Below are 72,089 nucleotides of genomic sequence, written 5' to 3'. Positions count from 1 at the left end.
GTACAGGACGAATAGAAATCACTATTAACAACTGAGACGCAAAATTGTAATTTAATAATTTATCTAACTGGATTAATTTATAACAATTAATCTTAACTGGATCTTCAAATGACTTATCTACGCTATATTGATATGTTCTTCGGTGAGAACTTGATAATTTTTAGTTTATGTTGTTTTGTATTTTTTTTTTTTTTAATTAAAATTTTGATGTATCAGAGCGAATTTACATTACTGAAAATTTTAAATATTTATTTTAATATTTTAAATATCTCCGAACATCTTCGCGCACAATCAATGTAATAAAAAAATTCGTATTTTAATTGTTATTATACACGAATTTATTTAGCTTACCAGCGGTTTCATATTATAAGTGTGACACGCACTAACAAACTGATAGTGTCCAGAGGGTTGACACTTCTTTTATACTGAGTTCCTCAAGTTGCAAGTCGTTCGCTGAATTTATGGTGAATTCTAGATTCGCCGGTATGCGCGTACGTATAACTAGCATCTCGACTGACAACTTCACAAAACCACTCCCATCTAAAGAATCATTAAATGACATAACGATGAGAAAGAAAGAACGCGCCAAATTATATCATTAGAAAGATTCATTCCTGCGGCACTTAAAGAATATACAAAAAAAAAACACAACTAAATAAATAAACAAAATAAATAAACTAGAATCTATTGTGCATTCTAAAAATCAAATGACAGTTTTTTTGATCTCTTTATCAGTTAACCTCGAGACAGGCGATATCTATTATATCTACGATTACTCAATTAAATTCTCTTCAAATAAGAACACGATCATGCAGAACAAGATTACAAAGTACGCACATAATACCGTGAAATCTTTATATGCAATAATCGACCTCGCAATTGTTAAACAATCGATTTCGTTCGACAATCCCCTTTTCGCTAAGTCACGCACTTGTCACATTAATCCGTAAAGTAGTAGTACCGCCTGTTTGACTTAAAATTCAAACTTATTATCGCTTTCTCTTATTCAGCATTTAGCACTTAAATGTCTAGGAATTAAATCTAATTAGCTAGACAAAAGGACCGTGTCGCATTGTGAGATAACGGCGTCGCCGGTCAAGTTTTTGCGTATTTCACGTATATGGTATGTTCCTAATTCATCTCGACTCGCGTAACATCGACCGCATACCAAGAACGTCGGTTTACGCAACTGTGAGCCCTTCCTTAAACGCGCAGCGCAAGTTTTTATTTTCACTTCTCCCTCGCGAATTGTCGTCCTAAGAGGTTTTATCGTCACCAGACTAGGAAATGGCGACTTTCTCTGAACCGGTTGTACATTCGTGTTGTCTACTTACGAAAGTCGCGTGGCTTAGGAAATATCTAAAGTAATGCAACGCGCGTGTCCTCGAATCGCGTGTCTACCTGCTCTGATACTCATCGATCGAATAACGAAAAATGATGCTTCAATCCCTCTTAACGTTAATTATTGTCAGTACTTTTCATAATAACATTATAAATTACCGGTTGTTTTAATTATTACAAACGATTATACAGACACATGTAATATAACTGAGTTTTAAGGAATTGCTCAAGCCAATACGTGACATTTTATGGTAAAATAAACATAATTAATGTGCGAAAGTACAGAAATTTCTAAATTTTGTGCAAATGTCTAAGTAATGTCTCTAAAACCTTCAGTTAGTATCATTATAAGACGATTTATATACCTATAAGTTACGTGTTGTGTATAGATAAGTGACTTAAGTAATTAATATCATTTTTTCGTCAATCTGACTTATAATCTCAATCGAAAATGACGAAAGTACATATCGCTTTAGTAATCGTGCTTCCTGCTCAGATTATGAATGTATGAGATTAAAAGGTTGTCGACCTACGTAAGAAAGTTTGTTATGAAAACCGAACTTTTTCTTGTATTAGCGATTATTGTTGGATCAAATACAAACGCTTTTATACTTATCAGACATGCTGTTGTATTTATAATAAAATCTAAGATTTACCGGTAGTAAATAGAAATTAGTTTTATGCTTGTATACGCACCGGTGAATCTCCTTTCACTTGTTTAGGAAAGAAAATATAAAGAAAAATATACGAGCGCAAACCTTTACAAATAAATTTGTTATAATTTTAATGCTTGATTTGATTGACCTCAAATTTTTATAGTATTTTTTAAACTTTACTAAGTTTTATTTAGACGAAAAAGGATTTAAGTATTTAACAACCATGCTAATTTTTTTATAATTTACCAATTTCTTTATTCAACAAAATATCTTTTTCTAACACATCTATATTGTTACAAATAATTGATTCTTTCGTTGTGTAGAGTAACTAAGAAATACAGTGTACATTTCCCGATACAGCTGTTCTCGGAATAACAATTAAACCATTGTTGAACAATCTATTTAAACTTTTTTTTTCATATAAATCGGTCACCGAGACAACGAAAAGCCAAGACAAATTCAGTACTGTTTCGTTTTTTTTCCTGAAAAAGTAGGAAATATTGCAACAGTTGCAACAACCGCTTTTACGCGTGCAATTAAACCACGAGAGAGTATTAACTAGTTAGAATCGAGCATAACTGCTTGATTTTTCGTATTCTTTTTGTTTAACGAATCGACGACTCTCGCGCGATCCTTGCTCGCTCGTTCGCGCGCATTGCATCGTGCCGCTTCAGTTGTCGCAAATCAACGAGTGGGTCCGTGCAATTCAAGAGAAACTCAACATTTCTTTCCGATATTATGCAAAAATTTATCCCCGCCAGTTAAGTCATTGTTTAACGATGTCTATGCCGCGGCAATTGGCCGGCAGTCCTCACAAAGTTCTGAGACACGAAGGTATCAAACGACTTGACTTCATATTGCCACACTATTGACTAATACCTTCTGTGACCTAACTATAAAATCAATCGTGACAACTGAGCAATATGATGCAACGTTATTGCACAAAATATAAAAGTGTGTAAATTTTCTACGTCGAACAAAGATTTATTTAAAAACTACATTAACTGTTTAATAATACAATCAGAAAAGAGTATGAAATATTGGAGTTTGCACGATCAAAAGTGATCTAATGTGCGTGGCATGCAAACGTTACTGAGTGTCGATTAATTAGATGCTTTTCCGAAAATGGATTTGCGTGTGCTTATCGTGAGTTTACTATGCGTCGTGCATGCGTTGGAAGGCCTACCATCGGAAAAAATCGTCGATCTCTCAAAGAGATCACAAAGAGAGATCGACGATAAGACTGACAGACAATCAACGGGGAATTTTCGCGACAAGAGAGCTCTCGGTCTTTTGCTGTCGGGTCTGGCTCAAATATTCGGATACACTGTGACTCCGATTCAACTCGCGTCACTGCCGAACCCGAACACAACGAGACCCGCTGCAATGTCGAATTCGTCCATGATGATGGGAATGATGATGCCCAACAATACGCAACAAGCTGCAGCGTCCCGACCTGCGAACGCCACTATGCCAAGACAGCAAGAGACCATAAGATTCACCGGTGTAGTGAATTTTGGCAACAACTCGGATATCATCGGGCATCTTCAGCGCTACGAGCAGATCTTTCACGGTCGCGGAAACAACACAATGATGATGTCGTCGCAACCCCCTATGCCTCCCGCGCCAATGTCTCCCGCGCCAATGCCTCCCGCGCCAATGCCTCCCGCGTCAATGCCTCCCGCGAAATTTTCGGTGGATCTAAGAACGAACGTGGAAGAGAGACCACCTCTGTTAGCGCCGTTCTTTGTGAAAATTCCACTGCCGATCGCGCCCGATCTTCCACCGGCCACGATGCCCATTGAGGATTTCCCATTATCTTATCTTGATCCGCCAATTTCGATCGTGAGCGTACCAGACGAAGATGCGGAAACAACGATTGTTCCTCCTTCCTTACCAGCACCTTCAACACGAAAGAAACCAGTTCACAAAGAAGAAGAGATGATTTACAGAAACAACGAGAATGCTGAACGATACATAATACAGGAAAAAGAAATCTACGACGAGAAGGATGTGAGAAAGCCGAATAGCAAGTATAACCATGAATTGTTCATCAACGAACCTAAATGGAAGCAGCAGCAAGAAGAGAGATATAACGATTTGCAACGTAATCAAGAAGAGCGCGTTGAAAGGCTCAAGGAAAAAGAGGAAGAAAGGAATCGTAACAAAAATGTGCATTATAAAGAAGAGATGAATAAGAGGTACAAAGATCGAGAAGAAGAGATCGATAATCGAAATCGAGACCATGTTTCAAAATATGAATCGGAGGAAGAAGAAGAACCAGTGTACAAGGACGCCAGCGACGAGAAGGAAACTGAAAATTCCTCCGAGGAAATACATGAGGAGCACGATGGTCGCGCGAATCTCCAAAGTGATGGTTCTTCGAAGCAATCATTGAAAGAGGACGAGGGAGAAAAAACCGAAGATTATCCAAATTACGAGGACGATGATGAACCTAATAAACAACCTCATGGATATAAGCAACCCGAGAATTTTGACAAGTATATAGTAATAGGATACAATCAACAGTTGCCAATCGGTAATTACTTTCACGAAGGTAGTCCTGAAGTAATTCGCGATAGTTACGGGAAAGTGCTGGACAATAAAAAACTGGAAGACGACAGACTCGCCGGTTACGTCAATATGTTCCAGCAACCTTACTTTGACTACAATGTGCAGAACGCTCACAATTCCGAAGACGCATCGAGAGAAGACAAAAAGGCAGCACCTGTGTCCGGTTATGATGCACATTTGGTTAGAGTACATAAACTTAGAGAAGAATACGGTTTGCCGGAGAATAAATACGAAGAATATGAAATAGAAGATGAAAGTGATGCGAATAGCGATGAAAAAGAGAACGAAAAAATCACACAGAATCACACATCGGCAAAACAGGACGGATCTACGACTGATCTTCGCAGCAAAGAAGATGGCGATGTGAGATCCGAACATTCAAAATCGCAAGAAGAAATCGATTTCGTCAGATACGTGCCCCTGGTTGTGCCCGTGCGTTATGTCGACACAAGCGAAAAAACACACGGAGAAAAACAAGCGGAGACACGGCAGTTAAACTATAAAGAATCGGACAAATTGACCAACAGCGAATCCGTTGACGATAACGTATCCGTGCCAACGCGGTCTAACTCGATCCCCAAAGTCGGTTTGCCCGGAAAACCGCGCCAGTTGCACGAAGGCGAGATTGACAAACAATTGCAATTATGGCCGCCGCCTTTCGATTACGTTTTTGACACCACGGAACCGATGAGCACAGTCGTACCACCGAATCTTCCGAATTATTATCAACCTATAGTAAAAACTATTGTGGCAAATAACGCGAAGAATGACAATTCCATAGAGCAACCTTCCGGTTATCTGGTGGTCGTCGGTGATCCGAATCGTTATCAATATCCTTATAACGTTTATTACTTTCCCAATGAAGCCGTAGATCCGCAGCACCGAGATCTCTATACGAACATCAGAGACGCGCAAAATCAGGTTTACATTCCTCAGCAAAGCGTCAATCAACAGCTCGTCCAGTTGAATCCTAATCTCACTAAATACAATCTGAATGAGACCGCAAAGAGTTCTCAGAACCACTATCACCAGTCTCAGGGAGTCCCAGTTAACGTTCTCGGTCCTCGTTACTACGTTTCTGGAGACAGACCTCGAGCTGAGGGATCATCTAACATTGACGTCAGAAATCAAATTGTTGACATCAATAACTGGTCGAATAAGATACATCAAGCAGGAAGTGATACGGACGAGCAGAATGTCGCGTTTTCAAATCAGAACGCCCAAAGAATATTGACGGAGAGATCGCGTAATATACAATTATCGAGAAGACGAAGAAATTCTCAGCAAGAAGATAAAAAAGAAGACGAGAACGACAAGAAGGAAGAGACTACATCACAGCAACCGATCCCAGAAAACAAATCTTTCGATGATCCGGAAAGCGCGCATGACTTTTTCGGTTTCAACAAAGACGATTACAGCTTCGAAGGCGAGAGCAGCGATGCGTTGGATGTTGAGAAGAAGGATGACAAAACCGCGATGGAGCTGTCCACTGTACCGGAACCAATCACCCATAGCCATGACGACGAAAGTATGATGAGAGATAATGACGAACTGGAAAACGATCCGGAGAAAGTTGAAGTCACGGAATATCGAAACAAAGTGGCGACCTTGAAAGTATCGGAGCAGAGACAATCGGAACCGAACGGACCGATTCAATACGTGAACTTTATACGTAATATTTAATTGCGGCTTTCTACGAAAAGAACTAGAGAAATTTATTCTAGTAAAATATAAAACAATTTTTTTTTTAGATTATAATGTTTACTTTATTTTCAATATAAAGTGCATTTTATTGTAAAATTAACAAGATATAATAATATGTATATGAAATGTATAATTATTCGTCATAATGTATTATATATAAATATTTGTTAAAGATATGCAATTTTAAATTTTTCTTTAAATTACCTTTTGAAATATATTTCCCAATGCATATGCACATGTATATGTGTATTATATTGTTACGTCCGGACCGTGATTTCTCTTAGAGTAAATGACCACTCAAAGAATTCTTATAAACACGCGCTTTATTCACAAATTTATAGAAACTCGTACAAAGAAATTATTCAAAGAAATTTTCCCGTTGTCCGAATAGCTCTGATCTCTATTTAAATTTATCGCTTGAACTTCGAATCAACAACGACAACAACGCGTTGCCATCTACTTTTTTCTCAAAGTTGCTCCTCTCATCGATCGATTGACTGTCATTTCTTTTTATCAAATGTCGATACAAACTATTCCGCAACATACACATATATGTATGTATACGTATGCTATTTCTCTTGATAAATGCCATTACACATAAAATACTCTGAATTTAACTTATAGTGTTTCACACATCGTCCTCCTATATAAAAAATTCATGTGTACCGCGAAGTGCGCGTTTTGATATCGAATGTATCGCATCTATTGTTGTCTCTTTTCCGCGTTATCGATTAGTTGGTTGATCGAGTCGAGTCGAGTCGAATCGAATCGGTAAGATCGAGAGAGTAAATAATGACAGAAAAGCGATTTTGACAGTTCGTCGTATACGTGGAGAAAATTAAAAACGTGACTAAAGTAAAGTCACTTGACANATACGTGGAGAAAATTAAAAACGTGACTAAAGTAAAGTCACTTGACAGAAAAGAGTAGAAAAACAACACGTGACTATTTAAAGTAACGTGATTGTAATTTATATTATATATAACATTAAATAATATATATTATACATATAATTTATTATATGTATAATACTATATATATAGTATACAATATAAAGTATAATATTATAGTTTATATTGTATATTATATATATTATGTACATACTACCGTAAGGTCACTGACCTCGGTCGCGCGACCGTGGTGGGGGGGGGGTCACTGACCCGGTCGCGCGACCTTGGTGGGAGGGTCACTGACCTCGGCCGCGCGACCGTGGTAGGGTCATTGACCTCGGTCAATTTGTCTCTTAAAAGGAAAGCAGCCACTGTCGTACGTGTACTAGCTGTCATCGCGGTGACATGTTGTGTCTACTGACGGAATATGTTAAAATAAAACTAATAGCGTGCGCGTAGCGCGCGTCTGTGATGTGCTAGTTATAATAAAAAATAGTAAATTACTTATAAGTTTATTAATGTAATATTATTGTATTGTTGATATATGATTACAGGAAAAAAGAGAAGAAATACAAAGAAAAAGCGAGTTGGAAAATAAAATGACCGAAATTTTGGAAAACTTGAAGACTCGATTGTTGGTCGAATAAGTGTCGTATATCTTAAACTAACACATATACACACATGTATTATATATTTTTATTCTATAGTTTTCTATAAATGTTAAAAAAAGAATGTTTAATATATTATTATTTTTACATTGTTATTACGTAATGTGATTTTTTTGTTTTAAAAAAAAAAGTATAATTCACGTACCCCTTGTTAATATAGACAACTTTCTCTTTTTCTCTTCCTCTAATGACTCAGAATTTTGCTTTATCCTTTTTATAATAAAAACATCTATAAAGTGCATTTTGCATAAGTACACACACTATTTTAGTTTACAATATAAATCTCTTACAGTTTATCAAAATACAGTCACAGAGTTCGTTCCGTTTCACGCATATGCGCGCATTTATCTATAGTATACGTCACGTATAGTATAGACAAATGCGCGCATATGCGTGAAACGGTACGCAGCTTAGGCCACGTTCAGCAGACTGAGCAGATCAGTGAACGCTTAGTGATTCTTTAATATGATTGAATCTTGCCTTTAGATCTTAACTGGATCTAAGAGTAGAAACCAATCATATTGAAGAATCACTAAGCGCTCACTGATCTGCTCAGTCTGCTGAACATGGTCATAATATTTTCATATGATTTTCATCATGTGTCCAGAGAGAGAGTGATCCAGTATCAATAGTAATAAGGATCTACAATCTTTTTAAAGCAGTGTATAAATAAGTTATTTCGATATATGTGAATGCACATATAAGTAATAATTACATTGTGAATTTCCGTGAATTTTGCGACGTGTGCAGAAGTTTGTGTGTGTATATATATATAAAAGAAAATGTCTTCAGCAATTATAGAGGAATGTCTTCAGCAATTAGGTGTAGGAATTCGACCTGTAACCGATTCCTTCTTTGACGAGTCCTATGAGGTTTGTAGGATATTTCAAAGAAAAGGTGTCACGATTGATGACGAAGAGGAATTGTGCCATGAAGTGTAAGTGTGGCTTTTCAAGATAGTGATATAACCTTAAATATTCTTTCTTTCTAACTAAGAGTTATTAAAAGAGACTTATTTGATCTTGCTTTTGCCTACAGTACTTGTGTAAATTTAATTTAAAATATTAAAAATAATTTCTTTTTTCCGCATTAAGGATAATTTCTCTTTCAGTGTTAAAGAATTCCAATGTTATGTCCCAGGATGCAAGAAAACCTTTCAGATATTATTTGATTACGAGATGCATTATAATAGTGCTCATCGATACTCTTGCACACAATGTAAAATATCCAGACCAAATCCACGACTTTTAGAAATACACATACACGAAACACATGATGCTTTCTTTAAGGTTATGTCTGAGAAACAACCCATGGTATGTATGTAAATATTTGGTATGTTTACAGAATATATATCTCAATATTAGTTCTTTATACATACGTGTGAAGTTTCACTAAAAACAAATTAAAATTGATTGTTATTTCTAAGTTTAATGTTTTATTGATATGTTGAATAACATCTACATATAAACTTTCTATTTTACAGTATCAATGTTTTGATTCTGAATGTGATATAAAATTTAACACTCCAGTGGAAAGAAGAGAACATTGCATCAAAATACATAAGTATCCGAAAAAGTATCGATTTGATGACACATCAGTTTATAAAAAAGATTCCTCTCATAAAACAACAAAAATAGAAGTTGATAGTGTTGAATCGAATAAAATGGCAGTTGATACTATTGAATCAAATAAAATGGTAGTCGATACTGTCGAATCGAATAAAATGGACGTCGATACTGCTGATATCAGCAAAAAGAAAAAGTCAACTAAAATATTCTTAAATAAAAATCAAAAAAGTAAAATGTTCACAAAATCTGCCAGCACTGCTGTTTGTATAAGTAGTGTAGAAACAATTCCACCAACTACTGTTAAAACTAAGGCAACACCATTGAGTTTTATTCCCAGACAAGTACAAAAATCATTTTCAAAAGTACTTACAAATAATCAAAATAGAGAAAAGAATGTTTTGGAATCAGAGACTATGATGGAACTTGTAGATTCTCTACCAAATAGTTGAAAAAGGAAATTAAGAAATTAACATTTATATTATAAATATAATAATTATATTTATAATATATATTGTATATAAAAGTATAAAAATGACTTCTAAGTATAAAAAATTTAAGAGTATATTTTTTGGATTTATTTTAAGAAAGAAAGATTCTATGAATATATGTCCTAAAATATTTTATTTTCAAAATAGAGTGTTAAGATTGAGAAAAAACATGAAACTTTCCAAAAAGTGAAAAAACACTTAGAGATATTTTATTCAAATAAAATGTGCATGTGATATTAATCCTAATCTTGTAACCCTCTAACATTAATGTTTGAGCAATTTTTGAAAATGAGATATTTTAAAGACTATTTAGTAGAAATTTCTATCCTCTTCTAAAAAAAGTTGTAATGGAGGAAAATCGTGGACAGACGTAGAAAGGACGGAGATCAGCAGCAGTGTGTCACAGAATGCCAAGCAATAAAAGTTATGTTTGGACATGAATGTTCTACGTTTACAGGAAACGGTTAAATTTTTAAAGTAAGTTATTTGAAGTAAGTATTTTTGTCGTCTTTATTTTCGTTTTTTTTTTTTCACTTTTTTCGTTTTACAACGTAAAAATTTTTTAGTTTTTCTTTTATCTAAATAAAAATGTCAGTACGCACTCCAGAAGAGGTCTTAATTTCTCTTTGTTTCCGAGAAAGAAATGTTTATGTTGGTGGAGATCTCAGCGAGAAATTAAAAATGTATTTTTGTATTATTTTCGATAATAAAAATCTTTTAAACTAAAAAAATAACATGTGTAAAATCATTTATTTACTTATCTTACATGTGCAAAAACTGATATTTCATATATAAAAACGAAACATTTATAATTTCGCGATACATATGGTGTACTTTTTTCATAAAAATACAAATGTTTAGACTCTTATTTCTTGTTAAATTTATTTCATTTTATTAATTTGTTTAAAAGTATCAATTTTTTTTAATTCTTCGATCTTATACACATACATTTTTCGGTATATATATAAAAAAATAAAAATAAAAAAATACCAAGCTTTATGTTATTTAGATGGTGAATAAAGCTCCATGAGTTTTTACAGATTTTTTGCAACGTTTTAACCAAAAACATATCGCATCGGACATAAATAGTTACTGTTGCGTATCATTTTTTTAATTCAAATGCTTCAATTTTCTTTTGAAACAATCTCTTCTTTAGTAAAAAGTGAAGTCAGTTTTAATTTCAAATTTTGAATTCAAAAACAATTAACCGCGTTTTAAACAAGCATAAGAGTTTTCGTAGAGTTTTAGTTTGGGATTTTAAAAACATTATTGGAAAAAATAAAATATAAACTAGCGTATCATTCTTTTATTAAAAATTGATATATATATGCACAAAGTTTTCAATAAAATATCTCTAAGCAATCCTAGATTTTCGAAATTTTCATATTTTTTTCTTAATTGTGACACCCTATATTTTTAAAACAAAGTACCTTAAAGCATGTTTATAAGATTTTTTCTTCAAAAAATAAGCCAAAAAGTATTTCTTTAAAGTTTTTACTTATTTAGGAATCACTATATATAATTTTAGTAACAGATTTTTTAAATTTTATTTGGCAAACTTATATCTACGAAATTTTATTATACTTAGGTTTTCTTTACAAAACTTGACAAAAATTGTATCAAATATATACTTTAAAATATACAAACTACAACAATTTTATTTTGTGTGTTTTTACATTCGTTGTCTATATTAATTAGTTTAATGTTATCAAACAATTATTGAGCATTATGCATGTAATATTAAAAGAGATAGTTCTGTAACGTTTAATCTGTTTCTTTGGGAAAATAAATCTATGTACATACATATAATTTATAATATATATTATATATAATATATGTATTATATGGTCTTATTCAGTCTTATTCAGTCTTACAAATATATTATCATTTAATAAAATATGTATGTTTTAGAAGTAAAAAAATTATATTAGAAGAAACTATATAATACAAATATTATGGATATTACAAAGAGAGAATAATCCTCTATAATTCCTAATTAAATAGCGTATCTGTACTTTACTTATATTTTAAAGTGAACTATAATGCATATATTGCTCGAGTTTGTGCTTCAACAACGTGTTTTCTTGTTCCAAAAAGGCTACTCTTATGGCAAGTTCATCTTCCTTCGCTCTACGAGCATCTCTGGAACGCTTTGCTGCTTCATTGTTTTTTCTTCTTTTTTCAAAATAAGTAGAGTCTTTTCCGTCAGTAGTTTTTTCAGCGCAGGTGGACGCTGCACTGTTGTTTTTATTGGCTCGTCGCATTTTCGGATTTGGACCATCCTGTATCTTCTTAACGCGTTCCATCATTGAAGCTCGAAACTTTTCGTAGTTTCTATTGGAATCGTAATCGAGCGTAGAGTAGGTTGGATATGGAAATGAAGTTTTGTGCAATGGATAAGCCTTGAAAGGTCTCGGTAGCTTTCTGTGTGTGTTTGCTGACGTTGGCATTTCTACGGACGGCGGCGAGGTTGGTAACGTCATTGGAATCGCCAATGAAGCTTGTCTCATAGCTTCATTCGATGGCAGAGGTAATGATGTTTCCGCATACGACATCGCGGTTGCTGCTACAGGAAACCGCATTATGACCTCATTATCAGGCAATATTGGCGTGCGTAAAGTTGTCACCATTGTAGTATGCGGAGATGAAACAACAAAACTTGGTAAATTCACATGGCTGTTGCTGTAAATCACCTCGTTAACTGCTTTTGTCGAGTCCGCTTCCACGGGAGACGGAGTCAGTGTTTTATTAGTGTTTCCCGCTGCGATGACTTGCTCGTCAAACACTGAAAGACATGGTTGTTGATACGGATAATGATATTGTGTAGCTATACATTTCGCAGTCAAATCTATATAACTGGTCTTTGTTGCATCCGTAGTTTTGTTTGTTTGTAAGATTTTTGGTAAATTGTGTGTTTTACACGACAAATCTAGTACCGCTTCATTGACAGCGACTTCGCTTTTTGCTTCTCCGTGCTCGCACTCATTTCTATTGGTTTCCATCTGTTTTGTCATCTGTGATTAGCAGCTCTACATAATTAAACTACAACTGTTAATTAAGTGAAATTTTCCTACTTAAAAAAAATTATATATTTTTTATTCTAACAAGAAAGGAATAAATAAAGAATGATTTTGTGTCAAAGAGATCACAAATCAGGAAAATATTTCGCACGTTAAAATGTATAAAAACTACAAGATTTACTTACGTTATTCAAGCTGTTTTTTAAATTTTACAACTCTGTACGTAATTGCTGTGACGAGCTCATACTCTGAATATCATTTTTCTCTGTGTTTTTAAAAACTTCATATAAAACTTCCACAAAAAGGAAAGCTCGCGTCCTAAGGAATAAAAATATATGCATGCCATATATAGATTACATGCTGCATTTATTAATGCAAAATAATGCAAGTAAAGAAAGAAGTTATTAGTCAAATATGTTCTATATTGAAAGTGCATTTGTATAAAAACATTCTTTTACTTTGACATGAATTACACTATTTTCTCGTTCTCATCTAACATAATTGCTGATATCTAATTCTTCTTATCTGATGACTCAAGTGTCTTTACAAATAGAATCATTTTCTTTATGCTATCACTTTCTATCGATATCGCGCTTATCTGTATAGGTATTGAAGTTCTATATAATATTTAAAGAAGTTTGAAGTTTTTTTCTGAGATCAAAAGAGAAAAACCAATGAATTTTGCAATTATTATCTCATATTATTATAGCATATACTTTTCTGTTTAAAACGCGTCATACGAGACAAAAGATCCCAGAAGTCACTGCGCGACAAACTTGTTTTTATGTAATAACATAGTAATAACATAGTAATCTTATAAAAAAATATGCAGGCTTTACTTACTAATTCATGCAATAAATCAAAATCACTCAATCACAACACTATGACGATAATTGTTTTTGTGTATTATTTCTGATTTGCACGACTGCTTTCGTATGAAAGTTCACTTAGAAAAAAAAAACGAAAAGGATGTTATTCCTTCGAAGGTCAAAACATTTCTAATTCTTGAGTTTGAGGGTTGCATCTTTCTGATCCGCGCGCGCGTTTCGGCTTTGCGGGGTTGGACAGTGAATCACGAAGTGGGGGCAGTCCTTCGAAGCTTGTTAACGCACGCCCTACGATGGAAATGCATTATGAAATATTTTTTCAATGAGTAAGCGTTATGTAACATTTGAAGGTTTTGTCAACATTAATTTTAAACACAAGTCACAGGTCACATAATTGATTTCAATTATATTATAATTAAATCGGCTAAAATCAATGCATTTAATCAATTACGTGAGATCAGTGACGATTAACATAGAACGATTGTACGTTCTTTTTAATGCGTTTATAATTGCGAGAAGCGATGGAACTCAACAGTTGAGAGATTATTACTCGCAATGCAAGGACCTATTTCCCGAAAAACCTAAAAATATGATCTAATCTAAGTTCACTATCTGTATCGATTTTATTCACACAGTTCTAATTTTTAATCTTCCGGTCCAAATATTTTTTCAGTTCTGATTGCTCCGATTTTTTTTGGTCGAATTTGTCCCAATATAATATAATAATAATTCGCTCGAAATATTAACAAATAAATAAATAATACAAAAAAAGGTCTATATCAAGACTATTTTGATATTGTCCTGATATGTTCCGAATTTAAATTTTCTTGTCACATGGAAATTTTCAAAGATCAAAGAGTAAATTAACAATATTCTTGTTGATATTATAATATTATGAAGAAAATTATATAAGACCAACTTTAAGTCTTCTAAATAAAATGATACCGTCCGTTCAATTACATAAAAGTGATACATGAATATGTTCACGTAAAATAGCAACTAAAATCTTGACAGTGGCAAAAAATGCAATGAAATAATCAGACATTTTAAGACAAATGATGTTCTATGTACAAATGTGCTTAAGTCAGCAGAAAAAATAGTACCTTCCAGATCAATTTTATCTTTCAGGAACAAATGGTGCGACAGAAAGTCATTATTTTCTCAAAGACAGACAGCAAGAAGAAAAAAATACACAAAGGAAGATTTTTTTAGTACTTTTTTAATTGAATATAATGTGAATTAGTACAAAATGCAATTAAGCATAGAAACTCTGAAAGGAATATTAATAACACAAAGATAAACTACAACAAAACTTGTATTGAAATGTTTAAATACTTGTATAGTTCTGAGTGATAACTTCCCAGAGTGCTCACATATTTCTTTTCTTTCTTCATCTCTGGTTTATTTTTTCTTTCTTGTTTTTGCTCAAAAATGCAGTATTCTAAAATTGGGGACAGAAAATATGATAACTTTTATTTAATCACAAGTGATAATCTCTTACGTAGCTTGACGTCAAGCGTACATGTACGCCTTAATGAATGTAGTTAATTAGCATTATCGTGTATTTGAGACAAAAACAAAAAAGAATATGATGCATTTTAATTAACAGTATGGCATTCGTTGTGAGTTTTTATTTAAAACGAGACGTCTCGTACATTGATGCTTCGCGATCACGCCAAATTTAGTCGTTTCCTGCCAGTTAGAGCGTCTTGTCATCTATCAAAAAAGCACCCCGGTGCTCAATTCACCGCACCGCCTTCTTTCATGTATACAAATTTTTGCTCTTTTGCCTGCATAACCTACATTTCTATGGTGCGTCCGCAAACGGTCGCAACCCGTTATTTACAATCTTTTCCAAAAACCGCCGGTCCGAGCGACGGGTGAATGAGTTTGCTATTTACATCTGTCGCACCCCTTATAGACGGACATGTGCATGTGCTTGTAACGGTATCGAATGGACACGCATCTCTATTTCCCGTCACTTTTCCCGCAAAAGTGACACAGTCTATGAATATTCGTGAGATGTAGCGACTGATAATTGTTTCAACATGCTGACGTAAATGATAAAGACACCGGAGTCAAATTAGATAAAGAAAATTAAATGACAAAAGAAGTGACAAAACGAGACGGAAAGAAAAAAATAAGTAGTAATCCAAATTGAAATGAACTTTATAAGCTGTAATTTGGCGGTGATAGTAATACTAAATATTAGTAAATGTAATCCCAAGAACGTTAGAATGTTTTGATCATTTTTTCAGCAAATAATCATCTTCAACTAATCTATATAAGTAAATTAACATGTTTTGTCCATATTTAAAAAAAAGTGTAATAATACTTGTACTTGTATTTATAAAAAATATGTTGTTACATTTGTTGTAAAAAAAATAAATAATGTAAAATTGTAATCGATAGTTAGTTGTCAAAAAGAACTACACAACGATGAAAAATAAGTAAATACATTTGTATACAAAGAATATATAAAAAAACAAAATTTCCGATAATAGAAATCACTACCTACTGACTTATTCGTTTCTTCCGTTTCATAAAAGCGTTTTTTCGTTCTTGACAACGTTCTTATTCTCCTTTCATCATATTGACAGACACGTTCTCGTATTTCGAGAATATGAATTTTATTTCTCGTTTAAAAGTTCTTCTTTTGTAGCTCTAATGAAGATGGATCTCTTGGGCGGGCAATCCTTATATGCTTCACACTCAAAATGTTACACTCAATTTTTGATTTATATTTTTATTTGTACTCCATACAATGTCATCATGTTACATTTTCAGTAATTTTTCATCAAGTCCGATACATTTGTTATTAAACGTAATACATATTTGTCATAAAATATGTCATAAAATTTGACCTTTTTTTCTTTGTTTTATCTGTTTGTCTGTTTCTCTTTATCTTACGCGCGCGCGTAAGTCTACACATATACATATAATATTCTTAAAAGTGTAGAAGAAAGCAGTTTAGCCAAACTGCGACAGAGGAACTCTTTGCAGAACAGATTGCGTGGTGTCAGGTTTCTAAGCCGAAGGTAAAGAGTTGCACGACACGAAAAAACGTTTGTTCGTGAGTTGTTTGAAAGGTTTTCGAGAGCATGATGGTCATTTAAAAACTCTATTTGAAAACTTTCTTTCAACTTTGTTACCGTTGTCAAATCAGTTCGTTGTGTTGGAAGATTCTTTGTGTATCTATTTTTACAAAAGAAAAGATATTTTCTATTTTAATTATTATATTCGCGAAGATACACTTACCAATCTTCACCGATGTTATTGTCATACTAAATATATGTATATTTATGATATTGTCAGTAATATACTTATATATAGAAAAGTAGATGTTTCCCAACCAAATACACTTCCGGCCAACTCAATATCGAATATTAAAAAAAAAATTAATTATTAACTCATATTTGTCAAAAATAAAAAAAAAAAACATATATGAGAGAAGATAAAGTTAATTCAAGACAAATTTCATAAATTTGCAATCGTAAACTTTTCAAGTTTTGTTGTCAAATTAATAAATATTAGTTAAGTAATATAATTGACATAAAAAAAGTTCTTAGATTGTAAATTAAAAGTTATACAAGTGACGCGTTCCACGTCAGGTTGAGAACCGATCTCCAAAAACACAGAGATATTGGTCAGCATGTCATATGGTCAATAGTCTCTGGACGTGTAGGCGGATGAAAGTTCGAGGGTACAGATGCAGAAGTTCATACCTTTCGACCCTTCAATAATTCGGCCGGGAGAAGACTGAGTTCCAACCCTTTCCCCCCTTAGGGAAAGAGATTTCCACGTTAGCCTGCTATTGTCCATCTCCGTTACGCATACAGCTCGCGGAAAAACGTGAAAGCATCAAAATGCAGATGCATCTTTCAGGTAACGGTAAACGCGGTGGTCACGGTGTTCTAAAAGTGTGTCAAAGGGCTGCAATTTTCAGGGCGAAGCCACTTTCACATCGTGACATCCATGTCCGATATTTCAATCGATCATGGGAGATACAGAAATCCCGATTGTTAACAATCTTAATACTATCTTTAAGACTGGTTAAAGAGAGTCGTATATTATAAATATATACTAATTTCTATTTTACAAAATAGTGATTTTATATGCACTATTGCCAAAAGAAAGAAATGAATCGTTTAAATCTCGTCATGTTATATACATTTTTATTGTATAATCAAATACACATTTGTTTTCAACATTTTACGATTGTTTGTTGTTGTATATAAAAAAAACTTTTTAAAATGTAGATCAATAAGAAAACTTGTTTGAAAAAAATAATTTGGAAATCAAGTATTATATTTATTTTTATCATAAAAACTGTACATAGTTAATAAAATAATAATGATTTTGACATGTACAATAGTACATCATGTTCTAACGCAATTCGATGTAACACACTCTGTGTTAGTAAGTAACAATTATAGACTATTCACGTTTAGATACATGTGGCAGGTCGTATTTACCACGCACGCATTTTATCTTAACACCAGGTGTATCTCGCAGTCGTCCATTTCTGCAGAGCACTATGTTATGTTCTTGTAGATTGTGTCCTTCCCCTAAAATAAATTTAATTCGCCTGCTTTACAACACGTTACGTGACGTTCCGGCAGATAGCACACGTGTAAACGTGACAATAAATGTGTTTATAAATTATTGATAAGTCTTACCAGGAACATACGCAAACATCTCTTTACCGTTCGATAACCTGACAAGAACGCATTTTCGATTCGCAGAGTTAGGTTTTTTTGGTTTTTTAATGAGAGTTCTTATTACGACACCTTTCATGAATGGTTTACCATCAAGAGGATTTGTTGATTTTTTGCGCTTTATATACGGTCCATTCTTATGTAACTTCCACAATGTAGTACGTAATCTTATTTGACTCAATCCTGCGAGAATAAATTATTACGTATAGAGCTATTTAGAAAAACAGTCAGTAATTATTTGTATTACTATTTGTGTGTATTTTCACACACGCTTGAAAGAACCGTGCTTTGTCATTTAAATTATTTACAAATTAACACAAATATTGCAACTTACATAATGCATGTGCATATACGATTATTACATTTCACGGAAAGCATTACTAAAATTCTAAAATTCTTCTTTTTACAATCTTATATACAAGTATAAATTATCACATTGTTATCATATATTTTATTAAAGTTTATTAAAATACACTTAAAACCACTTAAAAAATTGATTCATTTTTTTAAATTATTATCTAATAAATTGTTCAGTAAATAAGAATGTTAATCTTTGTGCGGTAGAGTTTTGTGAGGTCTTTAAAGACGTAAGAATTTTTTCTATAAAAACGTATTCTGTCAAAAGATTCTTTAAGAAGAGTGTGTCATTTATGATTCATTGTGATTTTTGGGAAAGAAAAAATCTTTTTTCTTATGTTTTTTTACGTCGCAAAGGAGATAATGTATCAAATGTTGCATAAAAGATTCATTTATCACTACAATTTTAACTTCAAGAAAAACAAGTCATTGTATATTTTGCATATTTCTTTTATGAAAAATTTGTTTTTGTCAAATAATAATATTACATTGTATACGATTACGCTAAACTAATTTATTTACATTTGTATATAAATTAGCATATAATGATATATAAATCATGTATGTATACGTCAAATATTAATATATGTAACATTATTTATGTAAAAATTTATATATAAAATGTTTATATGAAACATTCTCACACATATAAATTTTAAATGTACATTAAAAAATAGCAAATTTCTATTTTACTATATTTTGAAACATTAAATATCTACACAAAGAAAATGCTCATTAAACGAGTTTTCTAAATTCCGAAGATAGAAGCTATATAAGAGAGCAATCTAGAGTGAACAAATAATCGTTTCCTCCTGAAAACTGAACGTCACAGATGACGTGACAATATTCAATTCGTTGCTAGGTGATGCTAAGCTCTCCGACGTATCACGCGGTCAGGTCAGTATACAAAAGAACTTATTGTTGTTCATTTCGAGTTGACCAGCGTCCATCACTGCGACAGATGTCCAAAGCTAATCCATCCTAACATAGGATTCGGAAAAGGAGAAAGACGGAAACCCTTTTCCTCGAAAGATGAATGCGCAAGATTACGTTGCGAAATTTTTAGGTCCTTGCTATTGCGCCTTTGTTGCATAGTTCCTACTTTTTCTGGCCGCGCATATATACGCACACCCGCATATAATTAAGGTAAAAATTTCTTTCTGAACGACTACAGCTTTCACGACTGAAAAAATACGGATTTAAAGATTCTTTGAATAATTTGCCCAAGCACGCGTGAGTACCGTAGGTATTTCAAGAGGTTTAAAAAATATCAAGTAAACCGATTTGTCGCATTAAAGTAGTTTTTAACGTTTGAGAGATTGTAATTTGAATGTTGCGAATGAAAGATGTTAAAAACATATATAACACTCGTTGCGAGATAAAAAAAACTCGCTCATATAACATTTGTATAACAGAGAATTTATAAATTTGACGATACGTAATAGTATATCTCAAATTCTGATAAGAACGTCGTTTGTGCGGAGTCTCATGAATGTCACGTGAATAGGTGATGGGTCTGTTCTTTGTATAGGGTCGCGAGAAAAGCGAAAGGGGAAAACACGCGAAGAGCGTTCTCGTGCGTTCGAACCCCTCAATGACAACTGGTCAACCACAAATGGACACGTCACCCCCCTCAATTCCCAGCGATTTTCGCTATTGGTCACAACGGCATCGTCTTTACGCTATACGAGCCCTTTCTTGCGAAGTGCCCGAATAGGTCCCTTTTCGTATATTTCGAGAGATCTCTCCGTCTATGGGAATCAAAGAGGTGAGGGAGTATTTTCGCAGTGGTAGAATGCTGCATGTGATGGGAAATTTGGACGACTTTCTTAGGCCATTTCTCGGCGGGTTCACGAAAATCACCGGGATGGGTGTCTCTAACAAAGACGTCTGTGTAAATTTTCAACAAGAGAGTCCCTCTTCCTCCCACACACACACACACACACAGTTATACGTAACAAACACATAGTTTTTCGTATAACATGACCACATTTTATCAACATGTTTTATTTCACTTTTTTGATTCTCAAATATTATTTTTCTTTTTATTATATTACGTATCAAATGATTTTTATTCTTTGTTTGTATATGTTCAAGTTAATAATCTATTATATAAAGTATAAAAAATATCAGAACCTTGAAACCTTGTAAAAGAGAATGAGTTTTAGAAAAAAATGCTCCATATAAAAGTTTTAAGTGGTGTCTTATAACAATGTTAGTGATAAGGTAACAAAAATTATTTTGAAATTTTTTAATAGAAATTTCTAATTTTGATTGTATATTTTTTATAGCTAACCTCACACACACACGCAAAAGCTTTTTATATCAAACTAAACACTATAAATTTTCTTAATTTAAAAAATATATAAATATAAGTTATATTTATGCTGAGCATCATATTGCGCTATTGTTAATTAGAAATAATTAAGCGTAGACTTTAATCAGAATAATATATACTTGTTTATCACCTACCTTGCAAGACATTATTTACGCATATCCTTGTGGCATTTAATATGTTCCCTGTTTAATACCAATTAAAAGATTTTAATTTGTCAATAGGTACTCTTTCTTTTTAATAATAAATGAGATTACCTTGGATATAGCTGTTGCCGTAGACTTTTGTTAAACTTGATTGACTACCTGAAACAATAACAACTTGTCAAATTACCTGAAATGATAACTTAAAATATTTTTGTGTCACATCTATGTTAATATATATAATTATTTAGTAGGCAATTTAATAATAACTATTTTTATTAAAGAGCAGAATGAATTAAAAATGCGTAATAACAATGAAGAAATATATTTTTCACTGACCACAACTGATTGCACCTTGGATGGAACTTGCTATAGAAGTTCTTGCTATGTTCATTACGCTTCTGGCTAGGGCATTCATGATTAGCTTTCAATCATTAACAATCTTCTCATACAATAAACTCAACTTGTTTAAGTGTTTTTTAATCTATAATAAGACAGGTTAAAACACAACACCGGAAAATATAACCTAACCTAACCTAACTTTATCACAATCTTATTGTTGTTGACTTTCTTCTGCCTAGCAGCGCCAAATTGAACTACATATTGACGTCGTAGATAAAGTAGAAATTCTATTTGCCTGCTTGAGGACTTTAGCCATCTCTTGGATGTCTTCACAATGTCTTTCTTCGGACTTTTGAACTCCGAAAATTTTTCTGTTTTTTTCAAACAGAGAAAATTTTAAAATAAATTTAAAATAGATAAAAAATAAATATATTTAGCTTAAATTACACAAATTTGGTTATTACTCTTTAAATAAAAAAATTTCTATTGTAACAAGACAGTATCTGTTGTAACAAAAGGCCATGAAGAAAAAGACACTTGAGTTATTAAAAAATACAAAATTTATTTAGAAATCGCAAAATACAAAACTCGAAGACTAATAGGTAAAAAAGGAATGAGGGACCGGTAGCAAAAACCAAAGGATCATGTTGACGTATTTCACAACATCAGTTAATACTGTTCGCGTCTTCACAATGCGTGACCATAACCGGTACCGTAGCCAGCAGCACCGAGACCATATCCCAATCCTGTCGCGCCGTATCCAAGACCCGCTGCTCCGTATCCGAGTCCTCTCGCTCCGTATCCGAGATTCGCGCCGTATCCTATTCCCCCGTAACCTATTCCTCCGTGTCCTCCTCCTAATCCAGCGTTATATCCGAGTCCTCCGTATCCTCCTCCTAAGCCGTAATTTAAACCACCTAAACCACCAGCACCAAGACGATATGACGAGTACAAAGGTGCGCCATAATTTTGGGAGTAAGTTGAAATACCGTGGCCCAACGCACCACCGAGATAACCACCATAGCCTGAAATTAAAAAGACCTTTTACTGCCTGACCTTTGAAAAAAAAAAACTTTTCAAAAAGATTAATGATGTGTCGATGATGTAAGAACAGAAAAGTTGCGCGCAACCATTCAAAAATTTACACAACGCACCTCCAGTTCCCAAACCACCTTGAAGTCCGTTGAGACCTCCATAACCCAACCCCAGGACACCTCTTTTATCCTGTCTCTTTGCGGCAGTGGTTTCCTGACCATAAATGGGCAGTGCCACACTGAGAATGGTCAATAGAAGCTGTGAACAATTTACAATTCACTTTCTCATCCGGCGAGGACTATTCACAATTGAAAATGTGTACAAACAAACTGGATCATCGATTATTTTCAATTATTGGATTACGTGCGGTAAAAATACGTAAGAAACATGAAGGAAACCGGATATTAGAAATTGTATAATACAGAAAAGGTAAATCCAACGCTAGATTTGTGAGTTTCTTGAAATTTTTGATCTTAAAGAGATGGACTCGAATCGCACTTACTATGGCGTTCATGGCGACAACGATGATACGGCGATGCGGAGATCACTGTTGAAACTGATGCAGACTCTAGGAGACACACCCCCTTTTATACCGGTGGAGTCTTTTCTCACAGTATTACAAATCTCACCGAGACGAATTACATGTGTGTATACGTATCGTACACCTACGTGATACTTGCCCACTCATACAGACGAGACACAAGAGTAGTTAACGGAGCCATGGTGGAAGTAGAGGTACACGCGTGGCTAATACACGCCTTTCTAAAATGATTTTTCTCGCGCACTCGTCACGAAAATTCTTTGTTATCGGGTGATCGACATCGACGTCATTTGCGTCGGTGAGAATTAAAAGTCGATCAATCACTAGAAGGAGAGAAGTGCAAATGTAAGTAAGTCTCTGATAAAATCCTGTTCTTTTTTTCGCGTTTAGATCGAACTTCATTTTTTCTATGCTATAAAATAAAAACTTTGATTTTTTTAATCGCAAAATAATAATATATTGAATAATATATTATACAGTTAAAGAGTTTTCTATTTCTTTTAAATATATCTATAAATTGTTGCTTAAAATTAATTAACAGTCGTACAATTCAATTCTTATAAACATACAAGAAAGAAATTGCATTGCATCTTCAACACATCTGCTACTACGCATCATACTGAAAGAAGATGTGCATTACGTAGAAGCTTTTTTCGCTCTAAATACGCAACAATGCGCGACCCCATCAGGAGATATTCATCTCCTGACCTACTAATATGATACAGCTTGACATGCTTTTTCCGTACTTCTTAAATTTCATCCATGACAAAACTTTCACTGTTGTACAGCTCTACTCAGGTTTTCGATTGCAGCGTTACGTAAAAACACGGAGACACATTTTTCTATTCAGTTTGCCTCTTGTACTTCCTTTCTGTACCAATATATTACGTTACACATACACACATATATGTGTGTATATACATATATATATATATATATATATATATATATATATGTGTGTGTGTGTGTGTGTGTGTGTTTTATATATGTACATATGTAACATATAATATATATATTTTCTATATACATGTATATATTCCACTATTTTTTTTATCAAAATACATATTAGTATAAATTTTCGAACAGTACTGAAAAACTTAACGACGGTGATCATTGTTATGACCGCTTATTGTCTAAGTACAAATGTTATCTTCCTCTTACTGCATATATCACGCCTGCACTTGGAATAATTACCATTTCACAAACGGACTGCCATAAACTCGATTCGACAATAAGCGGTTATTAAAGTGATAAAAAGTGCCAAAAGGATCGTTAATCACGGAAAAGGGGGCAAGAGATACACCATCGGAGCCTTCGAAAGGGCCACTGAGTCCGGGTATTACGTCAGCGCGCAACAGGTTTAATGGTATATCGATGCACGTCATACAATAATAAAGCACGTCATATCGCTGATTTTCTGCGGGGAAGAGGAGAAAGGTATATATCTCATCAAAGGTCGGCTGTTATGCAAGAGCACAATGAAGGGGTTGCGCCGGCACACCCCGTTTGACCAACCGCGACCACGCGAGAAATTGCGGATATCGACACGGAATCGACACGAATCGAGATCGAACTCATTGTGAGTGAGCGATACAGTAGCGATAACAAAGAAGGGGGAATATATATTTTATTAGTAAACGTTTTTAACATTTTTTTCCATGATTCTTTTCTAGAATATGTTTTGTTATTTTTTATGTGAGTTACACTTTATCTGATACACGGAATAATAATTTTCGTTAAGTCTAAATAAAGAAATACATATTATATATGTATAAATCACGAAAATTTTTTACTGTTAACAATTTACGGGCTGTTTTAGCTCTTCAGACCTCAAAAATGATAACGAGTTAGTCAGACCGGGTCTGTGAGACCTACGCGACTTTAAAATTGAATATCTCCGTAAGAAATCAATATTTTTTAATTTTTTTTTTAATTGAAAGTTTGAACACTTCTGCGTTAATAAAAAGTCAAATTAAAAACATTGTAGTAATTTTGAAGATATAAGCGTTTAAAATAAACTAATTTTTTCTAGAAACGCCGGTGGGTCTGGGAGATCCACGTCTGATTACGATAGTTAAACCAAACTATCTTGTAGTACAGCCAGTTGTTTTTCTGCAGCTAAATATGAAATAAAAACATCTAAATGAACTTCAATATATATATTATATGTATATTCTGCTTTTAAGCTTAAAAATGCCTAAACTCTCATTATAAATACAAACACGATCAATTAACATTTGGATACGAAAACGCGACTATACTCGTGACCGGCTTGTAAAATGTTAATTATAGTGAATTCATATACTTAATAAAAAAAACTCGAAGCTTTGTTTATTAAAAAAAAATCATTGCAACAATGCGCGCAAATTAGAAAAACGTGGCTGCGGGTAATATATATTATTAATCATAATTTTATTATTAATAATAAAAAAGAAAACACCAAAAAAATAGAAATGAGAAAAAAACGAAAAAATGATGATAATACTTTGATCGATCATTTTATGCTTTTTATATCAACTGTTAGTAAATGTATAAAAGCTGCGTGTGGACATTAGCTATAGATGGCGGAAATGGTTGCAGTTTTTCACTTTCTGTGAACATGTGAGTACATAACCTCTCGATTTGTTTTGTGTTGTTTTGTGTTAAACCAATTATAAAAAAAATTACTTAGAATGGCGTATGGACTATCTTGAGTCGGTCCTTTGAGCCACATATGCACCAAACCTATAAAAAAATTAAACATTTACAGTAATTAAACGTACAAATGCTTTGCAACACAATATAATAATTCACAAACAGATTCAATTATGATAACAATGTTTAAATACATTTTACACGTAACACATATACAAAGTAGTAGGAGATATTCAACAAAGACTAATAAAATAAAAAAATTGATGAAAGAATATAAATCAGTGTTTGGTGAATTAGTGGAAACAAGTGCGCAAAAGAAAAAGAGGTTGAAATTAGAGAAGAAAGGTGTTATTCCCAGGTTACAATCAAATAACGTAGATTCAGAACTGTTTTGGATTAAAGAAAATATTAGCAACAATCTCAAAAGAATTAACAGGATACAAGATAAATCATTAAATTATTATGATTCGTCACCAATCACAAATAATATTACTAATTACAATGAAACAGGTGTAACAAAAGTTTTATATACTGACCAAAGCACAGATGATAGTAATGTTCAAAATGATGCATCATTATCAAGTGTAAGTTTATCTAACACGAAAAAGCAGGATACAAGACTCGATGCATCTCTTAAATCTAAAAAAAGATTACCTAATATCATCATAAAGAATATGCTAACTTTTCCAATTATAAGCAATAAACAAGAATTTTTAGCAGAATCAACAGAAGTGCTTTCTTTATCTGGAAAGGATGATCCAGAAACAATAGGATTTCCTAGCGTAACTAAAATCTTAACACAAACTATGTCACCAGAGTCAAAGCTGGCTCTAGAAATATGGAAAGAAAAACTAATAAGCAAGCTTGGAAAAGAAGGATTTGAAATGCATCAGAAAGGTATTTAACGCGTGCCGTCCTACAAAACTTTAATAAGTGCGAAAACAAATCTTTAATTACTTCTGGTGTTCTCAGCATTGTTAGAGGATGGAAAATCTTTGCATTCATGCATAGCACAGAGTTTGCTTGGAAAAGAGTACGAAGTTCCTCCAAGAATCGAACCGATTTTCCAAAGTGTTCGGAGTGTTTTAGAAGACGTGAATCACGTGAAAGCGATTGAGACGCACGTCGCTCACACCAAGTTGCACTACAAAGGCGTTATCGACTGCGTTGCCTCTTATAGGTAAAAGAGAAAGTACATTTATCATCGTTAGGAAATTATGGTATTTGTAAATCAGAGATTGCTTGGTAAACGCAATTGATTTTTTTGTTAAAATTTTTTGAACAATAAACATTTTACAAGTTCTGCACACATTTCGTAAATTTTCATGTTGAACTCACAGGGGCAATCCTTACATAATCGATTGGAAGAAATCAGACAGGCAGAAATCAAACTTGAAAGAAACCTACGATGCGCCTGTGCAAATCGCCGCGTATATAGGTGCTGTTAATGCTTCCAATCTGTATCCCTTTGTGGTAATTGTTTTTTTTTAAATAATAACACTTTATATGTAAAATAGATAAAAATTTCAGTACATAAAAACACTTTGTATATTCGAATTATCTCATAATTTATTAGCCATAATTCGCTCATCCCTCAAAAATGATTTTTCGTAATTGTTCTTGTATTGCATTTTCTTGTGTCGCATTTGCACCGATTGACCGTATCTCTTGATCTCTCAGATAAAACGCGGATTGCTCGTGATTGCCTACACATGTGGCGCACCAGCAAGTGTGTACGAGGTGTGCGACAACACGTTGAAGCAATATTGGACAATATGGCTGAGTCGTCTGCAGAAATACTACGTCGAAACGAGGGACAATAGCAATAAGAGCACCGGCTAATAAAACACTAATGCACCGGCGCGCCGCGTATATTCATTAAAACTTTCCCACACAAAGCCAATTAAATCCTTATCCGTCAGCCACAGGTAACTCCCTACAGAAGAGAGTGAGAGTGAGAGTGAGAGTGAGAGTGAGAATGAAAGAGAGAAAGAGAGAAGGGAGAGAGAGAGAGGAGAACAGAAGCCAGAAGAAGTTTTTAATTTTATCCCTAGCGCGTCAGAAGCTGCAATAATCTATAGTCTTCGGGGAATAGTTGGAGGAGCCCTCTTCCTACTCACACCGAGAGATGGAGAAAACCGGAGGAAACAGCAAGCGGAAAACCGCGTCGATACGGTGACTCATTAAGCCTTGCGGCGGGCCTGACATTTATGATTTATGAGAATTTTAATGTGTGCATTTTCTAAACGGTCGAAATAATAGCTGTTGTAAAAGTGAAGAAAGTAAAAAAAACTAGTTATATATATGTGTATTTAAAATTGAGTGTTGTAAAATAAAATTGTGATTTAAACTTTAATAATATTAAGGTTTGTTTATTGTTTTTTTACTGCCTTATTTTTAGAAAACTTTTTTGTTATTCTTTTATGACAAAAGACAGAGACTGAGATAAAAGCGTGTCGTAAAAACGCGGTCACAATTTCTGTCGTCACGTTTAACATACAGCAATTATAACTTTCTGCCGAGTGTTCTGAAAGGGGTGTTACGTTACGCATCTCTCTCTGTTACGGGGTCCCATAAACATCGCGCCCAACCCTCTGTGCGCCCATGGGGATCGTAAACTAATGGTGAAGCGATGTAGCGGAATTATATCGTTCGTTGTGTTTCTGCATACCTGGATCACATACAGAGACAGAGAATATCAGGCTAGGATATCAGATATTGCGAACCGCATCCTTTACGTCCCGATGCTATTTGCGTCGTACATGCGGCAGTATCAGTTTCGATAACGTTGTATATGTACGCACAGTACATGTACGTTATCATCTTAACGAGATTTCCTCGAAATTTCCGTTTCTGTTTTTTTCCATACTTCAGCACTCTCTCGTGGCCACGATGTTTATCTTCGTGTTGTGAAATGTTCACAACACAGGCGTCGAGTTTCGCGAGATATTGTACCCACCGGATATTAAATTTAGATTCCTTCGTATTTACACAGAAACAACTAAACTATCACACAGCAATAGAATTACTTTATTAAAATTGAAAAAGACAATTGGAAATTAAAAATATAAGTACATATGAGAGTTTGCCAGTATCAGAAATACGAGTTTATATTGACACAATATCGGCAGGAAACTATCAAGAAATATATATAATACTAACAGTTTTGTTCGTTCAATATCGTTTTCACATTGTTTAATGATACTGATGATGATTTGTTGATATTGACGTGATATTGACGATTGTTTTGATTCGCTATGCTTGGTAAAACGATATTAGATCGGTAGTAGTATTAGAAACGCGTAACAAAATTTTAAAATATTGTTCTTATGTATATCTCCTGTATCATTACTATGCCGGTATCAGTAACTCGTGCCGAGCGACACTTCCGACAAACACAAATTGAGTTTTGAGATCGCGTTTGGGACTTGGTAATTGTTTCGCGTCGGAGGTGCCGTCCGGAACGAGTTACCGGTATCAGGATAATATAGGTACACAATACTGACGCTATGTTAAATTCCAGTACCGATGCAATGATCAGTACTGCACTTGACTTTATTATTCTAGTATTTTACCGATTCGATATTGATGGCCAGTATCCGGCTAGTATCGATCGCCAGTACTGCGTCATTTATTTATTTAAAATCTCTTCAAAGAGATCCCACTAGATACTTTTAAAATAGAAAAAAATTATAAATTGGTCTCTAAGTATAATAAATGCTTACGAAGATATCTTGGCTATTGAAATATTTATTTATTATTCTCTCTGTATGATAGGTTATTATATGTTTTGTCTCTTTTTAGTTTGCTAACAATGGTTCTGTACACTTCACGGAATCCACATTTTCAAGTAATGTGGTGTTTTATATTAAAGAATTCCTCTATTAATGTGCACAAAGCAGGCGCACAATTATGGTTTTCTTCACTTTTCAAGAAATAAACGTTCTCGTTATATTATACATCATGCTATATCTATTTTCTTACGTCAGTTTTTTTTTTTTTTTTTGCAGAAATAAACAAACCGACAACAATAGCTGCGTTACAACATTGTTCCTTCCCTGCACTTTTTAAATATAATACTTTTACTTTTCCTGCATCCAATGAATAAAAATTTATTAGAAAAAAAAGTAATTCACACACACACACACAGAGATGCATTAATATAAATATATAAGTTGGTTAAGATGTTAGAAAAACTGATTTACATGTTTGTTTTTAAAATATCGCTAGAAAGTTACTGCGATTCACATAAAACACACTTGAGCGAAAATAATGAATGGCGAAATAATCGCATAGTCGTAGCATAAAACCAATGACGTTGGCTCAACGCAAACGTCGTTACGACGAGTTTCTTTCTCCGAGTTTTTCCCTTCTACTGAGCGCCAGATCAAGAGAGCAAAGAGCCCACCGTGCCGTAATCAGTTTTCGTAATGCGAGATAACGCTACAAAGTGAAATTTAGTGCAGGACGCAGGATTATCCGTTGCCGCCGCCGAGAATTCTGTTGCTTCTGCGCGCTACTCTCTCCGTTTCGCGTGTCCTATTGGAAATCCCGCGCAAAGACAACCATATTTCCGGATTAGACATTTAGCGTGCGTCTCTTCCCCAGATGACTCTAAATCTCTCGGCTAAACCTCCGCTAATCCTCCGGTAACAGCGGCATATTTTCATCGGCCGGACCACCCTTACTTCGAGCGCGGAGAATTATGAAAATGGCAACTTTAACTTCGTCGGACGCACCCTCCCACTTTTCTTTCGCATCTCCCCCGTTCTCTTTCTAGAACGCGCGCGGAACCCGAGAAAAACTCGGGAAAGCAAATGTGACGCGGTAACTATCAAACTCGCAATTTATCGAAGTTTGACCTTCAAGCTGGACGCCCTTCGAGCAATTTCTTATATTCCCTGTCCCCTTAACGCACAGCGACGAGCGGAGGCGGAGCTCATCAAGTAGATATACTCTCAGATAATAAAATCCAATTTATCACTCGACCGAAAGTCCTGTGCGTTATGTAAATTTCGTACGTTACATCCTCGACGATATTTTGTCAGAACGCGTTGTGTTAAAAATACGCCGCTTTTGCAATATTTCTTTCTCCCTCATAAAAATCCACTTTTTCTTAACCGCAAAACTAAATCGGAACCAGTCGCGAAATTGTTTTCCGCAATAAAGCCGTCGTAAATCTTCCGTTAATAACTGGTTGAGAGTAAGCCGCTCGAAACTTTTCAACGCGGTATAACAAATCTCCAGAAGCGTAAGCGCGTCACTGAGAGATCGCGATAGCTCAGCTAAAGTCGTCGGCGAGCAAACTGGAGCACGTCCGAAATTACGAAGTTTTCATCATCGTCGACGTCGTGAAGTCGATGCTCCTTGACGTCGATATCCTTCGAAGGAAGTTTCGGTCCGCTCTTGTGGCGTCCGACCGCGGCGAGTGCTTTCGCGGCGAAAAGTTTATAAATACAAAGAAGAGGGTTCGATGGTTTGGGAGGAGAAAGAGGGAGGGAAAAATCGACAAGCGCGATGATAAAGGCGAAGCCACGTCCATAGAGCCGAATTAATCCTCTCTGGGAGGCGAGCGGTGCGCGCGGCTCGTCGTGCATGAATTATCGATCGTTGGTCCGCCTCGCGACGACGGTCACGCTACGTTTGCCCTCCAATAATAATTAATAATCAAGCGAAGCGAAGCGTCTCAGGGCCAATCTACAAAGGACCGGATTACACGCGAGACGGAAAACCACGTCGCGCAAAGCGCCACGCCGAGCAACAGCGGTCTTGCAAAAGCAGGAAATTGTTCTTTTTTACCTCTCTCTCTTCTTGTACTTCACGTCGCAATTTTGAGGGGTCAGATCACAACAGTTGCGAACAGAGAGACGTATCAATTAATAAATAAGACTTATTTTTTTTTGCGAGTGTATGCGAAGTCACAAATAATTATAAATTGTTTTTTTAATAATTGCACCGCTGCATCTGTTCTTTAGTGTTAAATTCCAAAGGTCTAATTATAAATTGTAGAATTCAGCTTTGCATACATTCGAAAAAAAAAGTATGGACTTAATTTTTTTGCGAATATATGCAAAGAGTCGCAAATAATTATATGCATTGTTTTAAACAGTAGCGACGCTGGTATTTGTTTTTTACTACTATCTAATTATAATTTAGAATATAATTTAGAATTCATTTACAAAAGAGATGTGTTATTTTTTATCATTTTTAATAGATATATATATACGTTGTACTTTGTTTTACGGGCAAAAAACGGCCTTCACACGCTGTTGCACAATAATAACAAGAAATAACGTGCTGTTTCTACAAAATAACCATCGTTTCGTAAACAATGTGCCCGGCCGGTTTACGCACTCACAGAGGCGCTTATGTATGTAGCACGTTTCCAACGCGGTTTCTCTTTGGGGACTTGCTCAGGTGTGCACCTGCGACCAATTAGGGAGCGCGCATTAAAAGCGATTCAAACTGCGTCCTAAAGCACAACGTCGTGTAATCGCCTTTCGCTATTGTTGGCTCCCATAGAACGCGTGTGCGTACAATAACGCGGCATTTTGACGAGATCGATAAAGACAGACGCACGTAGAGCATCTATTAAGTCTATCTTAGTAAACTTGGTTCCTTAACAAAATTATACGTTTGTAAAATAGGAAGCGTTTCATTTTACAATATCAATAATTTTCTTTGTACAATAAAAAATATACAATAATTTACTTAAAAACTGTAATAACATAAAAAGTACATCTGATTTTAAGATAAACGAAATTCGTATGAATTTGTGTGAGTTTCTTCATTTAGAATCTTGAGCTTAAGTAGTTTGTAACATTCACAGTTGCTTTTTAAGCGCGTGCAAATTTTGAAAAAATAAATTTCACTCAAAACATCCAGCGAGAAAAGTTTTTCAAATTAAAACACAACGCAAATCTGATTTCATGAAATATTTTCCACGGTATTCGCCAAAAAAACTCGCATTATTTTCTCGTAGTTTTGGATCCTAAACAAAACGCTGTAAAACTCGGTAAAACTCCTGGAAAGCGCGCCGATTAAATGCCGGGCGTGAAAAGGATGTCAGGATGCAAGTAGTTTTCCCGTGTGTGTCGTTGAATTCGCATATTATCGTGGTGCTTTCGCGGGCCTGTGTCGTATAGAACTCGAGGGCGTATAAACCGGGCGTTGTGTTCGTCGTCGGGCGCAATACGTCATCGAGCCGGCTCGCGAGCAATTTCACGGGAGCGCTATATCTCACCGGGGGGAGGAAAACTCCCCGGCAGCTGTATATTGCAAAATCGGCGAGAGATCTGCCGCAAGCTTGAAAATATAACCCCGGCCGTGCTTTCAGTTTTCGCGATGCTCCCGTTTCTCGAGTTTGCGCGCGTGCGCGCGCCTCGTTTTGCGTCCGGAACAATTGCAAGGAGTCAAATTGTCTTCCGTGTGTTGCGAGAGATGCTCGCGAAACACAGAATGCACTTGGAATGGATCTCCTCTGTCAGCACTAACTTCTCGCGCAATTATTTGCTATAACTTTTCAACTTTCGATATTAAGTTTCTTTGCAATTAAAAACTTAAATTACAGTTCGGTGGAAATAATAGTGAAATATCAACTTAGAATTAGTTTAATTTTGACCACTTTGAACTTCGAAATTATCATCAATCCTTTTCATGTCGGAAAATTTACTCGATGTACGTATTTCCGTTCTTTAACCTTTCCTTCGCGCAATTATTTACAAAAATTCTATCTGTCCGGTATGAGGAAGCAAACGTCTATTATTATACTTGCTTGTGAATATTTATTGCCTGCAAAATGTGCGCGATAAGTTTAAGACATTCTCCGTGCGCGGTGGCATCCAACTTAGTAAATTTAGATATTTTTCACGGGACGCTGCAGTTTACGAGACGTTAGAAAAATTTTCAATTTTCTCTGTCTCAAATACGCCGCCGTAACATAAGAAGCAGCTGTAATTCGAGTTACGCGTCCCCGTGTTACACGCGCAATAGAACCGCCGAATATTCTTCGAGTTATAAAAAATGAAATAATTCGCGCGGGAATTATGCGCGGAAGGAAGGAAGAAGAATTTCAACTTCCCGCGCGAAAAATAAAAAGAGACACACAGACCGTGCGAGAAGTCACGACGATGGGGATTTTTCAAGAACGACATTCTGTTGGATGAATTTCAACGCTTTTTCAGGCTTCTCCCGGAGTTATCATTGAAAAGAACCGGGTCTCTGGCGAGGTTTCTTTGTCGACAAGTTATGGCCGATGGCGGCACTTAGTCTTCCCGCAAAGAAAAATTTCGCGGAGAAGTCGGCGTCGCACGTTGCGCCAACGAGTGCCGCGCTAGTGCAACGCCGGAAGTGCATTACTTAATTAAACTTTAGCCGCGAAGTTATGCCGCTCGTAAAAAAGAGCCGCGGCATTTTCCGGGTACAGAAATCACCGAGGTTGCTCGAAAGAAGATTAAAAGCAGCTAGCAGCCTAGCTTCAGCAGGGCGAGGGTGATTTTTTTCTTCCTCATTTCTTTCAAAAATGCTTTAAAAAGCAAACGGGGTCAACGAGCCAGCGGGAGTTATTTGCGCGAATTGACGACAATCCTCCTCGGCGAGTCCTGATTATCGATCAGCGTCTTCGAGGAGTCAAAGAACGCCGCTGTAAAGCGAGATGCATCGCGCTGGCAGGTGTAATTTTACACAAAGAAAGCTATTCCAAGTATTCAGTAACCAGATTACCTTTCTGTTCGGAGAGAAAATTTGCATGTAAAAATGCAAATTAAAAGTAAAGTGGATGGCTGTTTAACAATTCTTCGAATCGCGTTAATAACATTTCATCGTTATACCGTACTGTATTTATTAATCCAATAAAAAACCTCACAAGAGAGAAAATGAGAATCCTAAAAGTTAAACGCCTAAACGGTCAGAATGCTAAATATTAATTACTTTCTTCTATGTGTAGTAAAGACTTGACAAAATCCAATTTCTCTGTTCTTTACAAACGGAAAGGAAAGTCGACAAAACGCGATTGTTTGCAGCGGCGACAATCGTCTCTTCGGCGCTCGGAATTGATGTTCTCCGTGTCGATCGGACACGACCGAGGAACCTAGCGGAATTCCACAGGCTTGGGGGATACAACGGTGGTACGAGTGCGTCCGCAATTCCGCGGAAGAAGAGACGCGAGCGACGAAAGAGAAAGAAGCGGGAAAAACGCTCGATTTCACAGCCATTGGCTCGAGAAAATGCGACTATACGGGGTAGTCATGTGCGCCGGAACGTGCATACGCGCGGAAGCCGGTAGTGATGGGGGTGGTGGTGCTAGTAGTATGGTTGGGTGCAGAAGTGCCCCGTTACGTGTGCAAGGACATGCTGAATGCGGACACGTAGATAGGTAGAGTTGGAACTGCTACGACTTGCGCGGTTTTGCACGTGCGCGTCAATGCGTGCGTGCTCTGCAAGTGCATAAGCTCCTGGCAGCACAAAAACAACGCGCGCCGCGTCGCGAAATAAACGCTCGCTTCTGTACCAATTTTTTGTCTCGCGCTTCAGATTTGGCGACGCAAAGTGTTAAAGTTATGTAAAAAAAAAACTTTAAAAAGCAGAGCTGTGAATTTTATTTTAATAATTACAAGGTAAAAACCGAACCTATAGTTAGCATCCGTCCAATAGTTGACACTTGTTGATGTTTTCCTAGTTGTTAATATTTTTGTCCACGGTCACTTTTTACTTGGCATTATAAAATGATTAAAAATTTGATTTATATATTTTATTTTTATTTTATTTTAGAGTCCTTTAGCTGATGCTTTTTGAAAAAAAAAAAAAAACAATAGATCTTCAATATGTCAATCATTGAGCTCAAAGTGCCAATCGTTGTGTGTTTTATTCTCTATGATGCGCTTTGTTTTTTTCGAAACATAAACAATGTGGATTATTGCGCGAATTGTTTTGCGCTACGTTTCCAAGCGTGTCGCGCTACATCCTCAAAAGGAATTTCCTAAATCTACGGACTGTCAAAAAACGAGAAACGTGGAAGAACGCGAAACGATTTTCGTCGTCTGAGTAACTTTTGCGAGTCTAAGTCTTATATGCGCGTTCCTAAGAATATATAGCCTATAACATCCCCGAGAAGCTTAAAGGTGGAACTTGAAGCGGTTTGTGGCATCGAGCCGGGCGGTGGAATCCAAAAAGGGTAAGGAGGGGAGGAGTGTGAGTATCGCACGCACGACGTGGCAGGAGGCTTCTCGGTTAAATGAGGCTAACTCTGTCTCTTCCCTTTTCATTTCCCTTTCTCTTTCTGTCTTTCTCATACTCTTCCTTCCTTCCTTCCGCCCCTTTTATCCCGTCATTCTCTTATCCCTCGCAGCCTACCCTCTCGTTCGAAGCCGAACTCACGCCGTGTCGAGCTCACTGGGCGCGGCCCCGCTCACCGACCGAAATCGATTTTGGGAAGACGAAGAGAGTCAGGGAACGATGACCGCGCGAAGGAGAAAGACGTGATACAGATTACGGACCGACCTGGGCTTTCCCTCTGTGATCTTCTCTGTATCGGGAGGGCTCCCTCCTTTCCGACCGTACGAGGTCGCGGCTGGTAAGCAGCCGTCCTTTCTCTTCTCCCTCCTGAAAACCAACCTTGGTCATAGTTGAGGAGGACGCGCCAAAGCGCGTCTTCATGTGCCATGCACAGTGATTTCCCGGAGCTCATGCTCCGGGATCGCCAGAAATTGGGATCGTCGATGCGGTGTGGCGCGCCGTTCAGCGAGGAAGCAAGCACACTGGAAGGATGTGCACCGCCAGTAATAAGCATGAAGCGCTAAACCGGTGGGAAATCGCCGGGGAAAGGAAATTTTGGGGATGAAAGTTGCGCGTAAAACCGGTAAATTGGGATCCTAATGGAGATGTATGACGCGCGTAGTTCCGTTAAGCCGCGGCTCTCCGTAGCTGCGAATTTACATTCTAAATGAGGAAAACATAAATGTGTGTCCCTAATTGGAATTTATAGGATGTTTCGCACGGAAAATTTGTGCTTGAGTCTCGCAACATATTTGACAAATTCTACAATCTTTTTGGAATTCAATTTCTGACCGAAAGATGTCTTTTTCGCACAATGGATTTTTTAATTTCTATGAGGGATGGAAAATAAATTGAATATATATTTTATCTGTGTGTGATGCGCACACACACACCAAGCATCCTAGATGAATTTTCGAATTTAATTTAATTCAAATTATTATGTGTATTAATTTACACGTTTAAATAATTAAAAAAAATATTATACAAATATATTTTGTACAAACATTTAGTACATTAGCTCACACATTGAATAAATCTTCGCTAGTTTGATACTATACGAACTGTAATTTGTTGTTAAGTTTTTGTTTTCAAATCTTTTTTACGAAGATGTCTCAAAGAAAACAATGAGTCAAATACGTAACCAGCTTTCCTGTAATTTCGCATTTCGCAAGGGGCGCTACATTTCTGTGGAAAACACGCCGCTTCGCAAGAAAAAGCTCATTAGTCTACGCTGACGGTCGCGTAGCAAGACGCAAACATGCTGACACGCGGAGAGAAACACGAGACCAAAAGAAACAAACTTCCGCGTTACACGCACGACTCAACGGTAATTTCCTATTGGGCTTGCTTATTAGTATCGCTAGAAAATACAGGGAATTTCTAGAAAAAGTCGTTTTGCGTTAGCGAGATCATCGATATCTCAATTCCCTCGTGCAATCGCTACGGCAAAAAGCGCGGGATTTCACGATTACGCGGAATACACGATGCAGATCACGCAGAATGTTGCACGCTCTGGGATTTTCTCCGATCTAACAGATCGAGGGTCGTTCTTTTCACACGACAAAAAACTCACTCTTTTTCTCCCTCTCTCTTTTTCTGTTTCTCTCTCTCTTTTTCTCTCTCTCTCTCTCTCGAAAACGAGCTTACACTCTTGACACATGAGACGTGTGATGTTTCCTCCAGGATGTTGTCTTCAGATCTACGACCAGACAAACTAGGCACGTCTGAAACCGATTTTTTTCTTCAAAGAAATTCAAGAAATAAATAAACTTATACATTTGCTTCTCATATATTCCAATTATCAACTTAATGGAAAATTTATAGAGACTCGTACAACATGAAAAGTATAATAGAAACTCGTGCACGATTTACCAAGAGCGTAACAATTTTTATTGATCGTAATTTATACATATTGCATTAAAATATCGGGCTCCGCAGGCGCGTTATGCACACACGTGTGGGGGAAAAAAAACGAAATCTGTACGAGCGCTATGAGCGAGATGGGCCGATTAAATTTTGCCCAGGAGGGTCCTGCCTGCGTTTGAAGATTAGATTTTAAGCCGGCGCTCGCATGTATCTGGTTATCGAACATTGAATTTTCCTCCCGCGGGGCGCTTGAATTTTTTTTCTCCTTTGAAGCAGCTCCGAACCCGAGAATGTATGTGTGTGTGAGAATTCATGTCGCGTAACCATCGTAGAAGATCTTTGTACAAATAAAAGTGATGAACGAGAGAAAATTTAATTCAATTTTCAATTAATTCAACTGGAAAAAAAACACACAATATTATAACAAATCAACATTTTTATTGAAAAAATAATGACTGTGTTCTTTTAAAAAGTCCCTGTTAAAAGTAATGACTTATTGCTGACACACGATGGGTTCGTTTGACGTGATTACTGACGGGGAAAAAAGCAGCTTAACGATCCACTCTTCACGATCGCCACTTACCAGTGTTCTCCTCCAGGAATTTTCCGCGTGTCGACGGGGCGCGCTCGCGGTTCCATCGCAAGAGAGATCAATACCACGTCGCCCACTGAAAGCCTTCTTTTATCCCGTATCGGGACACATTCTCGTCTCTTTCGTTTAGACGTGAGTGCCGTATCGCCGTCACGAGCAACCCTGAATAACAGTCGCGCGACACCCTTCCTTCTCCCGGCTTTGCGAGAAGGTGAAGTTTTACTTTCGTCGTGCCGGAGCGCTTACCGCGCCTCTCCGATATTTCGCCGCCATTTATTATTCCCAAAATATTCTGTCGTACTTTTAAAAGTTAAACTCACGTTCATAGTCAAATAAATCTTACCCCGAACTAATTTAATTCAAAACCTCGTTTTTGTCGGACAGCTCGTCGTTTATGAAATGAACAAAACAAGAGGAACGCTTTTACTCGAGTTTTGCGATAATTTGAGCTTATATTTGTGTGAAAATATTCTTGAATTTTCGAGATTTTATTTGTTTGGGTTTTTGCAATTAAAACTTCGCTTTATTATGCGATTTTTTTTTCTCCGAAAAACCAACACGGTTGTTGATGTATTTTGGCCACGAGAATTCGATCAAACTTTCCTTGCGGCTGAAATCTCTAGCGAGAACGACGCCATTTCTAACTCCGATGGAGTAGATGTGACGTGACGCGAACAGATCGTCTTTTTAAAAAACATGCAAATACAGAAAATCATATCCCGATGTTCCGAAGCGTAGCGCACACGCTGAATATTCGAGAAACTCAGAGAGATGTACTCTCCTGAGCGGATGTAAAAATAATAAAGCATTTCTCCGGTGCGCGCGGGGAAACAAAAAAAAAAAAAAAAAACAAAGGAACATTATACTTACAACTATGGTTACCTTGTTTCAGAAATTCCGCTCGCAATTCTGACATTCGCGCGCAACAGTTTTTACTCTTCCACTAGTTTTTCTGCTGTAATCACGCGTGTAACTCATTTTCTCTTAAACAAACCTTATTTCGCTTGGTTTGTAGAACATAAAAAATCTGACATAAAAAATTGTAGAATTAGAATAGATGATTCTCAGGTTCTTTTTTAATTATGAAGAAAATAGTAAACTCTGCGATACTTTAATCATAATTAAAATTTCCGTCGTCCGTTCTAAATTGCCGAGAGAGAGAGAGAGTTGGAAAGTGAAAAACGTGGTAAACTCGAGGCACGCATTCTATATACTAGGTGTTATATACACATACACGTGTTAGTAAATAAATAAACTCGCGAAGAGAAAGTTTCAAGGTGTCAAGGCAAATGCGAGTATCAATATACAAGTTGTTGCGTATCATTTTATATGTGATGTACATCAAACGTTTTGATTTCTTCAGTAATTAATTAAATGAAAGAAAAATTAAATCAAAGCTTAAAATATGACACACATAAAAATACAAAAATATCAAATAAATAATTAAACAAATCTTGGGGTAGGAAAAACTTAAACACATTAGTTAAAAATTTTAATAAAAGCAGTTATTACATGCAAAGCCTAATTTAGTAGTTATTAAACCGATATTAAATTCAAGGATTAAAAATAACTAAATAAACACAAACTTGATCAAAACAAAATTATAAATACATACTTAGTCAAATAATAAAACACTAGTGGTATGTACACATGTTGAGTGCCGTTGTTATTTCTTCTGAAAAATCGATTCTTCTTCTATAGGATCTGTCTACAGCAAGTAGTTAGAGATTTGTCTTACGAAGTATTGTCGTATTTGTTTTGTGAACATCGTTATATAAAAGTATTAAGTTTAATCTCCTCGATATAAACCGATTTAAAACTACATCTTCGTCACATAATGTTGTGAGAATTCAAACAAAAAATAATGATAACGGCTAGACAAAATTTGTGATACATGTAGTGAAGAAAAACAGTAAGTAACATGCGGTAAGAAACTGATTTCCGAAGTTCCAATCTGAAGATATAAACTGAACAATGATCTGGATGTCTTTCAGATTTTGATACTTCGAATATGTTAGTGAAACAAAATCCACGATACACAACACGGCAATTAGCGTAAATATTAAACACATCACAATTTATCATATTTCGTTACTTAGAAAAGCTTGAGAACATCGGTAAGAGAAGTTCGAGTCCTGCATAAACTCGCCGACAGTAACAAGACTAATCGCATCGACTAGCTCTCATCAATTGAAAGAATGTGATTTAAACGACGACGGGCAGGCACGTACGCGGCTGAAGTATATGACCCAGGAAAAAATTCTAAAACTTTTGTAGTCGGCTTTACCTTTCTTATTCTCCGGACCTTGCCCCACCAGATTTCTACCTATTCAGGTCACCGTAAAATTTAAATGAAAATTTTTTTTGAAATGACACAGAATTTGTCACATCAATACTTTTTTTTCATCAAAACCTTAAGAATTCTTAGAGAAGTTAATAAATTTCCATCTATATAAGTGAGAACAAGTTACGCTTAATAATGGTGAAAAATACATAATTGATTACAATTTATTGTTACATTTTTATAAAATTTTCAATTTTTATGTTAAAACAGTATTTATTTATCAATCAACCCAATATGGTGCATAAGTATCTCGCAAATTACACGCCAATAAGTAGTAAATCAATAAGTGGCATACACTTTCGGATTTGAGGCGGAGTTTGACGGAGATAACTCGAGTTAGATAGTTCTCTAACTTTGAGAAAACGCGTTTATGTTACGCAGCAAGAGCCGTAGAAGGCGGAAAATGCGGCAAATTTAAATGCAAAGGTATGTTTACCGTACATACGTGCGAGAGAGTTGGGGTGGCCGACGTTTCGTCTAAACACAAGCCTCTTCCAAAAGCGACGTCTCCTAGGCTCACAAAGTTAGCGGGCGGTGGTAATCAGCCAGTTGCCGAGGGAAACCGTTATGAGAAACGTGTCTGGCATGGCGTATATTCGCCGGTAATTAAATTGTTGCGCCTACACACATTCGCCGCGCGCTAAGTAACCGACCTGTCGTCGGATTACGCGCGAGTCGTGTCTCATTCAAAATCAATCCACGTCGCACTACCCTAATTCGAGCCTTCCCGTCGATTCGTTTCCGCGATACCTATACATATATGTCCCTGTCGACGGGGGCACACAGTCTCGATATCGACCGCGCGCGTTTCTGTCGCGCGTTCCCAAATTCCAGCCCCAAAAATACACGGGCGCGACGCGACGACTGTCTGCGCAGTTATTATTTTCGAAACTGTGTGATATGCGAAATATGCGGATCAAAATATCGTTTTATTCTCCGAACCGTCGTAAAAAAAAAAAAATAAAAAAAAATAAATCTCCACCGCGCGGAATAGAACGGTAATTGCAAATGTTTCTCTTTGATGTACGGCAAAATATGTGATTCTACTGCAATAAATGTACATGTATATTATTATCTTTCAAATTGTCATTGAAATCCAAAATTCCTTTGTCGATATATTGTTAAGTTCAATAACCGTATAAAGTACAAACACAAAAATGTTTGATAAATAAAGATATATTTTCTAAAAAAAAAAAAAGAGTAACGCTCATTTTATAGATTCACAAATAAATATAATAAATGTAGATTTTGAACAAAGATGTTGAATATATTTATAAAAATATAAAAAATTATGTATTACAGCAAAACGTTTCGAGTTCTTACTTAAGTCTTTTTCAGTCGCCAATTAAAAAGTAATTACATTAAGTTTAAAAGACCACGACACAATAAAAAGAAAAAATGCTCTTTTTTTAAAAAAAATGCATTTCCAAGTTTTTTATAATAGAAAAAATAGGAAAAAAGTTTCTCAAAAGACGCAACATTTCTTGCTTTTGCGTAATACGCCCTCATGATGGCAATCGACAATCATATTTGAATAACTTCTCATCTCAGCTAGAGCGAGCTCTGGGCAAGGCGACAGTATTGAAACCTCCTAAGATTCCAACTGCATCGTCGAGTATATGTCGCGAGTCGCGCTTTAAGCTCCTCGAGACCTTTATTGGTTCGCGTCCAAAGAAAATGCGAGATCGATAGAGCTCTCAATTTTCGTCTCTTTCCCGGAGTGCTCTCGTGGCGGGAAAGAGAAACAGAGAGGTGAAAGAGAGAGGGAGAGAGAGAGAGAGAGAGAGCGAGCGAGCGAGCGAGCGAGGCCGGGCTGTAATTCGGCATGTTTCAGGATCAGGGGTCAGGATCGTAAAGCACACCACGCTGGGACGCGGCCGTAAAATCGCTCACAAAACCGCTGGTGTAGCCGGACGCCATCGCGCAACGGAGAGTATATAACCTGGCTGATCGCGCTTCATTTCCTCGTTAATTTTACACACATTTATACAGACACCGGGCGGCGTTTTCTCTCTTAATATAACGCGCGTGCGGCGCTTAATTTTCCGATGCGTCACTCAAATTTTCTATATCCTTTCCTTCGGCTCGTCTAAAATTTTGCACGTAATGCGAACTCGGTTTTAGAAAACGGTGTACACCGCTTTATCTACTTTATTAATTTTAATGAGCACGTCGGATATATATACGCTGACGCCGGCACATCGATTTTAGCAGCATATAATATTCGAAAGTAGATTACTCGCAAGATAAATCAGTTTTCAAATTGCGCATAGTGAGCTTATAAGGTATATATCGGTTCTAGATGAAGATAAAATTGCGTGGCAGCAAATTTCTCGACCGTACAAAAAAAAAAAAAAAAAAAAAAATTACAGCGAAAAACCCACGTCAGTAGTCAGGAAAAGTTTAAAAGTATACTTTAGAAGTATAGCGTGTTCCCTCACGTTAGTGAAAAATAGCGAAATTGTGAGTTTGAAAATATGAGATGTTAAGCGATCACTTGAAAGTTTGGGAAACAAGTAATTCGGAAGTTTGTCGAAAGAATCTCTTGTACTCTCTAGCAACATATTATTTAAAAAATAATATCAATGTAACAATATATTCAATACGATATTGGAATGAGCAAAATAGTGCAAATTATTTGCTCAAATTATTTTTCACTGCGTTGTTTTTTTCTTCTTAAAAGTTTTCTTTTCGTTCCTCCTTCTCTTCCTTTCTTCGGGTCTGTATCATTCTCGGAGTTCCAATTAACGTTCAGGCGTATATACCATGTCACTGTGATTTGTTCCCCGGCCTCGTTCTACTATAATGGACGGTATCAGAAACAACGGATAGCATTGTTGTCCTGGAATGTCTTGAATTTCGTCAAACAGAGCGTACGTCGCGGTGCCAATACTCGAAATTCCCAGCGACGGTGATTGCATTATTCCCAACGCATCCTGTTGCATGGCTGCCGGCGTGGGCTTTAACCCGATATGCGGCATTCGCAAACATCGAGAGATCTGTTTCCTAATAGTGTTTATCAGGAAAGGGGGGGAGAGATTCCATGCGAAATTGTACCAATATGCTGCGCCGCACATATGTATATATTATATATGTATATATATTATATGTATATATTATATATATACAATATATATAAAGAGAAACAGGAGAGAGAGAGAGAGAGAGAGAGAGAGAGAGAAAGCAACATATAAGGAGCAATTAATAAGTACTCAGAACAAAAGAGTAACAACAATTTATTAGGTTAGAACGTATTATATTTTTCAATATAATAGTTGCTCTCTTTTTCTACTTTGATAGATCAGCGCTTCTCAAAAGCATTTTTACTACTTTGGTAGAATGATTTCTCGAGCTCTTTAAACTAGCTATTTACCGCATCGATGATTTTTCTCTCGTTATTGCTCGAAAATTTTCTTCCGTGCCATTTTTTCAGATTTGGAAATAAATGGAACTTGTTCACAGAGTCATATTTAGCGAAAGAAATAGATGAGGCAGCAATTCAAAGCCCGTCTCGTAAATTTTGACCGTTACAACAGTTGAAATATGAGCGTTGTCAAAAATCTCCGATAGCATATATTTTGACAAGCTGTCAGGCAAACACTACGCTCGATAATGAGCTAGCGTTTGTCATTTGTTTTTTTTTTTGGAAGATGAAACTTGTTAACGACAATAGCAATGTGATACTATTGTTTGCTGCGCGTCGTTTCGGACACTTGTCAGTTCACCCTCAAGTATTTAGCAACGTAAGCTTCTCGGATAAATAAATACCATAATAACGTCGTACTTCACGTCGCGGTTCACGAGAAAGTGTTGATTAATCACTCAATTAAGGATAAGAGAAAAGTTACGACGAAAGCTACTGTCTGCTCGGTTTTTTTTGAAAGGCCAATATCTGTCCCAAAGGACATTGTACTAGACAGGATCGACACCTTGTCGACGGCACTTCATTAATCACTCTTGTGGGGCTTTTCTCTCATACACGCGCTTCTCCCCGATGAACACAATGTTCCAGGCACATTCGCAAAAAACTTCGTACGATACACACTCGTGTCACTAAAATTTTGTAATTCGCTTCCGAGCGATACTCAAACGTCCTTTTTCTCATTTCGCTCAGCTGCACTTTTATGCATATTTGCTCGTTTTAATTAGCAACTAGTTTTTCGATCTCCTATTAAATTTCTCCTTTTAAGTTTTACCTGTTTTTTTATTTTGTAAATTTCAAGTAAGGTATCCAAACAGCCTGTTAGCTGTAATCTCGCTGTATATTAGGTTTAACTTTTTTTATTCCTGTTTTCATTTTTTTAAATTTATGCTTATGTTGTTGCACTTAATAAAGATATTGTTGTTGTTGTTGTTAGTGTATTCGCATTTTAAGTTTCGTATGCAGTATACAGCATTTAACATCTAATATCCTGTAAATTTTCTATTTCGTGATCATTTTGAACAGACAATACAATCGGTTGTTTGTATATCACGACTAGATAAAATCGAAACGCGAATCGATTTGAATGTTTGGGAACAAAACACAAATGGGAGATAATTCTAATTCGTATATATTGTAAATGGGATCTTGTTGAAACATCTGTGGGTTGTGCTTTTCTTGACTGGAAGTCGAAATCCGCTGTAATCTCGTTGTTTTGACGAAGGGGAAACGAAACAAAAGCGGCAACACTAAGAATTGTTCGCCGCGAGAAGGTCTTGTGAAAGCAATAATTACATCATCCCGCGGAAGGAGGCGTAAAAGGAAAGGGAGGGCATGCTTAATTAGGTGATTGGCTCACCTATATCTAGGATCGATCGATCTTCCCTTTCCCGCAGGACAGTCCGACTAATGCCGTTTTAATCAACCTCCCGGTATGCGCGAGACCTCGTTAGGCTTCGGTTACCAAAGGAAAGTTCCATGTCCTTCGGCAGACTTCCATAGCTGCTCCGCACTTAATTTGATGAAACGAATAACTGAAAAGTCCTCCCTTTCGTTGTTTCTCGGTCGAGTCGGATGAAAAAGCTTTTCCTCTTTCTTGTGTCTTTGAATAGTTTCATGAATAATTCGAGCGAGTGATTCGAGAGAAGGAAAAGTCAACGCTTAATTCTTCAACGCGATTTCGCAAAAGTAGAATAAACACACCAAAGACATTTATATCGCTCATATCCCGGATGATCGATATTCCGAAGTAAATGAGATTCCGGCATGCAACGACTTGATATGAAATCACGTGCGATTCGGCGCGAGTGTTAGATACACGCGACGATGAGCGATAAAAGGACACTTTATGACCGTCATGAATGCAAGGAATTGTGCGCGCAGCGAAACTGCGGCAAGAAAGTTAGTGATTTTCTTCCGATATCGGCGAAGGAAAATTCACCACAGGAACTCTATCTCTCGAGTGAATCGACGTACTTTAAAGCTCGTATGCTTGTAGCCTCGTAACCGAGACGTCTAAAATACGAGCGCGTGCTATCGATACGTCTACGTGTCTACATACATATCAGAAGACATGTGAAAGGGAAGGAGAGAACGAAAGAGAGACAGAGAGAGAGAGAGAGAGAGAGAGAGAGAGAACGAGAGAGGAGAGAAGAGCGCGTTCGCGGGCGACTAATCCGAGGTTTAACGTGCGCAGGTCGCCCGGTTCGAGGCCACTAATGGAACGTTAAGCCAGCTGAGCCTGGGCTAACTTTGTACACCTTATCGAGCAAGAAGGGCCTTGATCGAAAGCTCTCGTTTACCTCAACCGTCGTGACGCCTTGTTCCTGTCGATCAAACAGGTGTTCGCCTCGGGCAGGCGTTTACGACGACAGCGATCCATTTAAAAGGTCTTGCACGATCAAGAGTTATTTTGAGCATCGCGGTGTTCTCTTGATCATGAAACACAGCAAACAAATGTCACTGATAGTCTGAGTTTGACTAGAGATAACACTGAGAATCTCAAATCAAATCAAATTGAACGAACGCGATATATTTTTACACAATGTAAGGAATTGAAAGAATCAGTAACCGATAATTAATTATTTGCCGCGAGAAACTGCTCTACAAGGTCCATACATATCGAGTTATAATTATAGTAATATTATTTTAATTTGCTTTCATTATTTTAATCCACTTTTATTAGCATATATAATTTATTCTTTCTGTAAATATACATGTTTTAGATATATCCGATACTTTTTATGTAAGTTGTAAATTTCTATTTTATTATATCAATAATATTCGAAATTTTAATCAAATAAACACAGAGTAAATTCTGCTAATTAACAGTAATAAACACAGTTATTTATACACAAATTGAATTTAATACAAGCGATAAAATTCCTTCAGAAATACTCGGATTAAACGCGCGCGTAGATATTATCGAGCAACATAAACAATCTCTCTGCTGATAACGAATTATCTTACGATTTAACGTGTCACGTAGCGGGAGCCTGAATGTAATTAAGTGCTCCTGAGTGTAATTAAGTCGTAAATTTATTTTCTTTTTTTTTTCGTTTTTTACATGTTTGCCTCGCTACGTCAATCGGTTACGAAACTACCTCGTGATGTTTGCTGAAGATACGCCTCTATATGATAGAGGCGGAGAACGCCGTGATATGATACAAAATGCGTACACACGCTTGTTTCATACTCTTCATCCTATAGAAAATGTTTCTCACATTCTTCCATATATAAAAGCAAAATACAGGATACGGGAGATATACTCAATAAGTGTGTACCCGTATCTTGAGACGATCCACGATTCGTTGCGCGATCAAGAAGAATTTCCAGCTCATCAACTTCATCGCGAAAAAACTTCGAGCGGTCTTCACATCGCGAAGAGAAAAGCAACAAAATGATATTCGCGCGATTAGCTTGGCGAAGTTTCGCGGATCGCTGAATTCGAACGACGAGGATAACACTTGCAAGAGATCGCGACGGTAACAAGATTTTTGTTGCAACTCTCTTCTACGTAGAAAAACATGAGCGATAGCTGGTCCGAGTGTTGTCGGATGTTTTTCCAAGCGCGAATGTCAAGGGACGAGCGAATTAAAAGTAATAATTGATCTAACGTAACAATTTGCTCTTCCGAACTCTTAACTTTGTACGAATTAACGTTATTTTCTTGTGACAAAACATGTGCGCTACTTTGTCTCGAAACGGCTAATTAGATATAGCAAAAGTTGATGTTTCTAGTTAGTGCAATTACGCGCGGATCCTTTCCGAGTTGCGCGTGCTGTTGATCCCGAGCGCGCTCCACAACTCGTGTATATTTGGCGGAGATCGTTAAATCGTATCGAACGCTAAATCGCGCGTGGAAGTCGAAAAGCTTGAAAGCACAAGGCGCCAGGTTTCGAGACAAAAGAGGAACTTGAAGCTCGTACATTTATTTCACAAATTACAGCCACGGATGCGGGAAGCGTTCGCGTACACCTGCAGCTAAGAGGAAACTTATGGCTCCGATCGAAGTCGTATATCGAGGTAGAAAGTATCACGGATAAGTGTTCTTCCTCCCCCCCCCTTTCCCCTACCCTTCGAGGGAAAATCCGTTAAGCAGCGGGGAAGATATCGGCTGGTTTCCGAACGAACTACATTTTCTACGGCGACAAAGTTAGCTGGAAGATTGCGCGTCCTTTTCCCGAGCTCAAAAGACACGCCTTAATCTTCGGAAATTGTTTTATGGAGACGATAATCCGTATATTGAGTTTGGTATTAACAACGAAGAAAAATGATCCGTGCAAATGATATATTGTTGCATTGTGCGAGCCAACAAAACAAAAATAATGTTGACATTTTTTAGATTTTTATGAAATTTTATTACGTGCTCAATTTCACCAAAATACCAACTATTTGCGCGTAGCTGTTAAAAGGCAACTCGAAACATGTCGATATCGGAATTCGTATTAAAATCGATTTATGATTTTACGACACCTGAGAAATCGGACCTGTCGAGATTCTATTTATCAGCAGGGCAATATTGAGTAGCAATTCAATACTGAGGCACACCGAGGTTCCGACGCGACGTTGCTATCCTCTTACCAATACCGAGAGTACCGCAAAATCCTGTTATCTACTTAGTATGAATAAATTTCAAGCTTCCGCGCTTGGTACAGCGCGCGCGCGCGCGCGCGCGACGTCATTACCATAGAATTTACTAACTATAAAATATGGCCTCTGTCGCCGTGGTTCGTCGTTTTACGTGCTTAACGTGCCCGGATTTTTCCAAAGCGTGTCGTCACCGAAGATTCCCGACGGGAGGAAACTTTAAATAGCGAACGGTAGGTTGAGCATCGATTTGCCGTTCAGAATCTTGCCGTGACAACGTCGCTTCGAGGGATCTCGACGAGAAAAGTGCAAATTACGCGAGCCGATTAGTCGCGTAAACTTATTTTTTCGCAACGCCTTTTCCGAGAGAAACATTTTAAATATAGATAATTGAAATTTAGTGCGTAAAAATATATACGAAAACATTTTTTTAAGGAGGAAAAATTGGTTTTTCAAATTTATAAATATAGACATAAATATAATATTATATATAGACACTATCTATCATATGCGGGCATTCGCAAGATGTTTTTTGCGTTAAGATTATGGTTCTTAGACATTTGGGGAACGCTCAACACCGAGGGAACTCGAGTGTCTCCGAAAGCTCGTTCCGGCTCGTTTTTTCCGCGGATGCGTCACGGCATGACGCACGAGAAGGACGAGATGAAGGACAAAGGAGAAGAGAAAAACTGGCGCGAGACGCGATACAAGTCCTCCGGCTTCTACTCAATTAATTTGTTTCCTAGGGTGTTTGCGCGCGGCAATGCAGCCATTAAGGGAGAATGGCTGCAAACTGCGATTTATGCCCGACGAGATTATATCCGGCAGATAACCGGTCAGATAACCGACGAAATTTCGGCGGACCGGCTTCCGCTGAGCGGAGGACAGATCGAATTTATCACCATCGACCTACTTAACTATTATCGCGCCGCGGACTCGGCACGACGGGGGCGCTCGAGTAAACGAAACTTTTGTAATTGTTCTATCGAATTCCCTGCGCGCGCGGTCCCTGCTTCCCTTTTGTTGTCCTTTAACGATCATCGAATACATTGTCTTGACTTGGAAACGGCGGGGCAAATCGAAAAACTGGCGAAAGTCCGTCGTAATGTTGTCGAACGTTCTCCCGACGAGCGAGTAAACGCGATAAATTTTGTGTATTTTTTTTTTTTTCGCATAGTTTATACAAAAACACGAAAATGGCAGTATATTTAATACAACGCGTGTAAAATTCATGTAACTGAATATTACAACATACATAATTTAAATTGCGCACGAATTATACATATTTATTTCGAATATTGGAATATTACTTGGACGCGCGATAGCAAGAAAGGATTCATACGTTTTTATATTATTTAACTTTATTTTATGGATAAACAGAGCGTATATATAACAATTAGTACGGGAATAGGATGAGCGTATTATTTGGAACCAAATATTGTTTGTTATTTTTCATCACAACTTTACTAAACAGGAAAGTCGATACGTAACTCGGAGTTCGAAACAAAACATATTTTTGTGCTATTACGCTATACCTATACGTACAAAAAATAAATTGAAAAACGTTTCTTATTATACTCAGACAATTAACGTAAAACGAAGAATTATGCGTTGTTAAAAGTGTCACAATTTACTTGACATCCTAAATTGAAGTTTTCATCGGTGTTTTGATACGCGACTGCTCTTTCCTCTTTAACGTTAATCATGTACAAACCATGGATAAAAAGAACGAGCCAGAATACGTACATATATCGGTATAATATTAATAATTCGACGTGAAATACAGGAACGTGCGAGTGCAAAATAAATTGCTAATTTCTTAAAATGCCTTGTCGAGGCGGATAATTTCGCGTTATTAATGCAAATACGGGCCGGACACGCGCGAGGAGCGTAGCCATTCCATTATCATGGCAAAACGTTATAAAATGTTAAAAGCGCACCGACGTGTTCCATTCAAAAATGTTTGCGAGTGTCGATTAATATCCGCAAAAAAGCTCGAAACTCTGTTGTTCAGATGCATTATAAAAAAAAAAAAAAAAGAAGAGGGTTTAACTGCGGAGGTTAAAACGCACGAGTCCGAGAGACGTGATTCATTGCGGCGAAACTGTTCTATCGATTTCCTTCCGTTTTGCCTTCCTGCGGCGGTCCTTTCCCTTCCTTGGAAAATAAACGCCACTCTCTCGTCGTCGTAGAGCCGATCGAACGCGTGCTGCAGCTTCCCGTAATTAAACGGTTAGGCGGGTCCAGCTTTCCGCTCTCTGTAACGAAAACGGACGTTACAACACTTGCAAATAAATTACAATTAAAACACCACTTTTTTTGCGACCAGCTATAATTCGTTACATTATTGTACAACGATTCGTCACGTTATCATATAACGATATTTTCTGTACGCATGCACAATTTTTATCGCAATATTTTGTTACAATATTTGTAACAAAATACAATATTTATTGTTATTGCAATATTTTGTTAAATATTTTCTTTTGCAAACAATGCGAGTCACATTTGACTGGAATGTGTTCGGGAATGTCTCGTTCGTTTCGTTATCAGTTTTTTTTTGTTTTGCTCGTTTGGCATCGTATCGTCTGGCGCGAAATGAAGCGAAATGTAACGTAGATTCGCGAAACAAATAAACCGCGACGAAACGTAAATTTCCAGGCGACCTTGGTATCTCCCGCGACACGGACGTATCATCCGAGTCGTTTTAATAAGAGCACACAGACGCGTAACGGCAGAAGTCACGGTATACCTGTCTACCCGCGTTGGCTTCGCGTTACTCCGGTTTTATGTATATGTTCGCGCTACGCGCGCGCATAAAGCCGCTATCACATTACTAAAGCCCGGCGGGGGCGACGTAGCGGCGGGGTTTCCTCGCGGCGCGTCGAATCGGCCAGTTCGCGTTCGTTTAAAGTTCAAACTGTAGACATATCTGTATATCTATCTATCTATCTATCTTTCTATCTATCTATCGATTTATCTATTTATCGAGAGAGAGAGAGAGAGAGAGAGAGAGAGAGAGAGAGAGAGAGAAAGCGCATTAAACCAATAGTACTTCGTTCATGTAGATTGTACATGGATCGGATTTTGCGCGATATTCCAAATATAAAATGCCTCTCATTTCTGATTTCTGAGAAAATATTATGATATGCATAATATGTAAAACTCCATACATGCGTGTTCTTCTGCGCTAGATTCGAGTAATAAAAGAAGTTTTGTAGGTGATTCATTAAGACAGCTAGATTAAGTTGTTAAAATATAAATTGTGTTGCTGCAATATAAATGTTGCCGGCATTAAATAATAGTTATCGGATAATATTAACGAGCTCATTACGTGCTGTGTTATTAACCATATCGCTGTAAAATATTATAGTAGATATTATAAAATTGCATCTCTTTGGATTTAGCAATCCCGACCGTTGCGGTTTGTCCCATATAATTTTACGCGCGCTTAACAAATAACAGCGTTACGCAATATGGCGTGTTGCTCGACTTCTGTTAGGCGCATCATGTTTTAGGCTTGGTGAGTCGTGACGTCGAAAAGAGGAAAAATGAGGGGAAGAGGGAGGAAGAGAAAGCAGCAGGCGCGTATCACCTTTATACTCCTACTCCTCGCGAGTTATTTATTTTTATGGGGTTTTCCCTTCCCCTCGCGGGACAGCGCGAATCCTCCAGCACTCGGGGGAAGCGAACGAGAGAGAAAGAGGAAAGGAACGAGTTCGGATAGTCAAACGCGAGGGAGGACGTTACCTCCCGGGCTTCTCTCTCGCTCGCTCGCTCTCTCGTCTCCTGCCTCCTACAGCCGGGATAGATACTGGGGGAGAGAAACCCCGTGCCCGCTTAATGGCGTTACGGGGTTGCTGTCGCTATGGTTACGGGGCACCCCATGGAACCGACGCCACCGCCGCGCCCAGCGAAAGCCCATTTATTCTGGAAAAACATTACTTATAAGAACGCGCGCCGCGCCAGGGTCGTTACCTACTCGCCCGGCACTTGCATCTACGCACTGTCCATCCGCGCGCGCGCACGCGCGCGCTGTCTCTGTAACGCACACCACAATGTGTGTGCACTCAGAGCGTGCGTTTTTCGAAGAGATGACGGCAGACTGCGTTAAAGAGAGCAATATTCCTCCCGGCGAAGTACAGATTGCAGAGATAGAAAAGAGAGCAGTGAGAACAGTAACACGTGAAAGTCAGAAATCACGAGTACACCCGCCTTCGCATTAAGCTCTTCTCGCGACTTTTCGCAGAGGGGAAATCGATTCTCCGGGTTTATTAGCTCACGTCAGGCGACATGCCTGACATGCCTCCACTTCTGCTTCACGCTTCTTTAATACATCAAGTCTTGACAATCCTTTTCGTAAAAATATTAAAACTGAGAAATAATTTTTCTTCTAGAAAATAATATTGAATTACTTTGTAAATGTTGAAAATTTTAAACAAAATATATTCCAGCAGATCGTGTCTATAAATTAGCAAATTACTCAGTAATTAAATTAAAATAGCAGGATTCTATGTACAAAATAAGCAAAATTCAAATGTGTAAAATTTAGTTATTGTTTCAATTAGTTGAAAGATATTAAAACACTTGGAATATAATAACCAGAGAAAGGTAATAATTCAGTGCCACTCAAATTAGGTAACATAATTACATGGTTTAATTTTAATGAACCGATTATGTGCTTTTTTCAGCAACGTTATGCGAAAACCAATACGGAATGTTTCATCGTTTAAGCAGAGTAGATCCAATTTATCACTATATATCAGCCGAAAATACCTTACATAATTTTATTGAACGAGAGAGAGAGAAAGAGAGAGAGAGAGAGAGAGAGAGAGAGAGAGAGAGAGAGAGAGAAAATTCGGTCTTTCCCGCAGTGCGTCAAAGTGGACGAGACGCATTAATTAAAACAACATAGAGTCGCATTGCGTAAATAGCGGCCGCTTCTGTAAACACACACGTTGCTGTATGATATAGGCACCAGTGTATCTCGGTGACGATATTACCATATATCACACAAAACTGATGAATTGGTAGACATATTAAACGTATTAATAAATCCGCTTACACGCTGCGTTGCAAAATAATAATCCAGTGAATAATTCGCGAAATATGCTGTCGCAATCGGCTGTACACGTCAATTGGTCTATCTACAGACTGTTTCACAATAACATTAATTTTAATTACATATTTTCGATTAATCCGTACGTGATTTTATTGTAATAAAATATGACGAAAGGAAAGATATTTCTCTCGCATTTGAACGCAATATGTAAGTAAATCTTTTGTGAACTACTGAAATATAAAATTATATTCATCAGCAGTGCGAATTGTTTTGCATTAAATCTTAATTGTCACAAATGTGATTTGCTTTATTCTGTTTTTCAACTTTTGCGATCTTGCGCAGCTTCGCAAAGTAGCGAAGCGCGGTTCGGGCTCGCGCGAGCGACCGTGGCCATCCGCAGAAATCCCTTTTGCGGATAACTCGCGCGTCAAAACATCGAGCAATTAACCCTCGAGGGGATTTAAAAGCGGACGCAAAGGAGAAGCGCCGCGCGAAAGACAGGGGAGAAGAGAAGAAGAAGGGGTAGCGTCTCTCCCGCTTATGTGTCCCGAGAGGGGGGCACTCGCCAAAGGAGCCCCTGTGGGTTCCTGCACGACCGCAAGGGAATTACTAAGGATTACATGAAAATTCTATTATCGTCTTACTGTCGCGCCTCATAAACCCCGAGCGACGAAATCGTACATCTATGTTACGTATATCAATCCGTAGTTTCAACGCGACGCGTCCCGTTCAGATGCACTCCGAGCGATTTGCGCGCGACATGCTTTTATTTCGCATGCAACTGGCAGATCTTGACGCGTATCACTATCAGCGTCGGTACGTATATCAGTTACGGATATGCAAACTCGCGGATTTCGGTTCGGCGTTGTCAGTGCGGACCTTTATTGGAAAGGAGGTCACACACAACGATGGTATCCGATTTACTTTTCCGCAACCAGATACGTCACCAGATGTCCGGTAGTCCGGGTTAATGGATTTGTTGTTCTACATTTTTCCAGCGCGATGCAAAATTTTTTATTAACTTCAATAACTGGTCACTATTTCTAAAATAAACACTAAACGTTTTTCAGGTCTATTTCGGTGATCTCCGCGAGGAGATAAAATACAAATCATCGGGTTTCATTAAATATTATAAATTTTTATTTTAAGTTCAATGTCTTCTTTAAAGCACAACAACCGTTTGGCAATTAATCGTGAGATTGTTATTATTGTGCGCTGCGCTTGCGGGGGAAATACAAATTATATTCAAATTTTGTAACACGTGGAAACAAATTGAAACGAAGTAATGAAATGTATTCGTTTCGGGCGCAATGGATGAAATAGCAAAACTCAATATACAATCCCGTTTAATGGATCGTGTTCGCGCGCATCAGAAACGAAGGCGGGCAAATCCCTTGTCCATTACGAGGCCGAACGATCCCGGCTAAGCGGACTTAACATTATGTTTAACGTCGCGAAGCGACGCGCGTGACGTGCTGCTACCCAATGTAATGCGAGAGATGCGAATTGACGAGGAATTACGAGAGATTAACTATTGATAAGTATCCGAAACCGCTCATATATAGGGACAGCAACATCAAATTGCTGTTATCGTTGACAGGTTTCGTCTTTCGGAAGAACAAATGTCAAACGTTGGCTCATTATCGCGCGTAGTCTATTTGCGCGACAACTCGCCAAAGTAGACGCTTACGACGCCAATTTTTTGACAATGCACCAGCCAAAGTAGACTCTCTCAGCGACTTTTTGACAATGCACCAGCTCACGCTTCAACTGTTGTAACAGCCAACATTTACGAGTCGGAATCTCGAATTGCTGCCTCACTTGCCTTACCTACTCGCCCCAGATATGGTCCCGATTTCCATTTATTTCCGAATCTGGAAAAATGACTCGGTGAAAAAAAATTTTCGAGCTACAACCAAGTCATCGATGTTGCAAATGATCGATGTAATAGTTTTAAAGAGCTCGAGAAATCAATTTAACAAAGTGATACGAGCGCTCTCGAGAAGCGCTTGAGAGTCAAAAAGTGTTTCGAGAGAGGTAGAAGGCGATTATATCGAAAAATAAAATACATTTCAATTACCCGATCAATTGTTGTTCACCTTTTCACCTCTACGCGCGAGTATTTATAATCGCTTCTCATACAAGCACTTGCGAGATTGCCGTCTCTTTGCGTCACGATAAATTGACGGGTCGGCGGTCATCCATCGTGCTGGCCGCGGCGCACCCACGCTGCGACATATATCCACAGGCTTTATAAGGGGATGTGTGGGGGTTGAGCGTGGCCGGGAGCACGAGCTCGCCGCAGCCAATTACGGTTCCCTCATTAATCCGATTAATTGTGAATTACATGAAAAGTCCGTTATCGCCTTAGAACGCGTGTTGCCGATGCCATAATGAAATCATACACACGTCGGCGACGCGTGTAGCAACGGGTTCGACATGTGATCGATCGCTGTCGTGTATATTCCATACACCTCATTAGCCTTCAGAGTGACGCACCACTGCTGCAGAGAGAGAGAGAGAGAGAGACGCGAACTGGAAACTCCTTAAGCGTGAATGAACCACATCTCGAAATTGGAGCGTAACTACACGTATATGTCACCGGCTAAAATCTACCCTCAAAGGAAATTGTTAATTGTATTATACAAGTAAAAATTATAATTGCGGTGGAAAATTAACGTCTTGCGAAGTAAAATCGCAGTACAAAGTACAATTTTCACATATCTCGTTCACATTTCATATATTTGTATTTGCTCGTTTCTTGATAATCAGAATGACGAATCGGTATCTCAAAAGCGGAAGATCACACCGGATTTTCGCGGCTCCGACGTCCCTGACCCGGCTGGGGTTGCCGCTGTGTCATCGTGTTTTCCGACAATTACGTCGCATACGCGGAGACAAATACGCGAGTTCTCTTTCTCTCTCTCTCTCTCTCTTCACACGTGTCTCTTTCGATCTCTCTCTCTCTTTCTCTCAAATTGAACGTGACGATCGTCGTCCAGGGCTGACGAGTGTGGCGAACGATCGGCGGTAGCTGGTCGGCGTGGGCGGCTCGCCGCAACCAATTACCGTTCTCTCATTAACCCTGTAATAATCGCCGAGTCCGGCCGTATCTCACTCGCTCTCTCGCTCTCCCGCTGGTAGGTGCATCCTACCAGCGGGCATATAATCGCTCATGAAAAAGGGCGCACAGCAAGCGGAAACGAAATAATCGTCGGCGAACGCGCTCGCAGGGTCGGACGCAACGCGAAGCGATTGTTCACAACCCTCTTTTACAAAGGGAAATATAATTTATGTGTATCTTCCCTAATTGTAAATTGCTTAATCCACTTTGTCGTTAAACGTGTTTCGAAAGTTCGATATGTCGAGTTGATCGGAACGCGCGCACTTTTTTTTTTTTTTTTTTTTTTTTTAAAGATAAATGTACATCTTTTTATACGCGAGCGTATAGAATTTGGACGCAGAAATTCATCTCTCCGGTTTTAATTTTTGCGTCTCGGTAACACGCAGCGCGCCGAGACCGACCGACGTGTTACATGAATATGCGCGCTGTTTGCGCCGTAATAATCGCCGTTTGAAAGCCGGGGGATTCTAAAAGCAGTATAATTTCGCGCGAGACCAAGTTTCCGGAGTTACAGATACGAGAAAATGCATCTTGGACGAATCCCGGAGTTTCCCTCCCATCGTCATGAATAAGCATGGAGTTGGTTAACTTAGTCGATTAGTCGGTGCTGCCAATATCAGTCACTTCTAACTGTGTTATACAGGTGTATTGCCTTTGTCTATCTGTATCATATATACATATTATATACAGATGCAACGTTACACAATTCTGGGAACAAGATAACAATAGGTAATTATATTCGCCGAAACATGATTGTCGATGGAACTCGAGAGAGACGGAGGGAGGATTGTTCGCCAATGTCTGCAGACGCATCGAGGTATGAAGTGACCAACATATTATATCTCGCTTTCAATTGTGTCTGATCGAAGCGCAGGGAACGCAGTAAGCGTATTTTCGATTTGCGGTCGCAACATTGGCGGTCAGTTTCGAGGAAAGAGCCAGAGGTATTTTGGGATACCGCGCGATGACCCACCAGACGGTAAGACCGATCTTAATTAAGAAAATTAAGCTACTTATTGCGGCGCTACGAAGTCCACCCTTTTCCCTCTACCACCTTCTGTCCCTTTCTGTTTCCCTATCTTCTCGTTCTCCTTTTGCCTTCCTTCTCCGTTTCAGCAAGCACAAAGCAAGCTTGATCCTCGCGCACGCTCCTCAACGATGGCAGACCTTCTTAATGAGCGCGCAGCTAATTGCTCGGAACTTTATTAACGCCGGGAGCATCGAAATCGGCGCCGAGAAAGAGTATCGGCAAAGTTTCGCGGACGACGAAAAACAGCGACGCGATTTTACGCGAGTTCACTCAAGTGTTCATTAAATACGACGACTGTTCCCTTGGCACGACCACCGAGGGCGATACTCTCGTATCAGACGGATCGATCGGGTCGCTCTGTGTTGCGACGAATATAGCTGCAAAGACGCCGTCTCTCGATTTACAAGACTTACAAACACTTCGCCAATGTTAAGTGCAGTTAACTGTAATCTTGATTTAACCAAGCCTGCTCGCGTCTCTCTTTTCCCGCCTTTTTAGCTCTCTAATGAGAAGACAAAGAATTCCTCAAACAATGTTTATCGCGTAAACTATGCTGTAAGCGAAGAGCAAGTTTCAATTTTTTTTTCTTTTTTTTTTTTTTCTACATCATCTGCATAAAAGCGAGCGGAGGAACGAATTGTTATCATACCGATACCACGCCTACGTAATACACTTATGTTATCGAAGAAACCAAGTAATAAAAAACCAGGCATGGCGTCTGCATAGCGACGGCCTGTCTACGGAAGTTTGGGAGTTGACAAGAATACCGAATTCCATCCCGCATTCCCGCATTCTTGTTTTTTTCATACTACGCTCGGATCTCTTTATTGCAACTGCTCCCGCGACTTAACGTCGAGCTGGTGAAATATTACGTTTCTCGTTATAAGGTTTCGCTCATAAGAAAATGCGCAATACCGTAAAAAGAAGATCACATCTGGACGGAGATAATTCTGATTCCGAAGTAAAAAAAAAAAAAAAAACGCAGTTTCTTCAAGACATTAATTAACGAGAGTCGGAATTTCATAAATGTTAACAACAAATTGCAAGTATATAATACATTAAATCGTTGAAATATATTCTGCTTCTGTACAAAGCTGATTTTATTCGGAATTTTAATTAGAGAGAGCAAATCAAGAATGATCTCTAATTATAATCCTCGTCAATAATAAAATTGCTTTCGAATTAAACAGAAATAAAAATGGATGGACACCTTGAGAAATGAAACAAATGCAGCAATATCAGAGAAATGTCTTTTTTCTTATTGGATTTTTTTTCTTATTAATTTTTAATATCACAATGAGAGCAAATGAAAAAAAGTATATGATAGGAAAGGTATGTAGAACTCTCTGCGCGAGATGATTAATTTTCTGAGGAACGGAAAAAAAGCGTGTAAGCTTATTTCACGCGTAACGTATCGTCGCTCCAACGCGAGGAAGAAATGTACCAAGAGTTCAATGATATAAAAAATATCAAAAATTCCGTTTGAATTTTCTCATCCGTACTTCGCGCTAATCGACGTCACTTTATTATTTCGTCTCTTTCAACGACTCTTTCGCGCTTCTCTCTGTTGAAAATTTTCTCATACACGTCCGGGATATAAGGAACGTCCATATGTATCGCTGAGCGATAAAGGGACACGTTGCTTATTGCGAAATAGAAAGTCATACACTAGGTCTGGAGATCGTTGTTTTCCCTTTATAGGGTGCTTGCAACTGCAAATGGAATATACATGAGCGGGTACGCGGCTTGGTATGCGAGGGGCGTGCACTTGGCAGCCGCTGTTAACGCACGCACCCACCACGGGAACCTTTCTGAGGAGATGCGCCCCAGGAGACCGTACGGTGAACGCGTATACTCCCTCTTTATCGAACGTTTCGGGACGACCCGTAATTTTGAACTTACTATTTGACGCGACGGACTTCTGTCAGTTCTCGACCTCTCGTGGGAATCTTACGGAGAAAAAAAAACATATCAGACTCGGAAAAATATCGGGTCACTTTTGACAACTTTTGTTACAATATACATGCATATACAATATGTATGCTTTAAAACAACAGTTTTCGCGACATCAGTTCTTAGGTTTCTTTTTTACTGCAAAGTAGTATGATTAAAGAATAATAAAATTTTAATAATAAAAAATAATAAATGTTTAATAGTAAAAGTTTATTTTTTAAAATATTTTTTAAAAATGTTTTTTTAATGTTTTTAAAAATATTTTTAATAAGAAAACTTGTTTTTTTTTTTATAAGAAAATTGTTTTTATAAGAATTGGTTTTAATAAAAAAAAAAACTACAGATTATTTAAGTGTCATATGAAAAGTTCTTCCAATCGGTTACATGAAATTCATCGACACGTATTTCAACGACAGTGTTTTCACCGACAATGTTTTGGTCGACATTTCGTGACATTGACTTGGATCAAATATGTTTTGAGAGAGAGAGAGAGAGAGAGAGAGAGAGAGAGAGAGAGAGAGAGAGAGAGAGAGAATGTAACCATAGTAAACAAAAAATTATCTGTTATAGTTTTACAAATTTTTTAAATAATAAACTTAACAGGTTTTATTATTCACTAACAAAGAAATTAGTGTAACATGTTTTGTTCTATGTACACATAAAAGAAAATATAATAAGTGAAAACGTCCGTGAAAATTGAAATAAAAAGTGAAAAACCAATATGCGCCAATATACAGAATGTTGGTGTATAAATTGTAGATTTTTGTGAAATAAAAATTCAATTTTTAATAAAAGTTCAATTTTTAATAAAAATCTACAATTTATACACCAACATCCTGTATATTGGCTTCCGTACACATATATTGGTATCCTGTGTTAACCTTTCACGTTTTAGAGATAATATAATTTATTAGTATACATTTTTATATATTTTATTATATCGTCGGTGAAATATGTACTGTCGATTAAATACGGTAAAATGCGTGAATAAAATGCGTCGGTGAATTTTTATATGTTATACTTTTTATATGTTATACTTTTTAGCCATATGTTGAGATACATACATATCGTTACATCATAAAGACGTATTTTTACGATCCGAAACAAAATACATACATCCCGACATTTGTTACGCCGCGGTTTCATAGTTTACGAGTTCTTGTTATTATTGCGACATAGTGACTTCATACTTTCATTATGTATCGTAGAGATTATACGTATCGTAATTTATCGCCAGTACGAGGATCTACCGGGTTGGGCAAAGGTGGCACGAAATTTTCGGTCCCGGCCGGAAAGTTTATCGAAACGACGTTAAGCAGTTAACTCCTACACGGTCGATGGCGTCATTCGTTTTGTTATAGCCGGCGGTTGTTGGAGCGCCACGTAAGTGCTTTTCGTTTCTGTTTAGGCTTGGAGAGGTGAAGCTAGTCACGTTCTCGACATCGGAGACGTTGCCGCACTCAGTACACATTCCGCACCCTCCTTTCAACAGTACGAAAATTATTGGGTCACTGAACTATGTTCGAACATGACGACAGCCATATTTTCTTTTAGTTCATTTGTTATCTAACTATTTACTTTGTGGAAAAATTATCAATTTTTTGAGCGTAACAATAATTTCAGAGTTGTTTTTCGTTTTTGCTTAAGTGCAATTTTAAATATCTAAGAATAAAATGCAGATAAAAGACAAATAAAACATTTTGTTTTTTTTTATACAAAAACAAAATAGAATACAAAGTTAAATATAAAATAAAAAGTAATAACACGTGGTTCAGAGATTTTCTTAAAGAGACACTCTGTATTCCACAACTTTCTTTACGCGTCACGTGCTTAGGCATGCACGTACATGCCTTCGTTTCATCTCCTTATCGATTCTCGCAAACCTAGTTTCTGCTCCTCGCATTTCCCTCAGCTGACTGACGTCCGCCTCGTGTCACCTCGTGACTCAACAATATTTTAATGTAATTGCGGCCGATCGTCTTGAAGCTATCAATCCATTACCTCGACATCTTCCGCGTAAATTCCACTCGACGGATTCCACAGAACGGCGAAGGACGGGCAAGTAATTTCATGTCTTGTATAAGATATCGAGAGCGCGCAATTAGAGATAAAGCGAGATACAAACGATTTCGAGCGAGTGTGATACTTAAATCTTTCTTCTCGATAAGTTTCGACAAGCAATACTTTATCAGACTTAACAGCGAGCGAATATATATATTTAAAGCCGTGAACGTATCGATTTCACATATTTTAGATGTTACGTACGATCGCGCGTCTAAGCTCAATTCTTCAAAAAAAAAAAAAAAAAATTCTTTCGGTATTAACTTCGGTGTCACATACCTGTGTAAGTCACTGAAATTCATCTTCCTCTCGCGCACACATCTCGTCTTTCTCATTTCAAACAATTCTGCGACCTATCCATATTAATATCCGCTTATTCAACTGCACGATATCTTGATCGCGAGGGGATCGCGCCGTATTTATCATGCAAACGCATTTCCGAATAATCAACGTATTTCGCAAATGATAAATATACGCGCGCAATAGATTGCACGCCGTTATGATTAATCGTCTCTCTTCGATGCGCGACCCCTTTGCGCCTTATGAATCGCGACGCTTTTGCGTCGCGGGGAAAGGCCGATCCTTACCGAAGTACTTTATCAGTATTCGCGCGAATTGCCGCCCGCGCGTAAGTCACAGGGCATCGTTATTAATATTCGTCGTTGTCTCTCCGCTTTCTCTGTGCATCCCTTAATGACGCTTTCTGAGCTTTTTTTTTTTCTATTTCCCAAGAGAGCACAAAGCACATCTCCGGTAAATTACACGCCGCGTAAATAAGAAATGTGCGGAAATATACTCGGGTTCTTGCGTTTTAATACCGCGTTCTTATTAAAAATTTCGTTTCGAGTCTCGTTTACTGTTTTTCAAATTTTTAAATGGTTTCCGGCGAAGAATCGTACATCATTTGCGCAATGTTTTTTTATCTCCGCGACACACGGCAATATGACAAGTAAGAGATGTCTTGTTATTTGTGAAACTCGCGAGCAGATATATTATGTACTAGAATGACGCATGCGCAAGCGATTTCCATCAATTATAAACTAGTTTTTAGACGCGCTTTCTATTCAAAGTACTTTTTTTTCATATAGTTTAGATCTTATATTATTTTACAAGCGCATCATTTCACATGAGTGCCTTTGCGGCACGGGATATAATACGGCATCTCTCTCGATGTAGCCGTAGCGCTCGGGCCTAACGTTACTTTGCGCCTCTCACAGGGCCGAAGTTCGACCCCGAGGCCGCAGATTGATGCGTCGAATTATATTTGTCGCGTGACACAGCTGCTGTCTAAATTATACGCTACATTTAGTCCCCGTTTCCACCACACACCTCGGCCTTCAACCCCGTCGCGAATGTCCTCCCTTTACTTTGTCAGCTTTGATGTACTCTCAGGATCATGACAGTCGATGAATTTTATTCCACCTTTGCGGCTATTGAGAGCCCGAGTCTTCTCGGCCGATCAATGCTGGATTAAAATGCTAAGTTCTTTTTAACGAGGAAAACAAAAAGAAAAAAACTGTCGTCATTAGACAGTATTTGAGAGATTATGATCGTTACGTATTGATTGAACGTCAATTGAAATTAAAAGTAGGACTTAGCACAATATAAACGACGACTTAAACACTTAAATTTTTAATATTCCGATGTAAAATGAAATTTTTTTAATTTAAAAAACCGATCTCGAGAATTAAATATAATTATTGTATAGGCATGCTGATACTCCTTTTTTTTGTATAAGAGAGATTTAATTCTCGAACTGAAGCTAAAGAGATCCACGATCCGAGATTGACGACGATCTCTCTCGAAAATTTTATTCATCCCATATCTTCCATTATTCAAAACACGAGTTCTCTCAAATCTGGATAAGAAAAGACGTTGCTTCTGCAAACATTACCCTCATGTCCCCGCAGACATTTATTCCCGAGTGATTTCAATCAAAAAGTAGAAAAAAAAAACATTGAGAGATGTCGACCTTCGTGACAAAAGTTGAGGTGCAATAGAATTTTCTTCAGCGAAAAATCATTCCGGTATAAAATTTACGTAACCTTAAATCTAATATTTTTTTTTTTTACATCTACTTTGGAGCGCAATCGCGTCTAGTGTAAAGGTTTTTCCAACCATTAGACATCACAGACCTTGCTCTATGAACTGTAAGACCACGGCTTTCTGTATCGCTTCCAATGAATTCAACGCCTAAGGCTAGACGGGTTTGATAACAGCGGCAGACAGGTGGTAAACAAGGAAGTAACTGAGGTTCCAGTGCATAAAAGAAGGGTTGGCGTTAATTCCGCGGGACGGGAGTTTACGAACGACGTGAAGAAGGCGCACCAAAAACCGGGAGGATCATCTTTTATATTCACAATCGCGCCGGAAGCGATAAAGAGCGACCTAACCCGGCTCTCGAGTGAATGAGCTTAAAACGGTGAACACACGGAGAGCACACAACGCGGACCTGGTACAATGTAACTTCGTGATGTAGAATATAAAGTGGAAAAGACAGAGAAAATTTATATAACGATATTACAAGACACTCCAATGATGATATTCGCCAAAATTAAAACCGTGTCTAATTATAAAATAAGTTTGAATTATATCGTTTATACATTATATACATAATATAATAATATATATATATATAATTTTACGATTTTTATACATGTGTATATAGCTATTTGATATATATATATATAAACTATAATTTTTATTTTGTAACTAGATTTTAATTTCAGCTAATATCATTGCAGTATCTTGTAATATTGCTACATAAATTTTCTTTATGAGTGTACCACTTTATATCATACACATAATAAAGTGATACTCACACAGAAAATAATTTAGATTATATTAATTACAAAATAAATTTACATTATGCAATTTATATATTATATATAAAATATATTAATCTGTGTATAGTTTAAACTTATTTCGTGAATATATATATATATACATGTATATGTATATATATATATGTATGCACTGGACATTGCGGTATATTGATTTGTTCTAATTAAGCTTGACAGGATCAATATATCTAGCTAATTAAATCTAATATAGCGCTATTAAAATATTATCCAATATCTCTTGCTTTTAAAATTACTACCTTATCGAGTGGCATGCGTCAGAAGCACGCATTGAATAATGAAAATCACTGTTTATTTTCATAATAAAGCATGTCAATTAAATTAACGTTACATTATATATAAACATTTGCGTACGCGGAATGCCATCATATTTTCCGATGTGAAAGTTGAATAGGAGATAAAAGTCAGATACCAACGTTCACACATAATAAGGCACACGTGGGAGCACAGGTGGACTTGTCGATAGCGTGTCGACGATGAAGAGCCCGTATTAGCGACACGCTGTTCCGCGAAGATGTAGGTGACAGCGCGCGGTGCTCGCCAAGCTGACACGTGTTACACGCGCGGGTGTTCTGAAACAGTGTGTTTGAACCGATAGTGCGTGTGTACCGCGCGCAGTTTCTCCCGACGTTATTCCCCACGGATTCCGTAAGGGCGACGACGGCGGCGACGTCTGGCTGGCGAGAAAATTCGTCGACCTTTGGCGTAATAACCCGCCGCAACGACGACGACGTTGTTCTCCGGACCGGTTATTCTCTTTATTCGCTTACGCCGGAGCGTGCCTCTCATACGTGACTCGCAAAAATAAACGAGAAGACCGACGGAGTCGCGAGCACGTGATAAAAAAAAAAAACCTCGCGGAAGGAAACACTCACACAGCGCGCTTTTATGCACTCGTCGCCGTAAGTACGAAGAAGAAATTGCTGTGATTCTTCGGGAATGACGATGTTCAAGAAAAGCGCAAGAATTTTTCTAAGATTGTTATTAGTGAAAGCGTTTTGCACGATTATTTCTTTAGAGACGTGATTCGTATCTTTGCAAATTTAAAAATTATCTTGTATATTGAATTAACAGATACTGATTGATATTTGTTTATTTTCCCAGAAAAAGACATTAGTGTGTAATTTTATTTGACGCTTTAAAAAGTAATTTTTGCCTCTTTGTGTTGCAACATTTTCTCTCTCTCTCTCTCTCTCTCTCTCTCTCTCTTTCTCTCTCTTTCTCCGTGTTCGAGATATATTTTACTATTTTGGTACGTTTTACCGACGCATCGGTAAATTCGCCGACATTGCTGCTTCGAGCGGAAGAGAGTTAATGTTGTCTCGTCCCGGGTTGAGAGAGGCGGCGTTTCGATCGATAAAATTAATCCATTTAGATATTTCAAATGAACCCGGCGGGTGCGCCTGGATGCGCCCCATCCACAGGGGCTCACGGCGCTTCACATCGAGCATACAAATTCGAGTAGCGGCGAGTTTTCAAGTGGTCGATCGCGAGCCCGAAGCCGCTTGCCCCGCCAACCCCTCCGCGGAATATTGTACGCGGCACATGCCGGGCCCCATGAATTATGCATATTTTCCGCGATATGAGTGCCTGAGTGATGGCCCGGCACGTAGCTTTGACAGGCTGTAAATTAGAATGGGAAGGAGACGGCCGCGACTATGCATCGCGATTTCGGCGAGTTTTACCTAGGAAGAAAGACGAAGAGACTCCTAACACTCTTCTCGGGGGAGGGTTGATAATCTAACGATCCACTCGACACGCTCTATATTTTACAGTGTCTCATACGAGGAGCGATTGATAAGTGTCCGAAGCGATGCGTAAATAGCGTATCATATTGCTTGTTGTTGTTGACAAGTTTCATCATCCTTCTGAAGGACAAATGTCAAACGCTGGCTAATTATCGCGTAGTTTGTGCGACAGCTCGCCAAAATAGACGCTCTCGCGTTTCAACTGTTGCAATAACAAACGTTTACGAACTGAGTTCTTCAAATTATCGCCTCATCCGTTTTCATACGTGCGATTTTCATTTATTTCCGAATCTGAAAACATGACTCGGCGAAAGACAATTTTCGAACAATAATATTGTAAGATTTGTGAACTTAGTTAGTTTAAAATAAAAAAAATTTTATTTTCTTTCACAGTTACAGTGTCTTTTATTATAATATTTCACTTAACTTATAATTCACAAGTATCACTTCTATAGATAATCGGCGCGACCGAGATTGCGAGAGTAAGTAACCGTATGTAGATGACTGCTCAATTCTGACTGCTTGTACTGGATCGAAGGCTCCTTTTATAGGGCCTGGTTTTGGTCATTAAAGAAATCATTTGTAGAGATTTCTTTAATGGTAAAATATATCGAAAAGTCGATTATGCGTCATGGTTTTTGTCATTACCGTAATTAAGGAGAAGTTCCAAAATTGTCCTAAATGTAAAATATAAATCGATGCGTAATGGTTTTATCATTATCGGTTTAAGATATACACAGAGAGTTCCCGAAACTACATGTAGCAACTAAATAGACGATGGTCACAATATGAAGTTATCAATGCCGGCTATACGTTGGCGAGCTGTCACGGAAACACCATTGTGCGATAATGAGCTAGCACTTGACACTTGTTCTTCCGGAGGATGAAACTTGTCAACAACTGTAATACTATCAGTATGTACGCGTCGTTTCGGATACTTATCAATCGTTCGACGTATACACTCGCGTCAAAATGCGAAAATATTTTCATATTTCTGGTATCTGTTTGTCGTATCTTTTAATTTTGCGCGCGAAACTAGGTCGACGGTATATATACCGTATGATTAGTGTGAAGAAAAAATGTTTTAGCAGCAGAAAAAGAGATTAATTCCAACAAAAAATAAATTGCGTTGACGATGCATGATAAAAAAAAAAACGTGTTCATTATTATATACGCGCCAGCTACGAATTATAACCGCGCACGTATTTCTTAATCCCCGCTTGATGCCGTCGGGATTAAAAAAAAAAACGCAAAATTCTCGACTACCGTTAAGGTTCGAGAGAGTGCGATGCATTCCGGAATATTGTTACGCACCAATCCGTCAGCTGTCTCCATGCGCACACACGCGCGCGCGTGTATCGAAAAACAACGGAAGGAAGACTAGTAAAATATGAACGCGATGACTAGGCGCGCTTTTTTGCCCGCAACAAATTGATGAAATATGTGGACACGGATGCGTCATGTGACGCGTGTAGTTCGCGTGTTACAGCGTTTTGGAACGGATCCAGCCGAGAACTGGTCCTCGATGATTTGTTGTGGTTATTTGAACAGGTGCCGAGGATTGTAATATTCATCAATATTATAAAAAATAGGAGAGACTAGAATGAAACAGAAGTCCTCGGGGAGTAATTCCGGGGAGTAATCTCTCTCGAGAAAAATAAAACCTAGATTTCCAAACAATATTTTTAATTTACGAACACACTTGGAAAGTTTTGGAGAACAATTATAGTTTGAAAATCAAATGCTAATTTTTCTCACCGAGAGAAAACATTGGCGAAAAACATCGGATTTTCTCTGCGCGCGCACGTTTTAATATATAAAACAAACACGAGTATTTCGATTCTCCTGTGTCACAAGCAATCCTCGCGCGGCTTCGATCGTCCACGCTAAAAAATACGTGAGACATAATACCGACTCTGTTTGTATGCAAGTTTAATACATAGTACGTAGGCACACAACCGTACGTGTAAAATACAATATCCTGTGCGAAATGTTCAAAGGTATCAGAGCATCGCAAATTTCATGTGTATCAGATGTACTCGCGTACGCTTTGCGGCTCTTCCAATATTAACGTTGCAATATTCTAAAAGACGACACTGTACAATATTAATATAAAAAAAAAAAAAAAAATATTCGCGTGTTTGTACGAAATAATTCTACATTCCACGTGCTTTTGACGCGCACTTAAAATCCAGAATATAATACACTACGATTACCCTTCGCGTTTGTTGTGTTTTAATTATATTTCATCGTACGTCTCTCTCGCGTATTGAAATTTTAAATCCCTTTATGATGCGCACATATAAAACACGCAGAAAATATTTGAAAATAAACTTATACAAAACACATACAATATTGCGGAGTTTTTCATATTTCAGCAAGATAACATGAACGTCAATACCTAGAATATGATGGATGTCCGGCATTATGTATTGTATTGCACGTATAAAAAATAATCGTGAAATGTTTGCTTTAAGGTTATTTGCTAATATGAAATATTTTTGGAAACAAATCGAAGCAACACAACTTTCATTTGTTAAATTAATAATCTGCCAAACAAATATCATCCTCGACAATTAAATACGTCTATGGCAAACTTGTGAAAACGATCATACAACGTGCCGTGGAATTATACGATAATTATTCTGTCTATGTTTCTCTTTTGTTGAAAACATTTTCACGCACCTCGAGAGACCTCGAGCTGACGCATCACGTGGGATCGCATTGTGTCTATTCTAGGACGACGCGATATAAAGGAGGCTTCGGAAAAACAGCGATTGGAAAGTCACGGCCTATGTTTAAAATTATACGAAGCGCATATACGCGCAAACAACAACGACACACGCGCGTGCGACCATTTTTAATAGTAAATGAACATCAATAACGCGTGCTCAAAGAAGAAGAACACGGTCGTTATTTCATTGATCTCAACGATCACTTGACCCTTCAAAAGCGTTAAAGAGCGATCGAGTGTTTTCAATTGTACGCAAAATTGTGCGCGATACCCTCGTGTGAATTTTTTTGTTTTTCGCTTAACTGTAACACATCGATCGCATCTCCGATGACGCACACGCGCGTATTCACGAACACAATTTCACAACGTTTTTGCGCTCGAATATATTTTTTCCCGATTGTTATGTGTCATTTCACCGCGTGCTATTTGCAGGAGATTATATTTGCAAGAGAGAATTATATATCTGCAAGAGAGTTTTGTAGAATAAAAAAAAAAAAAAAAAAAAAAAAAGAGAAAAAGCTTATTGCTCCGATATGACGGGCGCGTAGACGTAAACGCTAAGCTGCGCCAATCAATATCTCGTTGCATCTGATAAGACGTAACAAAAACAAGACGTGCCGGCTTCAGCAATCAATATTCGCGATGCATCTGTCGAGTCTATTGAAGCATCTATCCTTTCGCAGGTTGCAGCGCGTCTCGTGATTCATCCTCGTGAAAAAGTATTTTTTTATATATCTCAACCTTTTCCCTCCTACAACGCTCTATTGTCGTCAAACAGTGGCGAAGCATATTGGCGCGTATCATATCGTTTTACCAACGCGAGCGCGATATTAAATGCATCGACGTTGAACAAATATAATAAATATATATATCGGGTGGAGGACGCGCGTCGCGCGGCATACCACCCGATACACGCCATATTAAATGCGCCAGACCTTATGGCACCGATGTTTCCGCTTACGCTACATTTGCAGCGCAATCCCCCCGAATGCGCTCGCCTGACATATGTACTACGCTTATGTATCTGGGTCGGAAAGATTATCATCTACTCGCGCGCTACTTTTCCGCGCTTCGGCAAATCGATCGAGATGCTCTTATTCTCGGATCAATTGTTGCGCGAAAAACGATGGAAAACGAATTTCGCTATGCGTGCCGTAAATGGCGGAATGGTTTATTAAACTGCGAGCTGTGCGCTTTAACGAGCGATACGCGGAGCGGCGTACGCCAGGAGCTAAAAATATATAGTCGTTACGTGCGAGCCGCATCGCGAAAGGTCAGTGGTTCCGCATCCTCTTCGTGTTTTAATGTGTAAGTTAAGTACTGCCACTTTGCCATTTCGCGCGCACGAAACCCTCGATATACCTCGTAATAATTTACAGCTCGTTTTTGCGCTGTCTGTAATTTGCGAGAGTTACACACATGAGTACGGAGAGAGAAATTCCGCATTTACCGCCGTAAACTTTGCGAAAATACTGGAAATATTCTCGTGCCGATGTCGCATTACTTAACGTTGCTTCAACGATCGAAGATTAATTTCATAGCTCGACGTGAATGTGTTGAACGTGACCGCGAGCGCTCGTATACATTTCCCTTGGCTTTGTAAGACGACGCATCACATTTGTCAACTTCCGCGCTGCAACGTTGTTCCGGAGGTAGTTCGCAAAACGGATTGCGAATAGCCACAATAGCATTTCAGCTCGGCCGGCAATCTATCGTCGACAATCGGCGTCAACATCGGCTCTCGTACCAGGTTCGAAAACTTCGCGTCCGTGGTTTTTTTATTTGCTTTATTTTATCCCGGGTTTTCCCTCCTTCTAGGATATTCTTTTGAAGTGTTGCCGCACATTGTCGGGAAAGCAAGGACTATCGATTGGTTGGCAAGCGTTGTGTAAGCTTCGAAAGCCAATTCGTCAGGCTGATTTCAAGACAACTGGGGCGACAGTGGCGTCGGTCGGCGTCGACACGATTTCGCAACGTCTAACCCAGATAGTCGTCCTTGGAGATGGTCCAGCCGGCTGGGTCACTGGTTGCCAGGATACCCGGACTCCTGCGAGAGATCACCGCGAAAACTACGTAGCGGGCGCTTTTTGTGTCACGGCTTGAAACGGGATTCCGGCCAGCCAGCGCGGTGTTTCTCGTAAAAGAGATCGCGAAGAGTTTTCGCGTTACATAAAAGGATAAAAGCGCTACTACCGCTCGCACAGCAGTTGACAAGAGAAACGAGAGACGTCTAACGAGAGACATCTGTAACCGATTAGTTTTAAATATATAATTTAGTCATGTTTTTTAAAATTCTGTTTATTTTAAACAATTATAAAGGCAGATATATTGCGTACGTAATTTTTTAATTATTTTTTCTAACAAAAACTATGATGTTTCATAAAAAGAAAATTGAAAAAACTTTTTCTTTTAAAAATGTGAAGTAAAATTATACAATTCAAATAGTTTTTTTTGTACTTATCTTACATGAGTGTGTGTGTTATATGTATATACATATATATATATATTTATAAAAGTAAAATTGTCATGCAACTGTAAAAAACTAAAGGACATTTAATTATAATGTACGGCGTCAAAACTAGTTTATCTT

At 37.6% G+C, this 72,089-nt stretch overlaps 5 protein-coding genes across 6 annotated transcripts; 2 read left to right on the top strand and 3 right to left on the bottom strand.

Annotated features, from left to right (window-relative positions):
* The first annotated feature begins 8,405 nt into the window (after window positions 1-8,405).
* Window positions 8,406-9,906, top strand: LOC109851684 (zinc finger protein 511). Its single transcript, XM_020422000.1, has 3 exons — window positions 8,406-8,770; window positions 8,945-9,146; window positions 9,317-9,906. Exons 1-3 carry the CDS (start codon window positions 8,616-8,618, stop codon window positions 9,848-9,850), a joined length of 891 nt encoding a protein of 296 aa, XP_020277589.1. The 5' UTR covers window positions 8,406-8,615; the 3' UTR covers window positions 9,851-9,906.
* Window positions 9,907-11,916: 2,010 nt separating this feature from the next.
* LOC109851665 (protein giant) lies at window positions 11,917-15,554 on the bottom strand (the record flags this gene model as incomplete). Its single annotated transcript, XM_020421961.1, has 2 exons — window positions 11,917-12,674; window positions 15,485-15,554. Coding segments are annotated over 2 exons (828 nt in total), but the record flags the coding sequence as incomplete, so codon positions are not given.
* Window positions 15,555-18,038: 2,484 nt separating this feature from the next.
* On the bottom strand, window positions 18,039-21,856 carry LOC109851675 (40S ribosomal protein S12, mitochondrial). The gene is made up of 5 exons (XM_020421981.1): window positions 21,629-21,856; window positions 21,404-21,451; window positions 21,284-21,331; window positions 18,416-18,637; window positions 18,039-18,304 (listed from the first exon to the last, which is right to left on the bottom strand). Exons 1-5 carry the CDS (start codon window positions 21,705-21,707, stop codon window positions 18,174-18,176), a joined length of 528 nt encoding a protein of 175 aa, XP_020277570.1. The 5' UTR covers window positions 21,708-21,856; the 3' UTR covers window positions 18,039-18,173.
* A 320-nt stretch (window positions 21,857-22,176) lies between these two features.
* Window positions 22,177-23,266, bottom strand: LOC109851704 (glycine-rich cell wall structural protein 2-like). The gene is made up of 3 exons (XM_020422037.1): window positions 23,169-23,266; window positions 22,786-22,924; window positions 22,177-22,656 (listed from the first exon to the last, which is right to left on the bottom strand). The coding sequence occupies exons 1-3, from the start codon at window positions 23,178-23,180 to the stop codon at window positions 22,319-22,321; spliced, it is 489 nt and encodes a 162-aa protein (XP_020277626.1). The 5' UTR covers window positions 23,181-23,266; the 3' UTR covers window positions 22,177-22,318.
* A 2,676-nt stretch (window positions 23,267-25,942) lies between these two features.
* On the top strand, window positions 25,943-28,158 carry LOC109851678 (mitochondrial genome maintenance exonuclease 1-like). 2 transcript variants are annotated; one of them, XR_002249925.1, is made up of 5 exons: window positions 25,943-26,738; window positions 26,814-27,021; window positions 27,182-27,314; window positions 27,522-27,769; window positions 27,896-28,158. XR_002249925.1 is itself a non-coding variant. In XM_020421985.1 (4 exons), exons 1-4 carry the CDS (start codon window positions 26,015-26,017, stop codon window positions 27,681-27,683), a joined length of 1,227 nt encoding a protein of 408 aa, XP_020277574.1. In that variant the 5' UTR covers window positions 25,943-26,014; the 3' UTR covers window positions 27,684-28,158. The 2 variants fall into 2 exon arrangements, 1 of the variants encoding a protein (XP_020277574.1); XM_020421985.1 differs by having other exon boundaries at window positions 27,522-28,158.
* The last annotated feature ends 43,931 nt before the right edge of the window (window positions 28,159-72,089 follow it).

This window comes from Pseudomyrmex gracilis, unplaced genomic scaffold (genome assembly GCF_002006095.1).
Source record: "Pseudomyrmex gracilis isolate BER0280 unplaced genomic scaffold, ASM200609v1 scaffold_19, whole genome shotgun sequence".
In the NCBI taxonomy this organism is placed as follows: Eukaryota; Metazoa; Arthropoda; class Insecta; order Hymenoptera; family Formicidae; genus Pseudomyrmex; species Pseudomyrmex gracilis.
This window is presented reverse-complemented; position numbering and strand designations above follow the sequence as displayed.

Excerpts from the sequence above, each read along its gene's own strand:
- LOC109851684 (XM_020422000.1), top strand. The coding sequence starts at position 8,616 with ATGTCTTCAGCAATTATAGAGGAATGTCTTCAGCAATTAGGTGTAGGA. Across the intron at positions 8,771-8,944 it reads GAGGAATTGTGCCATGAAGT|TGTTAAAGAATTCCAATGTT; the intron begins GTAAGTGTGGCT and ends TTTCTCTTTCAG. Across the intron at positions 9,147-9,316 it reads TGTCTGAGAAACAACCCATG|TATCAATGTTTTGATTCTGA; the intron begins GTATGTATGTAA and ends TCTATTTTACAG.
- LOC109851704 (XM_020422037.1), bottom strand. Across the intron at positions 22,657-22,785 it reads AGGTGGTTTGGGAACTGGAG|GCTATGGTGGTTATCTCGGT; the intron begins GTGCGTTGTGTA and ends TTTTAATTTCAG.
- LOC109851678 (XM_020421985.1), top strand. The coding sequence starts at position 26,015 with ATGATAACAATGTTTAAATACATTTTACACGTAACACATATACAAAGT. Across the intron at positions 26,739-26,813 it reads ATTTGAAATGCATCAGAAAG|CATTGTTAGAGGATGGAAAA; the intron begins GTATTTAACGCG and ends TGGTGTTCTCAG. Across the intron at positions 27,022-27,181 it reads GACTGCGTTGCCTCTTATAG|GGGCAATCCTTACATAATCG; the intron begins GTAAAAGAGAAA and ends TTGAACTCACAG.
- LOC109851675 (XM_020421981.1), bottom strand. The coding sequence starts at position 21,707 with ATGAATGCCCTAGCCAGAAGCGTAATGAACATAGCAAGAACTTCTATA. Across the intron at positions 21,332-21,403 it reads CGGCAACAGCTATATCCAAG|GGAACATATTAAATGCCACA; the intron begins GTAATCTCATTT and ends GGTATTAAACAG. Across the intron at positions 18,638-21,283 it reads CGTAAATAATGTCTTGCAAG|GATTGAGTCAAATAAGATTA; the intron begins GTAGGTGATAAA and ends TTATTCTCGCAG.